The sequence below is a fragment of the Homo sapiens genome, chromosome 16 (assembly GCF_000001405.40).
Source record: "Homo sapiens chromosome 16, GRCh38.p14 Primary Assembly".
In the NCBI taxonomy this organism is placed as follows: domain Eukaryota; kingdom Metazoa; phylum Chordata; class Mammalia; order Primates; family Hominidae; genus Homo; species Homo sapiens.
This window is the reverse complement of record NC_000016.10, coordinates 74309708-74370655: the sequence shown is the minus strand read 5'-3', so window position 1 is coordinate 74370655 and position 60948 is coordinate 74309708. Positions and strand designations below refer to the sequence as shown.

Genomic DNA, 60948 nt, shown 5'->3' with positions numbered 1-60948 from the left:
GCACCACTGTGCTCCAGCCTGGGTGACAGAGTGAGAGCTAATCTCAAAAAATAAAAATAGGCTGGACGCGGTGGCTCACACCTGTAATTCCAGCACTTTGGGAGGCCTAGGTGGGCGGATCATGAGGTCAGGAGTTTGGGACCAGCCTGGCCAACATAGTGAAACCCTGTCTCTAATAAAAATACAAAAATTAGCCCAGCGTGGTGGCGCACGCCTGTACAGTCCCAGCTACTGGGGAGGCTGAGGTAGGAGAATCGCCTGAACCTGGGAGGCAGAGGTTGCAGTGAACCGAGACCACGCCATTGCACTCCAGCCTGGGCAACAGAGTGAGCCTCCATCTAAAAAATAATAATAAAATAAAAACACTCAACCCCCTAGAAAAAATAGTGCATCAGTGGTTATGAGAACCTACTAAGGACAAGACCCATCTTTGACAATGAAAGGGGCCTTAGGACTTCCTTCCTTTTTTTTTTTTTTTTTTTTTGAGACAGTCTCGCTCTGTCACCTAGGCTAGAGTGCAGTGACACAATCTTAGCTCACTGCAACCTCCGCCTCCTGGGTTTAAGCAATTCTCCTGTCCCAGCCTCCCAAGTAGCTGGGATTACAGGCATGTGTCACCACGCCCAGCTAATTTTTGTATTTTTTAGTAGAGATGGGGTTTCACCATATTGATCAGGCTGGTCTCGAACTTCTGACCTCACGTGATCCAACTGCCTTGGCCTCCCAAAGTGCTGGCATTATAGGCATGAGCCACCGCACCCAGCCTGACTTAGCATTTTGGAGTGGAGGCCGATCATGGTGATGGAGAAGGAAATCAGGGACAGATCTATACCATTTGTTTGCTATTTACTGCACGTAAACAGAATGAAATCAACACATTAAGTATTTCACTTGATTTCATCCACCATCTCCTGCAGACAACCAGGTTTCTCCCAAATTCATGTGCCTGGAAATGGCTTGAACCAAATGGTTCATGAGGAAAACCTGTGATATTTTTCATGAAATTGCCACATCTGGGCATCAGGAAAGCCTTCCCCGAGAATGTCTCAAATTGGTCAGCCGTTTTCTCTTTTTTTAGACAGGTAGGTGTCCCCAAGCATTCAATCCTAGCTAAAATATGGAAGTATTTATCTAGCACAGGAGCCTATGGCATAGTTTCAGTCCACTGTCTGGCAGACCTCATCTGGGCTGTCTTTGTGTGATTTGACTGGCCAGTAAATGGGGTATAAACTATGTAGGCTGTGGCCTGGCCTTGTGACAGAGGGGTCCCTGGAACTTGACTGCCACTCCCTAAGAGCAGAAACCGCCTCTTTCTTGTACACTGCTGGATCCCATCATCCTGCACAGTGCCTGGCTACAGGTGGCCAGCAATAAAACACAAGATTGGGGCAGGCACAGTGGCTCACGCCTGTAATCCCAGGACTTTGGGAGGCTGAGATGGAAGGATCACTTGAAGCCAGGAGTTCAGGCCCAGCCTGGGCAACACAGTGAGCCTATCTCTACAAAAAAAAAAAAAATTTTTTTTAATTAATAAAACACAAGATTGGTTTGTGTGGTGAGACAGTATTGAATCCAACAAACGGGAACTGGATAGTGTGGCCCAAGATGCAATGGTGGCTGCAGCATGAGACCCTTATGCATATAATATTCAGTGGAAGAGGTGCCAGGCACTGTTCTGGGTGCTGAGAATAAAGCTATGCATAAGACTAAGGTTCTGTCGACAGAGATCGTGTCACACCAGTGGAAAAGACAGTCATCAAACTTATATCCTTGAGTCAGTGATGACTTCTAGAAGGAAAGAAAAGGCTGATGTGACGGTGAGGAAGGGATGAGTGGAGACTTCTCTGAGACTTCAGTGATTCCTCTTCCTCTGAGCTGAGCCAAGCTGAGAAGCTGAGAAGAGTAAGATAGGGCCGGGAACTCAGGTCCGTTAGTCCGTCCTCCGAGGTGGGGCGGGCCAGCAGAATGGATTTCCGATCTACTCTGTGAGAGCCTCGCCCAAGAAAGCCCAGAGCCACTTCCAAGATCCGCGCTCCCACGGCGATGAGAAGCGTTTTCCCCCGGGACTGCTTGGCTTAGGACTGGGGACCCACTGGCTTTGGAGTAAGCCCTGGCACGGGCCTCGAGGGAAGAAAGAACCCCCGCGCTCCCCACACTCCACAGGGCCTGCGATCATCTCAGATGTTCCGGTTCCACGTGCAGAAACCCCGCCGGTCCGAGGCCCGGGTTCTAAAACGGCCCTAAGAGTCAAGGCTTCCACAGCTCGCCTCTGAGGGTGGCAAAGAGGCCGCGGGGGCGGTGCCTCGCGAGACCCAAACAAGCCCACGTGGCAGGGGCGGGGCTCCGCGAGGGCGTCACGGCGCGCTCGGGCGCGGCTGAGGTCACGCGCCGGCGGTACCCGTGCCCGGGGGCCGTAAAGCGCGGAAGGTCGCGGTCTCGGCTTCCCCGGAACTTTTTGCTCGCTTCGCCCCGCCCCCTTCCCATCCCCGAACCCCGCTTTCCGGCCCGCGGCGACCGCCGGCAACTGTTGTGGCTGCCGCATTGCTCCCGCCGGGCTGTAGCTGAGCGCGGAGCCCGTGGGGGCCGGTGAGGTAAGGAGATAGCTTCGGGGCAACTCTGGCCTCCCCGTCCGCGCGGGCCTAAGCGCCCCGGGACCCCTGGGTTCCCCTCTTTCTCCTTTGGTTTCGCCCGGGGGTGGTCCCCGCTAGCTCACGCTTCCAGTGGGTTCCGCCTGGCCTCTCGCGAAGTCGCGTCCGGGCGGTAGTACTCGTCCCCGTAAGGTTGTCCGCTCGTGCCTTGGCTTGTGTCCTCGGCTACCCCTGGGCCTGCGCACCGCTCCTCCAGGAGCCTGCACCTCAGCCCCGATGCCAGGGCGGCCGGGGTGACCTCGGGCTCCCCAGTCTTGGGCTTGCACACCCCTGCGGCGCAGAGCCAACTCCAGCTTGTCTAGCCCGGTCCTCCATCCCTGCAGATGGAACTGTTTTCCCGCGTTGAGACGTGCGGTCCGCTTGTGCTTTCAGAACTAGTAAGACTGCTGCAGAGTCCGGAGGAAGAAGTCACCTAGAAAAGTCTGGGACAGGGCAGTAAGCTTCCTTCTTAATGTTTGACCTTTGGGGGCCGATGTGTGATACCTCGGATTTGAATCAAGAATCTCCAAGCCCATTTTCCGCATGCATGTAAACGTGATGTACCGGGATGGGGGCTGGTGGTGGAGGAGGAGCCAGCCCAACGGATATGCGTTTCCAGTGGCAGGGACTTGTGTTAATTTCTTTTTTCTTTTTTCTTTTTTTTTCTTTTTTCCGAGACGGAGTCTCACTCTGTCGCCCAGGCGGGAGTGCAGTGGCGCGATCTCGGCTCACTGCAACCTCTGCCTCCTGGGTTCAAGCAATTCTCCTGCCTCAGCCTCCCAAGTAGCTGGGAATACAGGTGTGCGCCACCACGCCCGGCTAATTTTTGTGTTTTTAGTAGAGACGGGGTTTCACTATGTTGGCCAGGCTGGTCTGGAACTCCTGACCTCGTGATTCGCCCGCCTCAGCCTCCCAAAGTGCTGGGATTACAGGCGTGAGCCACTGCGCCCGGCCAACTTGTGCTAATTTCTTAAACTTGCGTGATCACCTGGTGTACTTGTTGAAAAATACAGCTCCCTGGCGTGGCAGGATCAGAATCTGCCGAGGTGGACCGTGGGAATCTGTCATTTTTAAACAAGTGTCCCAGGTGGTTCTTTTGCTGAGGCAAGTGTGGGAAATGTGTGAACCCACGCTCATCCAGTCTTCCTTGTGACCGGCAGTCCACTGTGCGCAACGCTGCAGCCATACAGAGGGACTACTCGAAGTTAGAACTAGCACCTTGGTCTTGTTGGAATAAGCAGATCTGAGTAGAGCCAGCTGCAGTCTTATGGTTGTTTAGCAGAAGTTATTCTTCTTAGCAGAGAATATTATACGGTCATTTTCCAGAACTGTAAAAACTCTATCATTTGTTTTAAACCAGATGATGTGCTTCATTTCTGTCTTTGACGTCTTCAGTTTCTTCTCCCCTGGCTTTACCTCCTTTGCTATCAGTTTGTGCTTTGGTTTTGCTGCCAACCTTATAGGCTTAGGTTTGGCGGCAAAGGCACTAGACTCTGGTGCCTTCTTTTCCTTCGTTGTCTTAAGCCCTTCTTTTCCTCTGCCCTCATGCCCTCACCACTTCACTCTTTTGAAGGTCATAATGAACACAAGGTCAGAGATCCCTTTTTTGGCGCCAAGCACCCTGGGCTTTTTTGAGATGGAGTCTCACTGTGTCACCCAGGCAGTGGCGCGACTCTGCGCACTGCAGCCTCCATCTCCCTGGTTGAAGCAATTTTCCTGTCTCAGCCTCCTGAGTAGCTGGGACTACAGGTGCAAGCCACGACACCTGGCTAATTTTTCTGTTTTTAGTAGAGACGGGGTTTCACCATGCTGATCAGGCTGGTCTCAAACTCCTGACCTCAAATGATCCACCCACCTTGGCCTCCCAAAGTGCTAGGATTACAGGTGTGAGCCCCTGCGCCTGGCCTTTTTTTGTTTTGTTTTGTTTAAGACAGAGTCTCACTGTGTCACCCAGGCAGGAGTGCAGTAGCATAATCTCGGCTCACTGCAACCTCTGTCTCCCAGGCTCAAGCGATCCTCCTACCTCAGGAGTTCAGGACCAGCCTGGGCAACATAGTGAGCCCATCTCTACAAAAAAAAAAAAAAAAATTTAAAAAATTAATAAAACACAAGATTGGCCTGTGTGGTGAGACAGTATTGAATCCAACAAACGGGAACTGGTTAGTGAGGCCCAAGATGCAATGGTGGCCGCACCATGAGTACCTGGGACCACAGGTGCGTGCCACCACACCCAGCTAATTTTTTGTATCTTTGGTAGAGACGGAGTTTCACCATGTTTGCCAGGCTGGTCTCCAATTTCCGACCTCAAATGATCTACCCGCCTCGGCCTCCCAAAGTGCTGAGATTACAGGCGTGAGACATGGCGCCCGGCCTAAAGTTTTTTTTTAATTCCTCCTTAAAACTCATCTGTTACTGTGTTTGTTCTGCCACCTTTGCAATTCCCTTTCTCTGTTAGGGGAATGTGCTTAATGGTTCAGTCCTCACAGCTGTCCTTTCCTTACCATCTGCTTTTATTTGAAAGGTAGCGTGGAGTCATGATTAAATAGCCGGCCACTAATGCCAAATTGGCAGGGTTCTGCTACTCAACAGTTTGGTAGGACCTTGGGTGAGTCACTTCCACTTATCTGTGCCTGTTTCCTCAAGTGTAGAATAGAAATGCTAGTATCTACCTCATAAGGTTGTGAGGATTAAATTAGTTATATACATAGGCAGTATCTGGTGCATTGTAACTACTTATAAAAATATTAGCTTTAAAAATTATTGGCCGGTCACAGTGGCTCATGCCTGTAATCCCAGCACTTTGGGAGGCCAAGGTGGGTGGATCACCTGAGGTCAGGAGTTCGAGACCAGCCTGGCCAACATGGTGAAACTCCATCTCTACTAAAAATACAAAAAATTAGTCGGGCACAGTGGCGTGCGCCTGTAATCCCAGCTACTCGGGAGGCTGAGGCGGGAGAAACACTTGAACCTGGAAGGCAGAGGTTGCAGTGAGCTGAGATCACGCCTCTGCACTTCAGCCTGGGCGACAGAGTGAGACTCTGTTTCACAATAAATAAAAATAAAAATAATTCTCTCAGGTATTTAGATATCTCCTCAAATCTGGGGGTCCTACCTTTGATTTTTTCCCCCCATCTTCTTTGTTCTCTGTTCTCATTCATGCATCAACATATATTTCCTAGGTACCTATGCTGAACGCTGGGAAAATTGAGCAATTTATAAGGTTTCTGCTCTTAGTTCCATTATAATAGGGAAATAATAGGCCGGGTGTGGTGGCTTAGCCTGTAATTCCAGCACTTTGGGAGGCCAATGTGGGCAGATCACTTGAGGTCAGGAGCTCGAGACCATCCTGGGCAACGTAGTGAGACCTCACCTCTACAAATATTCATAATTTTAAAATTAGCTGAGTGTGATGGTACACATCTGTGGTCCCAGCTACTCTGGAGGCTGAGGTGGGAGGATCGCTTGAGTCTGGGTGGTTGAGACTGCAGTGAGCCATGATCATGCCGCTGTACTCCAGCCTGCATGACAGACCTCGTCTCAAAAAATAATAAAAAATAACTACCACTTACTGAGTGCTTCTTAGGTGCTTGTACCATGTTCTTCCTGCCTTGTCTGATTTAGTCTTTGCAGCAACCATGTGAGGTAGGTGTTTCTAGCCCGTGTTACAGATGAGGAGTTCAAAGCCTAGAGATTTAGTAACTTGCTGATAGTCATACAGCTAGTGAGAGGTGGGGATATTTTCAAACCCAGAACTGTCCGCCCCCAAAGCCTGGATTCCCTGCCATGCTGGCATGTTGCTTCTCTGATTGGCAAACAGACCATTGTGCAGTGTGGTAAGTTCTGTGCTGGGAGAAGTGTAGTGTGTTATAGGAGAACATAGAAAAGCCACCTAACCAAGTGTTGGAGAAGGAGGGGGAGATTGTCAGATAAGATGTCAAAGACAGGGCTGGGCACGGTGGCTCATACCTGTAATCCCAGCACTTTGGGAGGCCAAGGCAGGCGGATCACGAGGTCGGGAGATTGAGACCATCCTGGCTAACATGGTGAAACCCCGTCTCTCCTAAAAATTAAAAAAAAAAATTAGCCAGGCATGGTGGCGGGTGCCTGTAGTCCCAGCTACTCAGGAGGCTGAGGCAGGAGAATGGCATCAATCCAGGAGGCAGAGCTTGCAGTGAGCTGAGATCGCACCACTGCACTCCAGCGTGGGCGACAGAGCGAGACTCCATCTCAAAAAAAATAAATAAATAAGATGTCAAAGAGGCTGTGACCTGAGGAGATTACCTGTATTTGCGGGAGGGGTGGCAGGAACCTGCCAGGAGGGAACAGCATGCACAGAACCTGGAGCCGAATAGAACATTCACACCTCACCTGATATGTTTGACGAATTACAGGTTGTTCAGTCTGGCTTGGTCAGAGTGTGAGGAAAGGAGAAATGAGACCACAGATAAGAACCAGACTGTGAAGGATCTTGCACTTGATATGAAAAGAGTTTTGCCTTTTTCCTGAGGGCATCAGAAAGTCATTAAGGTGGGTGTGGTGGCTTACACCTGTAATCCCAGCACTTTGGGAGGCCAAGGCCAGTGGATCACCCGAGGTGAGGAGTTCAAAACCAGCCTAATTAACATGGCGAAACCCTATCTCTACTAAAAATACAAAAAGTAGCTGGGCGTGGTGGCGCGTACTTATAGTGCCAGCTGTTCAGGAGGCCGAGGCAGGAGAATTGCTTGAACCTGGAATGTAGAGGTTGCAGTGAGCCGAGATCACACCGCTGCACTCCCAACTGGGCGACAGAGCGAGACTCCGTCTCAAAAAAAAAAAAATTGCTGAGGAAAAGGAGCAAAAACGGAGGGAAACATTGCAGGTACAGGAAAGAGAGACAGCAGTTGATGGAGCTAGGGTCAAGAGAAGAGAGGAGGAAGTGGGATCCAGGGCCCTTGGGGGAGATTAACTTTCCAGTGGATAAAAGAAGGAAGAGATGGTTGCAGATGTAAGTGGGTCTATAGGAAGGGTTTCAGGGAATGAGATGAGCCAGGTTATCTGCTTAGAATGAGGGAAGAAAGGAGGTGAAGTTGAAGGTTGAGAGAGGAATAGCTGGGCTCTGAACCTGAATACAGACAGAGGTCTACCTGTGGCTTAACATGTGCTAGCCTAAGCCACCAAGGAGCAGGACAGTTTTCAAGTATAACCGAGTGGTCACGGGTCAGAAGCCAGGAGGTTGACAGTGAGGTCAATGGGATGGGGCTGGCCATTTGGCAGCAGCAGTTCCCCAGGAGAGCTGTGTTGCCATTGGGACAGAGGGTAGAGAGGATGTCAGCAAAGGGGTGGGTGTTTACCTTTGGGAAAGGTATTCTAGAGGGTGCAGTAGAGGAGCTTGAAGGAGAGGAAAGCAAAGAGAGCTTGGGCCACGGGAAATAAATTGGTCACGTAGAGATGAGATTATGTAAAGACTAGCCGGGTAGAGAAGCTTCTGTTTTGAGATGGTGCTTAACAGGGACCAGGGATGAGAGGCATGGTGGCAACCACAAGGTGGCCAAGACAATTTGTCTCCAGTTGGATGGGATGTCTGTCTGGACATAGTCTGTGCTTGCATTGGTTGCAATTCTGATGGATGGACATAGATACCTTGGCCTTGGACAATTTGGGCTGACTGTGGAGCATCTGTGGGTCCTGTGGCTGGCAGTGGAGGCGGTAAGGAGATGACTAGCAGTGAGCTGCCCTGAGGCCCCCTTGTCTACCGCCTCTCGTCTCAAAGTCCTCATCCTCCTGTACACATGACTGCATGGACAGCCAGTAGGTGCTTTCTTCTTCAGTTTCTTGAAACTTGAACAGTCATCTGTTTTGCTGATAGATTAAGTTTGTTAAAACCCTGCCTTGTCCAAGGGCAGTGGTTCATGCCTGTAATCTCAGCACTTTGGGAGACCAAGGTGGGAGGATCACTTGAGCCTAGGAAGTCGACTCTGTTTTTATAATTCTACCATCCGCTCTCCACCATGGAGCCAGACTGACCTTTGGAAAACATCCCCCCACCCCTCACCGCCAAAAAAAACAAAGAAAAGAAAAACATCCCAGATCATTTCATTCCCCTGCTAGTGATACTCCCGCATGAGTGATTTTCCTTTGTACTTTGAATAAAATTCCAACTCCTGCTGATGGCACCCAAGGGCTGTGTGTAACTGGCTTCCGCCTGCCTCTCCAGCATTGTCTTAGATCATCTCCCCACACTCCCCGTGTCGTGTACATGCCGGCCTCCTTTTTGTTCTTGGTCTGTCTTACCTCAGGGCTTTTGCACATGCTCGTCTCAGTGTCTGCCAAATGTATAGCTCGTTCCTTATCCTTCAGGTCTGTTTCCAAATGTCACTTCCTTGGAGGCTGTTTCTGACCATCCTGTTTTAAATATGCCCCTAGTTACTCTATCACATTAGCTTTATTTACTGTTTTATTTGTATGTTTACTTGTATATTGATTGGTGCTCTCCTCATTCACACACGCAAACTCTCAAATGTAAATTTCATAAAGACAGGGACTTCCCCATTCTTGTTCACTGCTAGCAGAATATCTGAAACTCAGAATGCCCTCAAATATTTCTTTTTTTGTTTTTGTTTTTGTTTTTTGAGACGGAGTCTCGCTCTGTCGCCCAGGCTGGAGTGCGGTGGCGCGATCTCTGCTCACTGCAACCTCCGCCTCCCGGGTTCAAGCAATTCTCCTGCCTCAGCCTCCTGAGTAGCTGGGATTACAGGCACCCGCCACCATGCCCAGCTAATTTTTGTATTTTTAGTAGAGACAGGGTTTCACCATGTTGGTCAGGCTGGTCTCGAACACCTGACCTCGTTATCCACTCGCCGCGGCCTCCCAAAGTGCTGGGATTATAGATGTGAGCCACTGCGCCCAGCCTAATTTTTTGTGTTTTTAGTAGAGACGGGGTTTCACTGTGTTAGCCAGGATGGTCTCGATCTCCTGACCTCGTGATCCGCCCGCCTCGGCCTCCCAGAGTGCTGGGATTACAGGTGTGAGGCACCGCGCCCGGCCACCCTCAAATATTTGCTGAATGAATGGCTATCGTTCTTTGTCAAATCCCTTTCTCATTAATCCCATGCACTGAGTTGAATGGCATGAAATATGTTTGGTTTCTCTGTCTAGTTTGAGTTCCTGAGATCTAGTTGGTGAGAGACATGATGTTCTACTGGTTGCTGTCGATTGTTGGAAGACAAAGAGCCAGCCCAGGATGGCAGAACTGGTCCTCTGCAAGAAACAGCGCATCAGCTGCCGAGGCGCGTTCCATGGCCCTGCCCACCCAGGCACAGGTGGTCGTCTGTGGAGGTGGAATCACGGGCACTTCTGTGGCCCATCACCAATCCAAAATGGGGTGGAAGGATATTGTCCTTTTGGAGCAGGGCAGGTAAGGATCAGACTGCATTTGGCTCATGGCTGTGCTGCACTAATCGTATCAGATTCCCTCTCCTTTCAGAGATACTGCCCCACCAGTAGCTAATCTAAATGTTGCTAAGTAGCATGAGAAGAAGCAAGGTGGAATCTCCTGAATTTTGTTTAAGGATGACTAATAATGCTCATGTTCTCTGGTTTTTAGAGAGTTGGCAAATTTCGTCGTTTTCCTTTTTTTTTTTTTTTTTTTTTTTTTTTTTTTGGTGGTGGTGTTTTGGTAGACAGGATCTCGCTTTCTTACCCAGGCTGAGCTTGAATTCCTGGCCTCAAGCAGTCCTCCCACCTTGGCCTCCCAAAGTGCTGGGACTACAGGCATGACCCACTGTACCCAGCAACATTTTAGACTTTGACAAAAATTTGTGTTTGTAAATAATGTGGACTGCATTTAAGCAAAGCAGACAACTGCTTGTGTTTGCTTAATTGCTAGGTTCTTAATATTGTTCTCATTCTCCAAGAGAAATATGCTCTATAGGCTTAGTTTCTCTGTGCTCACCTTCTTTTAGGTCAAGTATTTTCTGCTCTATTGGCTTGTAAGCTAAGTCCCTTTATATTAATTTGTAATAGTTACAGAGATTACAGAATGGATTCTTATAATCCATCATTAATTAATATTATACCACTATACAAGTAATGTTAGATTCATACAACAATATTGGCCGGGCATGGTGGCTCACACCTGTAATCCCAGCACTCTGGGAGGCTGAGGTGGGCAGATCACCTCAGGTCAGGAGTTCGATACCAGCCTGGCCAACATGGTGAAAACCTGTCTCTGCTAAACATACAAAAATTAGCTGGGCGTGGTGGTGTGCACCTGTAATCCCAGCTACTCGGCAGGCTGAGGCAGGAGAATCGCTTGAATCTGTGAGGCGGAGGTGGCAGTGAGTGGAGATCATGCCACTGCACGCTAGCCTGGGTGACACAGCAAGACTGTCTCAAAAAAAAAAAAAAAAAAGAATACAGGCCTTTCACTCTGATAATTCTCAGCCTGTGTTTAGCTAATGTTTTCTTCTTCTCTTTTTTTTTTTTTTTAAGATGGGGTCTTGCTGTGTCACCCAAGCTGGAGTGCAGTCACACTATCACAGCTGACTGTAGCCTTGACCTCGTGGATTCAAGCAGTCCTTCTGCCATAGCCTCCCAAGTAGCTGGGACTACTGACATGCACCATCACATCTGGCTGATTGTTGTATTTTTCTGTAGAGATGGGATCTCCCTGTGTTGCCTAGGATGTTTTCTTTTCTTTCTTTTTTTTTTTTTTTTTTTGAAATGGAGTCTCTCTCTGTCACCCAGGCTGGAGTGCAGTGGTGCAATTTCCGCTCACTGCAACCTCCGCCTCCTGGGTTCAAGCAATTCTCCTGCCTCAGCCTCCCAAGTAGCTGGGATTACAGGCACCCACCACCATGCCCAGCTAATTTCTGTTTTTTTAGTAGAGACAGGATTTCACCGTGTTAGCCAGGCTGGTCTTGGACTCCTGACCTCAGGTGATCCACCCACCTTGGCCTCCCAAAGTACTGGGATTACAGGCATGAGCCACCACACCTGGCCTAGGCTGTTGTCTTATGATCAGACTTGGGTTAGAGACTTTTATAACCATCACTGTATTGAGATACAATTTGCATACCATGCCACTCATCCTTGTTAAGTGCTGAAATCTGTTTGTACAGAGTTGTGCATCCATCATCATAACCAGGTCATACATTTTTGGCAGTAAGACCACAGAAATTAGGCTGGACTCTCAGCAGTGCACCACATCAGGAGGTGTATGGCTGTCCTGTCTCACTTCTGGTGGTGATAACCCTGGTCACCCAGTTACATTGGTGTCCTCCAAGCATCTCTAGCACAGAGACCCTGTTTTCTCCCCTTGTAACTGGCCAGTGCCCTTTGAGGAGAGATGGATTCTGAGATTATGCCAATATCCTGTTCATATCAGACCTCCACCTACCGGGCTTAGCATCCGTTGACAACTGTTGCCTGAGTCAGCCACCACCATGATGGTTGACAAATGGTGATTTTTTGATTATACTTCTACATTTATTATAGTTGGCATATTACTGTCAGGAAGAGATTTCCTTCTCCCCCATTTATTTACTCAGTTATATATCTGTATACACACACACACACACACACACACACCCCAGTTTAGACTCATGGATTTCTATTTTATGCAGTGGATAGTTTTTTTTTTTTGAGACAGAGTCTTGCTTTGTCACCCAGGCTGGAGTGCGGTGACGTGATCTCAGCTCACTGCAACCTGTGCCTCCCGGATTCCAGTGATTCTCCTGCCCCAGGCTCCCAAGTAGCTGGGATTAATAGTTGCATGCCACCACACCTGGCTAATTCTTGTATTTTTAGTATAGATGGGGTTTCACCATGTTGGCCAGGCAGGTCTTGAACTCCTGACCTCAGCTGATCCACCCGCCTCAGCCTCCCAAAGTGCTGGGATTACAGGCATGAGCCACCGTGCCTGGCCTGCAGTGGATACTTTTAAGAGCAAAAGTGGGTTTTGTTTTTGTTAATGTTTTTGAGACAGGGTCTCACGCTGTCACTCAGGCTGGAGTGCAGTGGTTCAATCTCAGCTCACTACAACCTCTGCCTCCTGGGCTCAAGTGATCCTCCCACCACAGCCTCCTGAGTAGCTGGGACTACAGGCATGCACTACCATGCCTGGCTAATTTTTTGTTTTTTTGGTAGAGACGTGATTTCACCTTGTTGTCCAGGCTGGCCTCAAACTCCTGGGCTCAAGTGATCGGACCACCTCAACCTCCCAAAGTGCTGGGGTTACAGGTGTGGGCCACTGCACTTGGCCTCATAATGCTTCCTTGATGTCAAAGTCGTTCTCCTATTTTTTGAAATCCTTTTAAATTTAATTATCAGGTATTTCCACAAAAAGTGATAAACTAATCTCAGTGTAAATGTTTCTAAGTGGGAGAACCTAGGGAGGTTCATTTGTGGTTTAATTTGTTGCTTCAAGATTATATAATACCTTAGAATTGATATAAGGCAGACTATTTAAACCTCACACTTAAAAATAATTATGCCAGCCAGGCACGATCGCTCACGCCTGTAATCCCAGCACTTTGGGAGGCCAAGGCGAGTGGATCACCAGAGATCAGGAGTTTGAGACCAGCTTGGCCAACATGGTGAAACGCCGTCTCTACTAAAAATACAGAAATTAACCGGGAGTGGTTATGCGCATCTGTTAATCTCAGCTACTCGGGAGGCTGAGGTAGGAAAATCGCTTGAATCCAGGAGGCGGAGGATGCAGTGAGCCAAGATCGCGCCATTGCACCCCAGCCTGGGCAACAGACCAAGACTCAGTCTCAAAAAAAAAAAAAATTATGGCTCGGCCAAGTGCAGTGGCTCATGCCTGTTATCCCACGACTTTGGGAGGCCAAGGTGGGTGGATCACCTGAGGTCAGGAGTTCAAGACCAGCCTGCCCAACATGGCGAAACCCCGTCTCTACTAAAAATGCAAAAATTAGCTGGGTGTGGTGGTATGAGCCTGTAATTGTAGCTACTCAGGAGGCTGAGGCAGGAGAATTGCTTGAACCTGGGAGGCGGAGATTGTAGTGAGCCAAGTTTGTGCCACTGCCCTCCAGCCTGGGCAACAGAGTGAGACTGTCTCAAAAAATAAAAGTTATTCTTATGCCTTATCCGTGGCTTGTGAAATGGTTTTATACTGCCCTTTATCTATAATTATTCCTCTTCTCTATCTTCACTATTGTTCTCATAGATCAATGGGTCTTAAATCTGTCTGCACATTAGAATCAGCTGGGGAGCTTTTAACAATTACCAGTGCCCAGATCTCTCCCCAGAACAAACGAGAATCTCTAGGGGTGAGGCCAGGCATCAGTATTTTTAAAAGCTTCCCGGGGGACTCTGATGTACCTCCAAGGGCGAGAGCCACTGTCAAAGCTGCTCAAGGAGTGCTATCCCAGCAGAGACGTCACCAGAGCTATAGGTGCTGACCACCAGCCAGTTAATGGAACTCCCACCTGGGGTGGAGCTCCACACAGTTACAAAGATGATAGAAAAATCTCTTTAGGGAGCTGACAATCTTATGTGGAAAATATAATTATTAGAGTAAATACAGTAAACTCAAGTGACAGGCATGCTGACACAGATGTTAGTTTATTTACTGAGTGATAAATAATTTGGGGAAAATGACCTTAGAACCCCCCCACCTGCTTTCTTCACATATGGGTCCCTTGCAAAACTGGGTCTTTGGGCCCTAGCATTACTGTAGCCTTTATATTCTGTTGCTACCACAAATTAGAGAACATTTTTTTCAATGTAAAGTTTATGTACTTTTGAATAGGCAATGTATTTATATGATTCAAAATTGAAAATATGTAAAAGAAGCTGGGTGCAGTGGCTTATGCCTGTAATCCCAGCACTTTGGGAGGCTGAGGCGGGTGGATCATCTAAGGTCAGGAATTCGAAACCAGCCTGGCCAACATGGCAAAACCCCATCTCTGCTAAAAATACAAATTTAGCCAGGCATGGTGGTGTACACCTGTAATCCTAGCTACTTGGGAGGTTGAGGCAAGAGAATTGCTTGAACCTGGGAGGTGGAGGTTGCGGTGAGCCGAGATTGTGCCATTGCACTCCAATCTGAGTGATGAGCAAAACTCCGTCTCTAAAAAAACAAAAAACAAAAAAAAAAACACAAAAATTAGCTGGGCATGGTGGCACACACCTGTAATCCCTGCTACTCGGGAGACTGAGGCAGGAGAATAGCTTGAACCCAGGAGGCAGAGGTTGCAGTAAGCCGAGATTGTGCCATTGCACTCCAGCCTGGGTGACGAGTGAAACTGCGTCTAAAAAAAAAAAAAAAAATATATATATATATATATATACACACACACATATATATATACACAAACATATATATATATATACACATATATATATACACACATGTATATATATACACATACACATATATACACACACCACACACACACACACACACACACACACACACACACATACACATATATATATGTAAAAGAGTATACAGGAAAAAGACTCCTCAATGTTCTTTCCTTTTCTTTTTTTTTTTTTTTTTTTTAAGATGGAGTCTTGTTCTGTCACCGAGGCTGAAGTGCAGTGGTGCAGCCTCAACTCCTGCAACCTCTGCCTCCTGGGTTCAGGCGATCCTCCTGCCTCAGCCTTCTGAATAGCTGGGATTACAGACGCCTGCCACCATGCCCAGCTGATTTTTGTGTTTTTAGTAGAGATGGGGTTTCGCCATGTTGGCCAGGCTGGTCTCGAACGCCTGACCTCAAGTGATCTGCCTGCCTCAGCCTCCCAAAGTGCTGGGATTATAGATGTGAGCCACTGCACCCAGCCCTCAATCTTCACTTCTAACAAAAAGCTTTCCTCTCTGGAGGGAAGTTAAGTTCTAGTTATATTCTCTACTTCTATAAGCAATTATGTGTTGGTAGGTTTGTGTATATGTGTATGGGTATTCATTTATTATATTTTTTCCCTTTTTTATATAAGTGGGAGCATACCTTACACACTGTTCTTCACCTTACTTTTTCATTATGATTGTTCCATATTGGTACATAAAGACCTTTTCATTCTTTTTTATAGCTGCATAATATTCCATTGTATAGATGAATTCCAAAATTTTATTTTATTTTAGAGATGGGGTCTTGCTCTATTGCTTAGTCTGAAGTGCAGTGGCACAATGGTAGCTCACTGCAGCCGCAAACTTTTGGGATCAAGGGATCTTCCTGCCTCAGCTTCCCAAGTAGCCTGGCTAACTTTTATCTTTATTTTTTTTACTTTTTTTTGAGGTGGAGTCTCGCTCTGTCACCCAGGCCGGAACGCAGTGGCACAGTGTTGACTCACTGCAAGCTCTGCCTCCCGGGTTCACGCCATTCTCCTTCCTCAGCCTCCCGAGTAGCTGGGAGTACAGGTGCCCGCCATGATGCCCGACTAATTTTTTGTATTTTTTGTAGAGACGGGGTTTCACTGTGTTAGCCAAGATGGTTTTGATCTCCTGACCTTGTGATCCGCCCATCTCAGCCTCCCAAAGTGGTGGGATTACAGGCGTAAGCCACCGCACTCAGCCTTTATTTTTATTTATTTATTTATTTTTATTTATTTTTTTTTTGGTAGAGACATGGTCTGGCTATGTTGCCCAGGCCAGTCTTGAACTCCTGGCCTCAAGTGAACCTCCTACCTCAGCCCGTCAAAGTGCTGGGATTACAGGCATGAGCCACTGTGCCTGGCCTAAACTATACAAAATTTTAAATCTATCCCATGTCATTGAACATTTTTCTCACCCTGTTGCCCAAGCTGGAGTGCAGAGATGTGATCACAGCTCACTGCAGCCTCTACCTTTTGAACTCAAGGGCTCCTCTGGCCTTAGCCTCCCAAGTAGCTGGGTCTGCAGGCATGTGCTACCATGCCTGGCTAATTTTGTTGTTGTTGTTGGTAGAGATGGGTTCTCCCTGTGTTGACCAGGCTGGTCATAAACCCCTGTCCTCAAGCAGTCCTCAATCCTCCTACCTTGGCCTCCTCAAGTGCTGGGATTATAAGTGTGAGCCACTGTGCCCAGCTTGTTTCCATCTTTTGGTATTAGAAACAGTATTAAATGAGAAACCCTGACCTCGTATTCACAGATGACGTCAATCTACCTAATAGCATTTTGCATCCATCCTGCAGGCTGGCTGCTGGCTCTACCAGGTTCTGTGCTGGCATCCTGAGCACTGCCAGGCACTTGACCATTGAGCAGAAGATGGCAGACTACTCAAACAAACTCTACCATCAGTTAGAGCAAGAAACAGGGATCCGAACAGGTAAGCAAGTGTCTTCCATTTATTGCTTTGCCTGTCCCTGAGATTGTTATATTCATTTCTGTATTTGGTCCTCTGCCAGGTGTGCCTACTGCTTTGGTAATTAAAACTTGGGTTGGCCGGTTTTAAACATGGTGGTTCATGCCTGTAATCCCAGCACTTTGGGAGGCCGAGGCAGGCGGATCACGAGGTCAGGAGATCGAGACCATCCTGGCTAACATGGTGAAACCCCGTCTCTACTAAGAAATTAAGAAAATATGTAAATTATCCTTACTGTACTTCTTTTGAAAATAAGATACCAAATTGCTTCAACTCTTTCTTCATAAGAATTAAGAGTCATTGTATTTTAGGAGAATTGTCATTGGCCCAAGTGTAATTATGGTTCTATATCAGGTGTGTTGATTACAGACAACAGGAATTGACTCTGGCCAACTTGGAGCTTGTTGGGAGGAGCTTGGGCCTGTGGAGTTGGCAGGAGGCTGCCAGCTGGAGGCAGCCTGGAAGCCAGGATGTGGGGACTGCACCGCAGGCAGTCCCTCAGCCAGAACAGGAGCAGCCTGGCCTGGCTGATGCTGCCCTTGAGATGGTGACCTCTAGCCATTCACCTACGTGCTCAAGACTGACTGTTCCAGGAGGGTCTGATTGGATAAGCTTAGGTCGCATGCCCACTGTTTGGCTATACTGGGGAAGAAGAAGGGAGAATCCGACCCTTGGTAGCTGATGTTATTGTGAGTGGCCTTTGCTAAGGATTACACTCCCCCAAGACTAGGAGGAGAAAGGGTGAAACTGCCTAAAAGGTGGGAAGAATAGGGATGGTCGAATCCCTGCCCAAAACTGTCTTTTTCTTTTTTTTTCTTTTTTTTAAAGACGAAGTCTCACTCTGTTGCCCAGGCTAGAGTGCAGTGGTGCAATTTTGACCCACTGCAACCTCCACCTCCTGGGTTCAAGCAATTCTCCTGCCTCAGCCTCCCCGGTAGCTGGAATTACATGTGCACACCACCGTGCCTGGCTAATTTTGTATTTTTAGTAGAGACAGGGTTTCACCATGCTGGCCAGGCTGGTCTCAAACTACTGACCTCAGATGATCCGCCCCCCTCAGCCTCCCAAAGTGCTGCGATTACAAGCATGAGCCACTACACCTGGCCTAGAATCTCATTTGATCCTCACAACTTCACAAAACTGTGAGCTGAGAATGTTTGGTCAGGGCATGGAGCCTTAGTGCATCTGAAGTTCTTAAAATTTTGCAAAGAAGCTCAGAGAAGCTGATTTACCTGCCCAAGGATATTGAGTGGCAGTCCCAGGATTCATCACAGGCCTTCTAACTTATAATCTAGTGGATTTTCCACTCTCCCGTCCTACATTTGGTCTGATCTGTCTCATTTGGGCTCATTTTTCTTACAGGTTACACAAGGACAGGCTCAATCTTTCTGGCCCAAACTCAGGACCGACTGATCTCCCTGAAGCGCATCAACGCAGGGCTGAAGTACGTAAGAGTCTAGAAGCGTGTCCTGACTTTACCACACTGGCCTCTGCCAAAGAGCCTGTGAATGTCATTGTCCCTTGTGTTCTGTGGCAGTGTTATAGGTATCCCTTCTGAGATCATCTCCCCCAAGAAAGTGGCCGAGCTTCACCATCTCCTCAACGTGCACGACCTGGTGGGGGCCATGCATGTTCCTGAGGATGCAGTGGTGTCTTCCGCTGACGTGGCTCTTGCCCTGGCAAGTGCTGCCTCCCAAAATGGTGAGCAGGTTTTTGCATTTTCTTAAGATAGGTTAGCAGGGAAGACATTACCTAAGGAAGTGTCTCACAGTAGGAAGTGACACCAACTCAAGTTTGGAAAGATTATCCTCTTTGGGGTACTCAGCCTCCATTTTGAACACTTATAATTTTATTTATCTGTTAATGAGTGTTTTCCCTCAGGGCCACATTTTTAAAGTTCTAAAGAACTGCTTTTAGTGCTAATTAATGCCCGTTTTTTGGAGACGGAGCTTCACTCTTTTCGCCCAGGCTGGAGTGCAGTGGCACAATCTTGGCTCACTGCAACGTTCGCCTCCTGGGTTCATGTGATCCTCCTGCTTCAGCCTCCCGAGTAGGTGGGACTACAGGCGTGCGCCACTACACCCAGGTAATTTTTTTGTGTATTTTTAGTAGAGACGGGGTTTCGCCGTATTGGCCAGGCTGGTCTTGAACTCCTGACCTCAGATGATCCACCTGCCTCGGCCTCCCTAAGTGCTGGGATTACAGGCGTGAGCCACTGTGCCCTGCCAATTAATGCCCTTTGGACTTAAGGTAATATTTTCCCCCACAGGACTTGAGAAGCTCAAGGTGAAAACACACCTTGGAAGTTTAATCCACACCTGAAATCATAAGCCCAGTTGCATTGAATGAGGGGAAGACTTAACTAGTGTCCAGGGTATCATATCCATGGTATGAGCAGGTTAGCACTTAAGGCGCACTATTTACATCCTCTCCTCTTTGCTCCATAGTTTATGATTCCAGGAATTTAATTATTGTGTTCCAAAGTCTGTTTTTAAACTGACTTGCTATTTTCAATCTCGAACAAGGCCCATTTACATAGTCTCAGGATGTGATTCTAGGGTTTTGTGTTTTTTTTTAAATGAAAGCATTGAGCCGGGCGTGGTGTCTCATGCCTGTAATCCCAGCACTTTGGGAGGCCAAGGCAGGCGGATCACCTGAGGCCAGGAGTTCAAGACCAGGCTGACCAGCATGGTAAAACCCCATCTCTATTAAAAATACAAAAATTAGCAGGACATGGTGGTGCATGCCTGTAATCCCAGCTACTTGAGAGGCTGAGGCAGGAGAATTGCTTGAACCCAGGAGGCAGAGAGCGAGCCAAGATCACACCACTACCCTCCACCCTTGGCGACAAAGCAAGACTCCGTCTCAAAAATAAAATAAAAAAATAAATTAAAGCATTGACTTGACTTTGTCAGTGTTTCTTCTGGGTGGAGAACCTGCTGCACATGCCTTCATTCTGGAACATCAGATGAAGCACCAACTCTTTCTTTACCTTGGAACAGGTGTTCAGATCTATGACCGGACATCTGTTCTTCAAGTAATGGGCAAAAAAGGTCAAGTTACTGGAGTGGAGACCGATAAAGGACAGATTGAATGCCAGTATTTTGTCAACTGTGCTGGCCAGGTAGGTCAGCACCAACACTGATTTTCTTATTTAACGTATGTCTCCAAGATTTTTTTGGTGTAGAGAAGTAAGGTTAGTATTGTGATTCATTACACAGATATCAGTAACTATGCTGTTTCTTGTAGGGTATTCTAAATCAGAAACCTACACTTAGTCTGCAAATAGAAGCCTGTGTGACCTTGTCCTTCCTCCACACTGGGTTGATGGGTGCTATCCTGGTCAGGAAGGCCAGCAAATGGTCAGGCATTGACGTGAATCCTTGGCGCTGGGTCTTGGTGTTACATTTCATTCTACAACCTAGCAAATAACATATTAGGCTATTTTATTGTGTCAGGAATGTGGACACTAATTTCCGGGACACTGCTTCTTTTAAAGCAGATTGGCTCTTGCCTTCCATGCTATGATCCCGAAGTGAACTAAGAAATACTTTTGCCACGTGAAGTTCATTTAGTGATTGCTATTTGGGGTTTGTAGCTGAGCCCAGGCGTTTTATCAAAAGGACCTCCTTTGGTTCCCATGAGCTCCTTTGACTAGCTGGTAAATATCTCTTCCTTTGATCTCAAAGTAATTTTTATGTCTTAAAAAATGTAGTATTGCTCCCCATCCAAATAATTGAACTAAAGCAGGCTGACTTCCCACACCTGACACTGTAGCAAGAGCACACATAAGCCACTTGGAATTAATCTCAAGAGGCTGAACTTGCTCATTTTTATTTCTGTTCCCCTTCCCACCCACAAATCAACCTGTCCATTTGTAGTGGGCATACGAGCTGGGTCTGTCCAACGAGGAGCCGGTTAGTATCCCGCTACATGCCTGCGAACACTTCTACCTCCTGACTCGCCCCTTGGAGACCCCTCTGCAGAGCAGCACACCAAGTGAGGACTTGCACTTTTTTAAAAAATCTTGTTTCTTTGCCAGTGTCCTGTCCTCTGAAAAGGAAAACTTTCTGCTAAGGACAGACTGTGTCTGAAAGAGTCTTTCATTTCTAGAGCATGTTACAGGGAGGTGGACCCAATTCTGACTTTTCTTTATTAACTCTTTATGAAAGGATGGCCAAAATTTCCATTAATACATTTTTTTGTTTTTGTTTTTTGTTTTGCAAGCTAATTTTAGTCTTAAACAGAGGTCATTGAGAATATTTGGACTGTCTTGTTGACTTTTTAACTTGAATACTATGGATAGTAGAAATGTCATAGGTAAACGATAGACTTAGGTGGGTTCGTGGTTCCAAGCACTATAGGAGAGGGTTCTCACATCCTTTTGACGGTCTTCATGCCTAGAATGGGCTCTGCAATCCCCCTTTCCGTTAAACTTTCGCTTGGCACAGTGGGAGTTACGTGGTGGGGACTAGTCAAAGCTTCTAGGTAAGGGATAATCAGAGAAACAGTCTCCACTGAAAGGCTAAATGGGAGGATCTTCCCCCGTGACCTCAAAAGGTATTTTAAAGCTAATGAATGCCTGCGTTCATTGAATGTTCTTTCATTAATAAAGCCATTAATGGGTGTTTTTGTTTGGTTGTTCTGTCCATTTAGAAAGCTGACTTGCCTCTAAACCCTTGTTTTTTCTTCCACTCCCCACTCCATGTCATTTCTCCACCTCAGCTATTGTGGATGCTGATGGAAGAATTTATATTCGGAACTGGCAGGGTGGCATCCTGTCTGGGGGCTTTGAGAAGAACCCAAAACCAATTTTCACTGAGGGCAAGAACCAGCTGGAGATTCAGAATCTACAGGGGACTGGGATCACTTTGGTATGTGAACTGCATTATAACAGTAGTGCCTTATATTTGTTTAAGATGTTATATTTTTCAAAGTCTTTTGAAGAATAGTTCCTTGTTTAATGTTTATAACATCGCCATGAGGTACAACAGTGGTTACAGAGGGTGAGTTTGCCTGGTCTGAGGATGGAGTTACTAGGTAGCAGATTCAGGGGACTAAAATCTTAGTTAATGGACATTTGCCTTATTCTTTTTTAATTTTATTCTTAGTTTTACTTTTTTCTTTTATTTCTTGAGACGGAGCCTTGCTCTGTGCTCAGACTGGAGTGCAGTTGCACAATTATAGCTCACTGCAGCCCCGAACTCCTGGTCTCATAGCTTTTTTTTTTTGTTTTTGATAGAGACATGGTCTCGCTATGTTGCCCAGGTTGATCTCGAACTCCGAGGCTCAAGTGATCCCTTCCACCTTGGACTCCCAAAGTGCTAAGATTACAGACGTGAGCCACTTTGCCTAGCCCTTTGTGTGTGTGTGTTTAGTCATCTCTATCATTTTGTGTGTGTGTAAGATGGCGTCTTGCCCTGTCACCTAGGCTGGAGTGCAGTGGCATGATCATAGCTCACTGTAGCCTCAAATTCGTGAGCTCAAGTGATCCTGCAACATCAGCCTCCCAAGTAGCTGGGACTACAGGTGCTTGCCACCATGCCTAGCTAATGTTTAAATTTTTTGTTGAGATGGGGTCTCACTGTGTTGCCCAGGCTGGTCTCGAACTCTTGGGCTCAGTCAGTCCTCCTGCCTCAGCTTCCCAAAGTGCTGTGATTACGGGCATGAGCCATGATACCCAGCTGCTTTTTTTTTTTTTTTTTTTTTGAGATGAAGTCTCGCTCTGTTGCCCAGGCTGGAGTGCAGTGGTGTGATCTCGGCTCACTGCAACCTCTGACTCCCCGGTTCAAGTGATTCTCCTGCCTCAGCCTCCAGAGTAGGTGGTAGGTGGGATTACAAGCGCCTGCCACCACTCCTGACTAATTTTTGTATTTTTAGTAGAGACAGGGTTTCACCATGTTGATCAGGCTGGTCTTGAACTCCTGACCTCAGGTGATCCACCTCCCTCAGCCTCCCAAAGTGCTGGGATTACAAGCATGAGCCACTGCGTCTGGCCTTTTTTTTTTTTTTTTTTTGAGATAAGAGTCTTGCTCTGTCGCCCAGACTGGAGTGCAGTGGCACAATCTCGGCTCACTCCAACCTCCACCTCCTAGGTTCAAGTGATTCTCATGCCTCAGCCTCCTGAGTAGCTGGGATTACAGTCGTGCACCAACATGTCCAGCTAGTTTATGTATTTTTAGTAGAGACAGGGTTTTACCACGTTGGCCAGGCTGGTCTTGAAATCCTGGCCTCAAGTGATCTGCCTGCCTTGGTCTCCCAAAGTGCTGGGAGTAAAGGTGTGAGCCACTGTGCCCAGCTCTGCTTCTTTTTTTGTGTGTTTTTTTTTTTCTGAGATGGAGTTTCACTCTTGTTGCCCAGGCTCGAGTGCAATGGTGCGATCTCGGCTCACCGCAACCTCTGCCTCCTGGGTTCAAGTGATTCTCCTGCCTCAGCCTCCTGAGTAGCTGGGATTACAGACATGCGCCACCACGCCTGGCTAATTTTGTATTTTTAGTAGAGACAGGGTTTCTCCATGTTGGTCAGGCTGGTCTCGAACTCCTGACCTCAGGAGATCTGCCCGCCTCGGCCTCCTAAAGTGCTGGGATTACAGACATGAGCCACCACGCCCGGCCCCTGCTTATTCTTTATTCACCTAAAATTATTGCTCAGATTTTAGGTTTTAGGAGGAGACTTCTTTCAGTAGGACTTCATATAAAATTGAGGAGTTCTTTAGAAAACAGAATTGTTTTGTTTTGTTTTTCAGAATTGTTTTGTTAGTGTAGTATTTTATTAAATTTTAAAATAATTTTATTTGTTTATTTATGTATCCATTCATTCATTTTGAGATGGAGTCTTGCTCTGTTGCCCAGGCTGGAGTGCAGTGGTGCGATCTTAGCTCACTGCATCCTCCACCTCCTGGATTCAAGCAATTCTCCTGCCTCAGCCTCCCAGGTAGCTGGAATTACAGGCGCCCACCACAACGCAGAGCCAATTTTTGTGTTTTTAGTAGAGATGGGGTTTCACTATTTGGCCAGGCTGGTCTTGAACTCCTGACCTCAAGCGATCCACCTGCCTCGGCCTCCCAAAGTGCTGGGATTACAGGCATGAGCCACTGCACCTGGCCTTTAAGGCCTGTAATCCCAGCACTTTGGGAAGCCAAGGCGGGCGGATCGCCTGTGGTCAGGAGTTCAAGACCAGCCTGGCCAACATGGCAAAAACCCGTCTCTACTAAAAATATAAAAATTAGCTGGATGTGGTGGCGCGCACCTGTAATGCCAGCTACCTGGGAGGCTGAGGCAGGAGAATTGCTGGAACCCGGGAGGCAGAGGCTGCAGTGGGCTGAGATCGCACCACTGCACTCCAGCCTGGGTGACAGAGCGAGACTCCATCTCAAAAAGAATAATAATAATAATAATGTAGTTACCTAGTTCCAAGTTTAAAAAGGTGAAAGAGTCTCTAATGAAGAATTTCCCTCTGACCCTTGATGGGCTTTCGTTTTTTAATAAATTCTTATGGAAAATTTCAAACTTTTAAAACTGGATAGAAGCTGGGCACAGTGGCTTACACCTGTAATTCCATCATTTTGGGAGGCCAAGATGGGAGGATCACTGGAGCCCAGGAAGTGAAGACCAGCCTGGGCAACATGGCGAGACTGGAGACTATGTGTCTACTAAACAAACCTGGCGAGAGTAGTGTGATGAGCCCCCATGTACCCATTATCCAGCTCTGGTCTGGTTTCATCTTTTTCTGCTGTCCACTGGATTATGCCCTGATGGTAGATTTCCTTTAAAGCAGGGTCTGTCTTTTGCAGCTATTCCAATGCAGAACATTGCCTTTTTTTTTTTTTTCCTGAGATGGAGTTTCACTCTATTGCCCAGGCTGGAGTGCAGTGTCACGATCTCTGCTCACTTCAACCTCCACCTCTCAGATTCAAGTGATTTTTCTGCCTCAGCTTCCCGAGTAGCTGGGATTACAGGCTTCCACCATCATGACTGGCTAATTTTTGTATTTTTAGTAGAGGCGAGGCTTCACCATTTTGGCCATAATGCTCTTGAACTCCTGACCTCAGGTGATCCGCCCACCTTGGCCTCCCAAAGTGCTGGGGTTACAGACGCAAGCCACCATGCCCAGCTCAGAACATCACCTTTTATTAAAATCTCTGTGGCCGCCATTTAAGAGCTTGTCCACTCACACTGGTCCCTTCAAGATTATTATCTGTAGATACGTTTTACTTGCTGTTCTCTGCTGCTTTCCTTTCTAACCAATATCTTTTTTCCTCAGTCTTTATACCAAGTATTTTGCAGCTATATCCTGTAATTCTACCAAGGTTTCTGCTTTGTAATAAATGGCCCAGTTGGCTTGTCTTTAAAAAAATCTCTTCCAGCCGGGCGCAGTGGTTCACACCTATAATCCTAGCACTTTGGGAGGCCAAGGCAGGCAGATCACTTGAGGTCAAGAGTTCGAAACTAGTGTGGCCATCATGGTGAAACCCCATCTCTACTAAAAATACAAAAAATTAGCTGGCGTGGTGGTGCACGCCTGTAATCTGAGCTAATTGGCAGGCTGAGGCGAGAGGATCGCTTGAACCTGGGAGGCAGAGTTTGCAGAGAGTTGAGATCGTGCCACCGCACTCCAGCCGGGGCAACAGAGTGAGACTCCATCTCAAAAAAAAAAAAAAAAAATTCAAGAGGTTTTCTGAAAGGGGAGAGTGTAAAAAAGTAGAGGGGTTGAAAGTGGTTTAATTCCTTAAAGGTGAGAACTCTATTTGGTTTTGTTGTCATTGCTCAGAGCCTCTGTTGAGTTCCCTTCTGAGGAGGATGCCAGAATTAGAGACTCTGGAGATCATGAAGTTGGTGAACTGCCCAGAGACCTTCGCATCAGACATGAGGTGCATCATGGGCGAGTCTCCTGCAGTGTAGGGCTACTTTGTCCTGGCAGGAATGAACTCTGCTGGCCTTTCATTTGGTGGAGGAGCCGGAAAGTAAGTCTTTCTCACTCAAAGTCAGCTGTGAACATAAGTCAACTTGCTGGGTCTCTTCCCTTCTAGAATTACTTGTTATTAACATGGCGTGTGGTATATTTAATCTAGTATGTTAAGACTAATAAGAAGATACATGTAATTTTGGAGTTGTCCCCTTCTAAGTATGAGAGGCTCCCCATGTTCCAGAAATGTCATCAGGCAAAATGTTTTTGCAACTCATCTTTTGGAGTTAGCCACAGATCCTGTGGGATATTCTTTTATATTTTTTCAATTGTAACAAATATTGGTCATTTGAGTGTGTATTTGAGTTTGGTAGCCAAGTGTGTTGATTGAGGTAGGTATTTGAACTAGGTAATACACGTTTTGTTTGTTTTTTTAGACAGTCTTGCTCTGTCACCCAGGCTGGAATGCAGTGACATGATCTCAGCTCACTGTAACCTCCACCTCCTGGGTTCAGGCTGTTCTCCTACCTCAGCCTCCCGAGTAGCTGGGATTAGAGGCGTGTGCCAGCACACCTGGCTAATTTTTCTATTTTTAGTAGAGACAGGGTTTCACCATGTTAGCCAGGCTGGTCTTGAACTCCTGACTTCAAGTGATCCACCCACCTTGGCCTCCCAAAGTGCTAGGATTACAGGCATGAGCCACCGTGCCCGGCCACAAGTTTTTGTTTAAAAATTAGACACTAGGCCGGGCGCGGTGGCTCACGCTTGTAATCCCAGCACTTTGGGAGGCCTAGGTGGGCGGATCACAAGGTCACGAGATCGAGACCACTCTGGCTAACACAGTGAAACCGCGTCTCTACTAAAAATACAAGAACAAAATTAGCCGGCCGTTGTGGCGGGCGCCTGTGGTCCCAGCTACTTGGGAGGTTGAGACAGGAGAATGGCGTGAACCCGGGAGGCAGAGGTTGCAGTGAGCCGAGATTGCGCCACTGCACTCCAGCCTGGGCGACAGAGCGAGACTCTATCTCAATAAAAATAATAATAATAAAATAAAATAAGACACTAATGAACATTAAATAAGCCAGTCACAAAAGGACAAATACTGTGTGGTTCCACTTATATGAAGTTGCTAGAGTTGTCAGATCATAGAGACAGAAAGTACAATGGTGTTTGCCAGAGGCGGGGGAGGGGAGCTATTCTTGAATGAGCACAGAGTTCCACAAATGCAAGAGGAAAAGAGTTCTAGGATGGATGGTAGTGAAGGTTACACCGCAGTGTGAATGTACCCACTGCCACTGAACTGAATACTTACAAATGGGTAAGATGGTAGCCACGATGAAAAGCTTATTTTAAATTTATGAGACCAGTTCTCTTGAGTGATTTGTAGAATGGCTCTAAAAACAATTACAGAAGAGGAGTTACAAAAATGTTTGGAGCAAAGGAGATGGGGTCACATAACTGTATAATCTTGAGGTGAGAGAAAAAAACCCATTGGATATTTAGAGTATATTTATATGTGTTTTAGTCTTATTTCTTCATAGATGAGGCTTATAACTTTTTTTGAAACAAGATCTTACTCTCACCCAGGCTGGAGTGCAGTGGCACCATCATAGCTCACTGCAGCCGCAAGTTCCTGGGCTCAAGGGATCATCCCGCATCAGACTCCAGAAGAGTTAGAACTAACTACAGGCATGTGCCACCATACCCAGCTCTTTTTTTTTTTTTTTTTTTGAAACGAAGTTTTGCTCTTGTTGCCCAGGCTGGAGTGCAATGGCACAATCTCGGCTCACCGCAACCTCTGCCTCCCGGGTTCAAGTGATTCTCCTGCCTCAGCCTCCCGAGTAGCTGGGATTACAGGCATGTGCCACCACGCCGGCTAATTTTTTTTTTTGTTGTTGTTTGTTTGTTTTTGTTTTTTGAGATGGAGTTTCGCTCTTGTTGCCCTGGCTGGAGTGCAATGGCGTGATCTAGGCTTACTGCAACCTCTGCCTCCCAGGTTCAAGCAGTTCTCCTTCCTCAGCCTCCGTAGTAGCTGGGATTACAGGCGTGTGCCACCACACTGGCTAATTTTGTATTTTTAATAGAGACAGGGTTTCTCCACATTGGTCAGGCTTGTTTCGAACTCCTGACCTCAGGTGATCCGTATGCCTCAGCCTCCCAAAGTGCTGGGATTACAGGTGTGAGCCACCTGGCTCACTTTGAAACTTTTCTTTTTTTGGTAGAGACGGGGTCTTACTTTGTTGTCCAGGCTGGTCTCAAACTCCTGACTTCAAGCAATCCCCTGCCTCAGCCTCCCAAAGTTCTGGGATTACAGGCATCAGCCAATGTGTCTGGCTGGCTTCTATGTTAAATGCCTCCTAGGGAATCTTATCATCTGGGGTAAAATCCTCATAGTAGTCTTTTGAGAGCAGTACACAGACCCATGTTCGTTGCTTCCAGAAAAGTTAAGGAAAGTGCCCAAAACTATTCAGCTGGTCTATGGCAATTTAGGATCTTTTGATTCTGTTAGTTCTCGATTTGTAGAATATTAATTTTCTCAAATCTCACACCTGAGCCCCAACAAGTGCCCTCTGTCTATATAGGTACCTTGCCGAATGGATGGTACATGGTTATCCCTCAGAAAACGTTTGGGAATTGGACCTGAAACGTTTTGGAGCCCTCCAGAGCAGCCGCACCTTTCTGCGCCACCGGGTCATGGAAGTCATGCGTAAGTGAAGCTTTATCGCAGTTGCTCCTAGTTGCAGGTATCTTCTCGGTGGCCCGTGTTGTCATTCAGAAGGAGCAAAGTTTTCCTCAGTTCTTTAACAAGTGCTTTGAGTTGGACATTTGATTTGACTGTTTCAGGCCTGAGTTAAGGGGCTTTATGCTCCTCATGATATATATGTAACATTTTCTTTAGTGCATCGGACCTTTTTTCCTTCTGGGAACAAGAAAGTAGAATAGGAGTTACAGTTGGTACATAGCAGCTTCATAAATATTCTAAGCAATGCCTTCTTCCCGGTCTGCCTTGAGAGACCGTATGTCGAAGTGCGTGCTTTCTGCAGTCTGCCTTGAGAGACCCTGTGTCGAAGTGAATGCTTTCTCACTCCCACTTAGTTTTTGAGAAAATGCTTTCTCACTCCCCACTTAGTTTTTTCTTTCCAAGTCAGAGAATTTGCCAAGTTATTCTCAGAGCTTCAGGCTTCCGTGAGTGACTTTCACCATTAATCCACCCTACAGCAGCAAGATTGGGAGCCACTTCCCATATAAATACAAAACATACATTCCTGCTCTCACTCCCGTGTTCTCGCCCTGCTTCAACTTTGAAGGACTGGCCACTTCATCTTAATTTGTTATTCTACCTTGATCTCTGATTTATTTTCTAGGAAGCCCTTAGAAAGCTTTTGTATCAGGAATTGAACCAAACCACGTGGGTTCAAGTTGTAATTTCATTTTCCTGTACTGAGGAGCTGTTCTCAGACTTTGCCAAATGGTATCTAAATATTTTGGGCATACTTATGCTCAGGACTAAGTTTCTGTGTTGGCTCTGACCACCATTCTTGGTTACAAGTAAACTGTTAGTTTGGTAGTTGAACAACATTGTTGGTGAGGACTCTGGATGGCCTTTAATGCCTGAGTGCTCACTTTTGGCCTGGGAAGAGGATGTACATCCATGGAGATGAAGGACCTAACAGCAATATGTTTAACTGCTAAGGTTCTTTAATTTTAGCAAATATTTTGGTTAAAATGTTGAACTTGGCTGGGTGTGCTGGCTCATGTCTGTAATCCCAGCACTTTGGGACGCTGAGGGAGGTAGGTCACTTGAGGTCAGGAGTTTGAGACCAGCCTAGGCAACGTAGCGAAACCCTGTCTCTACTAAAACCAAAACCAAAAAATTAGCCATGCCTTAGTGGCACACACCTGAAGTCCCAGCTACTTGGGAGGCTGAGGTAGGCGAATCACCTGAGCTGGGGAAGTTGAGGCTGCAGTGAGCCATGATGGTGCCACTGTGTACTCCAGCCTGGGCAGTGGGACTGAGACCCTGTCTCAAAAAAATAAAATAAAAAAATCAAAGTTTTTTGTTTTAAAGTTGAACTATTATAAGCCTAAATTTCCCCACCCATAGTTACTTTGGAACCTGTACAAATCATAATTGAGCTTGAGCTTCTGCTTGGTGATATGACACTTTTGGTAGCCAATTCTCATGAAATAGAAGTGGCAGGCACATAGAAAATGGGGAAGGCGCCAGGCGCAGTGGCTCAAGCCTGTAATCCCAGCATGTTGGGAGGCTGAGGCAGGCGGATCACTTGAGGTCAGGAGGTCTGGCCTGACCAACATGGCGAAACCCTGTCTCTACTAAAAATACAAAAATTTAGCCACGTGGTGGTATGTGCCTGTGATCCCAGCTCCTTGGCAGGCTGAGGCAGGACAATCACTTGAACCCGGGAGACGGAGGTTGCAGTGAGCCAAGATCGCACCACTGCGCTCTAGCCTGGGTGATAGAGAGGGATTCCATCTCAACAAAAAATAAAAAAAAAAAATAGAAAAGAAAATGGGGAAGGGGAAGATAGAACCTAAAGTACCAGGAGATGGAGAGATTGTCACCATGCAGAGAACCCCACCTGGCTTCCTTCTCCTGTCTCCCAACCTCCCCAAGCCTTGATGTGCCTTTTGTTTGGGACGGTGTGAGATCAGGTCTTCTCTTTGCAAGGGACCACAGATCCCACTCTTCTGGCTTTTTTTACTTATTGCTGTTGAAGATTAGACATTAAGGGAAATGAAATTTTTTTTTTTTTCCGAGATAGTCTTGCTCTATTGCCCAGGCTGGAGTGCCGTGGCGTGATTTCGGCTCACTGCAACCTCTGCCTCCTGGGTTCAAGCAATTCTCCTGCCTCAGCCTCCCGTGTAGCTGGGATTACAGGTGCCTGCCACCATGCCTGGCTAATTTATGTATTTTTAGTAGAGACAGGGTTTCACCACATTGGTCAGGCTGATCTCGAACTCCTGACCTCGTGATCCGCCCACCTTGACCTCTCAAAGTGCTGGGTTTACAGACGTGAGCCACCACACCCAGCCTAAGAGAAATGAATTCTGACCCTAGCTTTGTTGTGTGAATAATGTCATTGGTACAATACAATGTAACTTCTCAGATTTCAGAGCCACCTAATCAAGCTACAATATGTACCCTTTCACTTCAGAAGTGAGTTAATTATCAGGGAGGAAATGTCTGTAACAGGTCTGAGATCCTAACACAGGCACAATGAAGAATCGAATGCCATTTTTTCACATTTTGTTACCACCTGTGTCCCACTTAGTAACCTTGTTCTCTGCTATGAAGCTTAGTAAGGTTTAGGACCCTGACCTTTCTGCCATCATTTCTACCTACTAATGTGGAATGCTGAATGTGAATACAGGCCGAGTCATGCCGTGACACGTAGCTCCAGGGAGGGACGATAGCAGCTTGGCAGGATTGTCTTTCCTTCTGGAGCATGCCTGATACACTGGGTAATTTTGAAAATTAGACTACATTAGCCTGGAAATTGGGCCGAGCAGAGTGGCTCACGCCTGTAATCCCAGCACTTCGGGAGGCCGGGGCGGGCAGATCACCTGAGGTCAGGAGTTTGAGACCAGCCTGACCAACATGGAGAAACCCTGTCTCTACTAAAAATACAAAAATCAGTGTGGCACGGTGGCACGTGCCTGTAATCCCAGCTACTCGGGAAGCTGAGGCAGGAGAATCGCTTAAACCCAGGAGGCGGAGGTTGCAGTAAGCCAAGATTGTGCCACTGCACTCCAGCCTGGACAACAAGAGCAAAACTCCGTCTTAAAAAAAAAAAAAAACAAACTACGTTAGCCTGGAAAGCTCTTTTGAATAGAAACAACTCCAGAGTCTAGTGGATATTGGCTACTCAGGTCTAGAATCTGTGTCTTGGGCTTTGATAGACTACTCGTGTCTTTTCTAGCTTTGATGTATGATCTGAAGGTTCCCCACTGGGACTTCCAGACCGGTAGGCAGTTACGCACCTCTCCTCTCTACGACCGGCTGGATGCACAGGGAGCCAGGTGGATGGAGAAACATGGATTTGAGAGGCCAAAGTACTTTGTTCCCCCTGACAAGGGTAAGAAGTCACATTCTCATTTTTGCTCCTTTTTTTTTTTGTCCTGGGAATTAATAAAACGTATTTTCAAATGCATAGGCTAGAATGTGTTCACAGAAGAAAAAGAACCACGTGGACTACACTAAACTCTACAGGGCCTTGTGATTTTTCCATTCCGTAGACCTCCTGGCATTGGAGCAGAGCAAGACTTTCTATAAGCCAGATTGGTTTGACATCGTGGAGTCTGAAGTCAAGTGCTGTAAGGAAGCTGTGTGTGTCATTGACATGTCCTCTTTCACAGAGTTTGAGATAACAGTAAGTATTTGGGAACCAAAGTAATAGATTAGGAAACTTTGCATATTTATTGAATGCCTTTTGTTTTTCATCTTCAAAACTGATTCCTGACTGGGTGCAGTGGGTCATGCCTGTATTCCCAGCACTTTGGGAGGCCAAGGGGGGCGTGGATCACCTGAAGTCAGGAGTTCCAGACCAGCCTGGCCAAGATGGTAAAACCCCGTTTCTACTAAAAATACAAAAATTAAGGCCAGGAGTGGTGGCTCATGCCTGTAATCCCAGCAGTTTGGGAGGCCGAGACGGGTAGATCACCTGAGATCAGGAGTTCAAGACCAGCCTGGCCAACATGGCGAAACCATCTCTACCAAAAATACAAAAAATTAACCAGGCATGGTGGCGGGCACTTGTAATCCCAGCTACTCGGGAGGCAGGAGAATCGCATGAACTCATGAGGTGGAGGTTGCAGTGAGCTGAGATTGCGCCACTGCACTCAGCCTGGGCAACAGAGTGAGACTCCATCTCAAAAAAAAAACAAAAACAAAAACAAAACACTGATTTCTTAAGAATTCTGGTATATTTTAGTGTTTCATCTGTATTGTGACATTTTTCTGAAATTTTAGCTCCTTGTTTCGGGTTTTTAATTTGCTAGAGAGGCCTGTTTATCATAAGAATCAATAGCTAGCATTCCCTGGAGCTTCTTGCAGTGGAGTAGGTCTGCAAGTGTTGTCACATGGGAATTGGCTGATTGAATTTTCTCAATGAGGTTCATTGCTGGTGGGGCCATGTGGCGCAGCCAGGTGCTCTCACTCTCACTCTCTCTGTTTCATTCCCTAACCCTGCAGACCACTGGGGATCAGGCATTAGAAGTTCTACAGTACCTCTTCTCCAATGACCTGGATGTGCCTGTGGGCCACATTGTGCATACTGGCATGCTCAACGAGGGTGGAGGGTATGAAAATGACTGCAGCATAGCACGACTGAACAAGCGCAGGTGAGATGAGCTGCCGTCCCGCTCTGCTTCCTCCAACATGTTGATTCCTTAGGGGTACTGTAGCAGAGGCTCTCAGGCGCTTCTCCACGAACCATAAATCCCAGGGACTAAGAATCATTACATGAAATCAAAGCCAGTTTATTAGCAGTCCTAAACAAAAGAAATCACCAGGAGGAAAAGAAAAAAAAGCCCACCAGATTATGTACCCTACTGGGAGAAGATGCCTTGTCTTTTTTTTTTTTTTTTTTTTTTTTTCTGAGACAGGGTCTCACTTTGTTACCCAGGCTGGAGTGCAGTGATGCAATCATGGATCCCTGCAGCCTCGACCTCCTGGGCTCAAGTGATCCTCCCACCTCAGCTTTCCAGGTAGCTGGGACCACAGGTACACGCCACCACACCCAGCCAGTTTTTGTATATTTTGTAGAGATAGGGTTTTGTCACATTGCCCAGGCTGATCTTGAACACCTGAGCTCAAGCAATCTGCCCACCTTGGCCTCCAAAGTGCTGGGATTACAGGCGTGAGCCACTGTGCCCAGCCGATGTCTTAACGTTAGTAAATCTGTATAATTTCTTGGCATTAACAGGAAGCCAGAATTTTGTTTTGTTGTTAGGTGGTGTATCCTAGAATGGTGCTACTGGCCTTCTGTGAAAGCTAAGAAATCATTTCCTAGTATTTGCCTCATTGCTTTGAAACCAAATAAGATTTGATTGCTTCCTGATCCTTTTGCTGCTACCTGGTTTTGATTATTTTGGGGTCTCACTTTTCAGTTTCTTCATGATCTCTCCAACCGACCAGCAGGTCCACTGTTGGGCCTGGCTTAAGAAACACATGCCGAAAGACAGCAACCTGCTCCTGGAGGACGTCACCTGGAAGTACACAGGTACGGGGGTTCGGGCTCTGCCACGTCGAAAAGGCCAGCAGATGCAGATGTGTCCACGTTTGCCTTCTTTACATTTGACTCTCAAAAATGAACATTAGAGTTAGCATAAAAGAGGCTCTCTGGTCATAGAAAATTGATCTCTAGGGGATGCGGTGGCTGACGCCTGTAATCCCAGCACTTTTGGAGGCCGAGGTGGGAGGATCACTACTAGGTCAGGAGTTCGAGACCAACCTGGACTATATGGTGAAACCCCGTCTCTACTAGAAATACAAAAATTAGCTGGGCGTGATGGCACACGCCTGTAATCCCAGCTACTTGGGAGGCTAAGGCAGGAGAATCACTTGGACCCGGGAGGCAGAGGTTGCAGTGAGCCCAGATCGCACCACTGCACTCCAGCCTAGGCGAGTGAGACTCCATCTCAAAAAAAAAAAGCAAAGAAAATTGAGGGCTGGACACAGTGGCTTACACCTGTAATCCCAGCACTTTGGGAGGCTGAGGCGGGCGGATCATGAGGTCAGGAGTTCGAGACCAGCCTGGCCAACATGGTGAAACCCCATCTCTACTAAAAATAAAAAAATTAGCTGGACATGGTGGTGCATGCCTGTAGTCCCAGCTACTCATGAGGCTGAAGCAGGAGAATTGCTTGAATCTGGGAGGCAGAGGTTGCAATGAGCCAAGATCATGCCATTGCACCTCCACCTCCCGGGTTCAAGCGATTCTTCTGCTTCAGCCTACCAAGTAGCTGGGATTACAGGCGGCCGCCACCACGCTGGGCTAATTTCTGTATTTTTAGTAGAGATGGGGTTTCACCATGTTGGCCAGGCTGGTCTTGAACTCTTGACCTCATGATCCACCTGCTTCGGCCTCCCAAAGTGCTGGGATTACAGGCATGAGCCACCACGCCCAGCCCCCGTGAGTACCTAATTTTTAAGGATGACTTGGTTCCCTGATTTTCTCAACCTCAGCAGTCTTGGCTTAACCCCTCCCACCTTCCCACCTAACTGATCTTGCCCCTTGGCCCCACCAGCGTTTGCTCTCCCAGGCTCTCATTCTCAATTCCTTGTAGTAGCAAATATGATATACGTCCTGCTCCTGGATTGGGATACTACAGAATGTTACTGAACAAAAGTCATGTTCTCGCTTCTCTTAGGATGGATGACATGTAATTAGCACAAGCTGATGTCACAAACACTGGTGTCCAGAATAATGCTTTCCTTATCTAGTAAGCATTAGGATATGTTTGAAGTGGATTTAGCTTCTCTGAATTTAAAGTCTGTATACTTTTTGGTTGGGCAGATCTCCACCGGGTACTGATTTGGGGTTGGGGCTTCTTCCATCACATAGCCTTGCTGGGAAAAGGAGGAGAACGGGAATTGTGTGGGGTGGTTATGGCCAGCCCTGCTGCGTTCAGCAGGCCCTGTTGGCAGAGGTGTATTCGCCAGAATCGGGGTGCTTAGCATCCATCCTTGGAGTGTCTAAGCAAAGGGACATATTCCTGGTCTCTGCACCCAGGCCTGGCTATAGCTGAGCAAGTCTGCAGTAGACCTTTCCCATTGGCTCAGCTGTTCAGAAGGAGAGCTGGACATCTCTTGTTCTTTTCCATTTAGCCCTCAATCTGATTGGCCCTCGAGCTGTGGATGTGCTGTCTGAGTTGTCCTATGCCCCTATGACTCCAGACCACTTCCCAAGCCTCTTTTGCAAGGTGAGTGCTGATAAAGTTCTGTTTCTTAAATGGGCAGAGAATGTGTCTTTCATAGCGGTGGCAGTTACATATTCTTACTATGGTGTTAACATCCACAAAGAGTGTCTTGGCTGGGTGAGGTGGCACATGCCTGTAATCCTAGCACTTTGGGAGGCCGAGGCAGGTGGATCACCCAAAGTCAGGAGTTTGAGACCAGCCTGGCCAACATGGTGAGACCCTGTCTCTGTTAAAAATACAAAAATTAGCTGGGTATGGTCTCACGCACCTATAATCCCAGCTACTTGGGAGGCTGAGGCACAGGAATCGCTTGAACTCTGGAGGCAGAGGTCGCAGTGAGCCGAGAACACGCCACTGCACTCCACCTGGGTGACAGAGTGAGACTCTGTCTCAAATAAAAGAGTGTGCTGGCCAGGTGCAGTGGCTCACGCCTATAATCCCAGCACTTTGGGATTACATCTTATATTTATAAATAAATATAAAAATACAAAAATTAGCCGGGTGTGGTGGCGCATGCCTGTGGTCCCAGCTACTCGGGAGGCTGAGGCAGGAGAATGACTTGAACCTGGGAGGCAGATGTTGCAGTGAGCCGAGATTGCGCCATTGCACTCCAGGCTGGCAACAGAGCAAGACTGTCTCAAAAAAAAAAAAAAAAAAATGTGCTGCCCTTCATTAGCAAAGAAGTGACTAAGTATATTTATTTATTTATTTATTTATTTATTTATTTTGAGACAGAGTTTCACTCTTGTTGCACAGGCTGGCGTGCAATGGTGCGATCTCGGCTCACTGCAACCTCCACTTCCCGGGTTCAGGCGATTCTCCTGTTTCAGCCTCCCGAGTAGCTGGGATTACAAGCGCCCGCCACCATGCCCAGCTAACTTTTTGTATTTTTAGTAGAGACAGGGTTTCACCATGTTTGCCAGGCTGGTCTTGAACTCCTGACCTCAGGTGAACCACCCACCTCAGCCTCCCAAAGTGCTGGGATTACAGGTGTGAGCCACTGCGCCCGGCCTTATTTGTTTATTTTTTACACTCCAAGCTTGCTTTATTTAATAAGCATTAGGATATCTTTGAAGTGGATTTAGCTTCTCTAAATGTAAAGTCTTTATGCTTTTTGGTTTCTGTAGCACTGGATTAAAATTTGAAGTTACAGGATTATGACACACAAAAATGCCTTTCGAAGTTAGGTCCCTTCTCTCCATGCAGTGTGGCCTCTTTTCTGTACACAGAGTAACTTCTGTGTCTGTGGCATCTTCAGGGAAGAAATGGCGTAGGTGAATCTCTGAACTTCCTACATAATTTTCTTTCCTATAAGTGGCAACCACAGCTGAGTGAAACAAACTGTAACCGAATGAAAGCAATGACAACGGAATCCTCCCCAGGAAGCTGCTGATTAGAGAGGGCCAAACGGACAGACATCTTGGCCACCTGTAACGAGCAACTTCCAGGCGGTTACTGATGGAGACTCTTTGAAGTTCACCCAAAGTGGGATCCACCTACAAATTGTTTCACAGTTTTCCTTCTTCTCCGAGGCAAAGTGAAAGCAACAGAAAACTTTCCACTGTTAGCCATCAGTGGACCCCTCCCAGCGTTTGCTCTGCTGCTTGGAGGAGTGACCCATACGCTCAACACCTGGCGAGTGCTGCATCCTGTCAGCCTCCTGTGGAAGCGGTTCACTTCGGTGCTGTCCAGGACTTTCCACTTTCCTTTATAGGAACAGTGATTGCGTCAGTGGCCGCTGTTAGGGAACTGAGCTGCTATGTAACATGTTCTGAGAATCAGAAGCCCATCTTTGACCCCAGGATAGCAGATTAATTATGTCTGTGGGCATCGGGCATCATCTTTTGTATGGCAGGTGGCCAGGGTTTGTCTGCCGATTCCCCCAGAGAAGACACTCGCCTTGTCCTCATTGTGCCTGCTACCCTCGACTAACATAAGGACCTGGCAAAGAGGAATATTTTGTGCTTGTCAAGGACTTTCCTCCACTCTCTACCATCAGCTTGGCTAAAACTCCTGAGATGGTAACAGTAGCAAGCAGAGATGTCACATAGGCAGTGCTCCATTCTCGGTGCCTCAGGACCTGGAAGTTAACCACTTTTGGGATGAAATTCTTGCCTTGACGTCTGTCTCCCTCAACAGTAAACAGAGGGTGCAGCACTAATGAAAGGTTTCCCCAGGCGTCCCTCCCTTGACAAGCAATGTGAGTGCCCAGGCTGACTGCTGCCTTTGTCCCTGCAGGAGATGAGCGTGGGCTATGCAAATGGGATCCGGGTGATGAGCATGACGCACACAGGAGAGCCAGGATTCATGCTCTACATCCCCATAGAGGTGAGAGGGCCCCCTCCCCTCCCCTCCCCTCCCCTCCCCCACTGTGGGGTGCCAGTGCTCCCAGCAGCGCGTTCACCAGCACTGGCAGGTTTGGAGAGCTGTATCTGATTGGGCCTTGGGAACTGAGGTAGGCTGCATTGAAGAGATTTGACCATTTTTAACTAAGTTATATGAGTTTTTTTGAATAGGTGATACATTTAAAAAGTATTTGGCACCATCTCATCTGTTCTCACCAACTGTCACCAATAATATTAGTATTACTTTTATATGTCATTTCAGATTTGTATGCATATTGCAAGCAAATTCATAATGAATTTTTTTTTTTTGAGACAGGGTCTCACTCTTTTGCCCAGGGTGGAGTGCAGTGGCATGACCGTGGCTCACTGCAGCCTCGACCTCTTGGGCTCAAGCCACCCTCCCACCTCCGCCTCCCGAGTAGCTGGGACTGTAGGCATGTGCCACCATGCCTGGCTAATTTTTGTATTTTTTTGTAGAGACAGGTTTTGCCATGTCGCTCAGGCTGGTCTCAAACTCCTGACCTCAGGTGATACACCCACCTTGTCCTCCCAAAGTGCTGGGATTATAGGTGTGAGCCACCATACCCAGCCAAGCCCCCTTTTTAAAAACAGAAATGGAAGCATACTGCTATTCTTCATCCTGTTTTTTTTTTCACTTCACAATTTTTTTTTTAATTGAGACAGAGTCTCACTCTGTCACCTAGGGTGGAGTGTAGTGGCATAATCTCAGTTCACTGCAACCTTCGCCTCCCAGGTTCAAGTGATTGTCCTGCTTCAGCCTCCCAAGTAGCTGGGATTACAGGTGCACGCCACCACACCTGGCTAATTTTTGTATTTTTAGTACAGATGGGGCTTCACCATGTTGTCCACGCTTGTCTCCAACTCCTGACCTCAAGTGGTCCACACACCTCAGCCTCCCAAAGTGCTGGGATTACAGGCATGAGCCACTGTGCCTGGCCCCAGGTAATTTTTGAGTAGTTTTTTTTTTTTTTTTTAAGTATTTGTACTTTTGAGAATCTCATAGGTTAACATGTTTACAACAATCTCTTCATCTTGTCTTCTAAATCAGCCCCTTCTATTCCAGTTCCAGGAATAGTCAACCACGCCAGAAACCTGGGACTCACCTGGTCTCCCCACTCACCTCTCCCTCCACCTCCCGCTCATTACCCAGCCTCACAGGGCTGTCTCCTCAGTGCCTCTCCTCTGTTCGGACCTCACTGTCCCCACCACTGCTGCTGTGGCAGAGAGGGTTGTCAGCCCTGACTTCGAGAACAATCTCTTACTGATTTTCCTGCTTCTCATGTCATCCCCCCTCCCTCTGCAGGGTTGTCTTTTTAAAACGGGAGGTCACTTTACTCACTGCCTTGAAACCCTCAAGGGACTCCCCTTTGTCGTGAGACCAAGCTCTCAGTCCATAGCCTGGCCAGCCAGGGTCTCCAGGGTGTGGCAGGCCACGCTGCCCCAGGGCTGCGGCCTGCACTGCGTGTGATGTGGGTCCTGCAGCCGAGTGCGTGCTCCCCATCCACAGCTGGATCTCACCTCGAATCCTGCTTTCCAGTCACACTGAGGTTTCCCACTCCCATATTTGCTCACTAAAATGCATCCTGGCAGCCCTCCCCTGTGCTTGTGGAAAGTCGCGAATTGAGGATCACATGAACCCCCACTCCCCCAAGTTGTCCTGACAGAGACCTCCTGTCTTTCATTTGATTGATTGATTGAGACGGAGTTTCGTTCTTCTTGCTTAGGCTGCTGGAGTGCAGTGGCAAGATCTCGGCTCACCACAACCTCCGCCTCCCAGGTTCAAGCAATTCTGCCTCAGCCTCCTGAGTAGCTGGGATAACAGGCATGCGCCACCGTGCCTGGCTAATTTTGTATTTTTAGTAGAGACGAGGTTTCACTATGGTGGTCATTGGTCAGGCTGGTCTCGAACTCCTGACCTCAGGTGATCCACCCACCTCAGCCTCCCAAAGTGCTGGGATTACAGGCGTGAGCCACGGCGCCTGGCCCCTCCTGTGTTTCAAAAGCTCAGCCCAAGACCACCATCATCCCACAGTGGAGCCTTTCCTTCCCCAAGAGAATGGCCCCTTTGGGGTTCTCACACACCCGTTTCTGATGTGTCTTTATTTGGTTATCTGCCCTGCTCGTTCTGTAAGTCCCTCTGAGAAAGACTCGAATTCTCCCAAACTCCAACACCTCACGTGGTGTTTGGTGTTTAACAGGTGATTAAATGAATGGGCAAAAAGTGGAGGGCAAAATCTTTAAAATGTCTTTTAAGATTTAAGGATTTTAGGCCAGGTGCGGTGGCTCACACCTGTAATCCCAGCACTTTGGAATGCCGAGGCAGGTGGATCACCTGAGGTTGGGAATTTGAGACCAGCCTGACCAACATGGAGAAACCTTGTCTCTACTAAAAATACAAAATTAGGCGTGATAGCGCATGCCTATAATCCCAGCTTCGAGGGAGGCTGAGGCAGGACAATCGCTTGAACTCGGGAGGTGGAGGTTGCAGTGAGCCGAGATCATGCCATTGCACTCCAGCCTGGGCAACAAGAGTGAAACTCTGTCTCAAAAAGAAAAAAAGATTTAAGGATTTTAAATGTTTGATTTTTTTTTTCTTTTTGAGATAGAGTCTTGCTTTGTCGCCAGGCTGGAGTGTAGTGGCGTGATCTCGGCTCACTGCAACCTCTGACTCCCTGGTTCAAGGGATTCTCCCACCTCAGCCTCCCGAGTAGCTGGGATTACAGGCACACGCCACCACGCCCAGCTAATTTTTTGTATTTTTAGTAGATACGGGGTTTCACCATGTTGGCCAGGATGGTCTCGATCTCCTGACCTTATGATCTGCCCACCTCAGCCTCCCAAAGTGCTGGGATTACAGGCGTGAGCCACCGCGCCTGGCCTGAAAATTTTTAAATGATTGTTTGCCGACTTTACAACAGGATGCTGTTGTTGTTCACAGGCCAGTAGGTGGCGCTGTGGCACGTGATCTGAGCCTCCTGGATTCACACAACTGTTCATGTGGAGAACCCAGTGCCGGGGACCCATTAGCACCCCAGTCAGGCTATGCGTCTCCCTCCCAAGGGTGCTCACCTGGTGTGGCCTCCATGGCACAGGGGGAGTGAGATGAGGCTCCTTTAGTACACCCTCCCTTGAGAAGAGCGACGTGTGCTTACCCTCCAGTGGCTTGTTCTCATGAAAGGCTCCACAGTTAGGGACCTTCAGATGCTTAGATCTGGGGTGTCACCTGACTCAAGCCCCTCAGAATCCCAGATTGTTGTGGTGGGTCAAGGGCATGGGGCTTTGGGTTTACTGGCCTGGGTCTGAATGCCAGCATTGCCTCTTCCTTGGTGTATACGACCTTGGGTGGTTACCTTTCCTAGGCCTCTGTTTACTTGTTTTAAAATGGACAGTGATGCCTACTTTATAGGGTTGTTATGAAACTCAAGTAATGAATATAAAATACTTGACCCAGACTGGCATGGTGGTTCACGCCTGTAATCCCAACACTGGGAGGCCAAGGTGGGAGGATCGCTTGAGCCCAGGAGTTCAAGACCAGCCTGGGCAACTTAGGGAGACCCCCGTCTCTACCAAAAATAAAAAAATTAGCCAGGTATAGTGGTGCGTGCCTGTAGTCCCAGCTACCCGGGAGGCAGAGGTGAAAGGATCGCTTCAGCCCAGAAGTTCAAGACTGCAATGAGCCGTGATCGTGCCACCGCACTCCAGCCTGGGTGACAGATCAAGGCCCTGTCTCAAAAAATAAATTAACAGATCAGGCGCAGTAGCTCACACCTGTAATCCCAGCACTTTGGGAGGCTGAGGCAGGAGGATCGCTTGAGCCCAGGAGTTCAAGACAAGCCTGGGCAACTTAGGGAGACCCCGTCTCTACCAAAAATCAAAAAATTAGCCAGGTAGAGTGGTACGTGCCTATAGTCCCAGTTACCCGGGAGGCTGAGGTGAAAGGATCGCTTCAGCCCAGAAGTTCAAGACTGCAATGAGCCATGATTGCGCCACTGCACTCCAGCCTGCGTGACAGATCAAGGCCCTGTCTCAAAAAATAATTAATTAAATACTTGACCCATTGCACGATCTTTCCATGCACGACAGCTGCTCTTCTATTATTCTTCCAGGATGAACTGCACAGCCTGCCCCCTTGGGTTTCCAGGTTGTGGGAGATGAGCAAAACTGAATGACCTCAGTAGGCCAAGAGCAAAGGATGTGGGTCCAGACCTGGTGGCCAGTTGCTTGTGACAGGAGCTGGGCTGGAGTCCCCAAGTGCCACTAGTGCTGACATCTTTTAACTGTGTTCATCCTCAAGGTTCATCCATGGGTCAGAATTTACTTTTTAAGGCTGAAGAATATTCTGTTGTATCTTTTTTTCTTCTCCATTCATCCCTTGGTGGACATTTGTGTTACTTCCATGTTTTAGCCATTGTGGATAGTGCTGCTGTGAACACAGATGGACAAATACCCCCGAGACCTTGCTTTCAGTTCTTTTGGGGATATACTCAGAAGTGAAATTTCTAGTCTGGGTGCATTGGCTCACGCCTCTAATCCCACCACTTTAGGAGGCCGAGGCGGGTGGATACCTGGGGCCAGGAGTTCGAGACCAGCCTGGCCAACATGGTGAAACCCCATCACTACTAAACATACAAAAATTAGCCGGGTGTGATGGCAAGTGCTTGTAATCCCAGCTACTCAGGAGGCTGAGGCAGGAGAATCGCTTTGAAACCGGAAGGCAGAGGAGCTAAGATCGTGCCACTCCACTCCAGCCTGAGCAACAAGAGTGAAACTCTGTCTCAAAAAAAAAAAAAGAAATTTCTGGATCATATGGTAATTCTTTTTTTTTTTTCTTTTTTTAAGACGGAGTCTCACTCTTGTCACCAGGCTGGAGTGCAGTGGTGCAATATTGGCTCACTGCAACCTCTGCCTCCTGGGTTCAAGCAATTCTCCTGCCTCAGCCTCCCGAGTAGCTGGGACTACAGGTGCGCACCACCACACCCAGCTAATTTTTGTATTTTTAGTACAGATGGGGTTTCACCGTGTTGGCCCAGATGGTCTCGATCTCTTGACCTTGTGATCCGCCCACCTCAGCCTCCCAAAGTGCTGGGATTACAGGCATGAGCCACCAGGCCCGGCCGATAATTCTATTTTTTATGTTTATTTTTTAGAAACAGAGTTTCACACTGTCACTCAGGCTGGAGTGCAGTGGTATGATCATAACTCACTGCAGCCTTGAACTCCTGGGCTCAAGTGATCCTCCTTCCTCAGTCTCCTGAGTAGCTGGGACTACAGATGTGATGCTACCATGCCTGACTTTTTATTTTTTGTAGAGATGGGTTCTTGCTATGTTGCCTAGACTGGTCTCGAACTCCTGGCTTCAAGCGATCCTCCTGCCTCAGCCTCTCAAAGTGTTGGGATTACAGGTGTGAGCCACCACACCCAGCGTCATTCTATTTGTAATTTTTTGAGGAACTTCCATAGTGTTTTCTACATTAGCGGTACCATTTTACATTCTCACCAACAATGCACAAGGATTTCAGTTTCTCCACATCCTCACCAACATTTGCTCTTTTCTTGTTTTTATTTTTAATAGGAGCTCTCCTAATGGGTGTGAGGTGATATCTCATTATGGTTTTGGCTCACATTTCTCTAGCGATGTTGGGCATCTTTTCATGTACTCACTGGTCAAATGTTTATCTTGTTTGGAGAATTGTCTATTCAAGTCCTTTGTGATCATGGTTTTCTTTTTGATGCTTGCTATAATTTTGGTCTCTTTAGTTGGACTCCGGTGCTATTTTCCTCAGTATATTTGATGGTCTACCACAGGGGTCCCCAACCCCTGAGCCACAGACCAGTGTGAGTCCGTGGCCTGTTAGGAACTGGCCTGCACAGCAGGTGAGCAGCAGTTGAGTGAGCGAAACTCCATCTATGTTTACAGCTGCTCCCCGTTGCTCACATTACCACCTGAGCTCTGCCTCCTGTCGGATTAGCAGCCTTGTTAGATTCTCATATGGGAGCATGAACCCAATTGTGAATTCCGCGTGTGTGGGATCTAGGTTGCACACCCCTTGTAAGAATCTAATGCCTGATGATCTGAGGTGGAACAGTTTCATCCTGAAACCATACCCCCGTCCCAATCTGCGGAAAAATTGTCTTCCATGAAACCAACCGGTCCCTGGTGCCAAAAAGGTTGGGGACCACTGGCTTACAAGATACTCTATTCCCATCTTTAGTTCTCTTGCCCCAAACATAGAATTAACTACTCTACTAGCTGTGTTTGTTCTTTTGGTGTAAAAAAATGATTTGAATTCAAAACATGGGGTTCTGTCAAAATAGCACAGTGAATTTGTGAATTGATCATGTCTCTGCTCCAAATAAAGAAACAAACTACAAGAAGAGAAAAAAACAAAAGAACTGGTTCAAAAACAAGATAAAGAATTCCACACGCCAGAAACACAGCAAAAGCGCAAAACGTGGGACGAGAATGAAGCTGTGGGCTTGTTGCATGTGGGGCCTGGCAATCGGGCTGAGAGTTCAGCTGCTGTGGGCTGAAGGGGTCTGAATAAACTCCAGCATAGAGGGGACAGGGCCAGCTCACTGCTTCCTCCCGTTTCATGCAAACCAGCAAACAGAGACAAAGGCAAACTGCCGCTGCTGTGCACCTGGGCTATGGCTTCGAGAACAAACGACTAAGGAGATGGAAACTCACCAAGCCAAACCCACTTCATGGGTTCTGAACAGGGTCTGTGTGATCTTCCTAGGTTACCCAGGCCAGAGTCCCAAACTGCCATTCGAAGATCAGACCGTAGAAGTGTGGATGCCCCGATGGACAGGAGCGGGTAGCTGCAGAAGCATTAGGCAGGAAAGAGCAAAGGAGCACAGGAGAGCCGGTGAAAGAGCAGCTCCTTAGGCAACATGTTTGCCTCCTCCTGTTTCCATGGAAGACATCACAGGGGTGGGTCTCTCACCTGCTGGCCTTTGCTGTAAAGGGATCGGGTGGCAAGTGAGCCTCTTCACTGAGGCCCCAGATGTTACTGTTCGGGGCTGTCTATTCCAGGGTGACTGGTTTCTCTAGAGATGACTCCTCCGGTCTCCTGCCTGGGGAGGAGGACGTGCCTGAGCCAGGGTACGCCTGCATGTAGATTTCCTGGGGACAGACAGCAGGAAGGAACCGAGCTTTCAGAGCCCAGGCCCCCAGCCTTACCTTTTCTCCTGCTTTCCTCCCCTGCTCCTTCTCCCAGCCTGCAGCTTTGACTCAGGTCCTCAGTCTTGGAGCTTGACTCCATCTCTCGTCTCCTGCAGCTGGGAGCGGGCAGGTAGCCAGGCTGTGTGGGGCTTGGAGAGGACCTGGGTGTCCCACCCTTTTGTAGAGAAACTTGTAGCTGCCCCAGTTTTCAGCTCTCTGCCTCACTCCTGCTTCCTGCTGCCCCCAAGTACTCAGTCTCTTGCAAGCTCTGCAGAGCTCATTTCTTTTTCTTTCTTTCTTTCTTTCTTTTTTTTTTTTTTTTGAGACAGGGTATCACTCTGTCATCCAGGCTGGAGTGCAATGGCGCAATCATGGCTCACTGCAGCCTTGACATCCTGGGCTCAGGTGATCCTCCCAACTCAACCTACCAAGTGGCTGGGCCTGCTCAGCTGATTTTTAAATTTTTTGTGGAGACGGGTTTTGCCATGTTGCCCAGGCTGGTCTCAAACTCCTGAGCTCAAGCGATGCTCCTGAGTTGGCCTCCCAAAGTTCTGGTATTATAGGTGCGAGACACCACACCCCGCCTTTTTTTTCTTTTGAGACAGGGTCTCCCTCATTTGCCCAGGCTGAGTGCAGTGGTGGTGCCATCACAGCTCACTGCAGCCTTAACCTCCTGGGCTCAAGCGACCTTCCTGCCTCAACCTCCTGAGTAGCTGGAACCACAGGCACACCCCACCGTGTCTGGCTATTTTTTGTATTTTTTGTAGAGACCAGGTCTCACTATGTTGCCCAGGCTGCTCTCAAACTCCTGGTCTCAAGTGATCTTCCTGCCTCAGCCTCCCAAAGTACTGGGATTATAGGCATGAGCCTCTGCGCCTGGCCTATTTGGTTGTTTTTTAAAAAATAATTTTGGGCTGGGTGCAGTGGCTCATGCCTGTAATCCCACCACTTTGGGAGTCTGAGGCAGGTGGATCACGAGGTCAGGAGTTCGAGACTAGCCTGGCCAACATGGTGAAACCCTGTCTCTACTAAAAATACAAAAAATAGCCAGGTGTGGTGGCAGGTGCCTATAATCCCAGCTACTCAGGAGGCTGAGGCAGGAGAACTGCTTGAACCCAGGAGGCGGAGATTGCAGTAAGCCAAGATTGTGCCACTGCACTCCAGCCTGGGTGACAGAGCAAGACTCTGTCTCAAAAATAAATAAATAAATAAATAAATAATTTTGGGGCTCTAGTAAGAAGAGATGGCTGATCTGCTCTCTGTTAACTTCCTCTCCTTTGATAGATGTGCCTGGGGGCAGAAGAGGGGCAGCTTGCAGATGGCAGCCTGTGCATAGAGGCCCTGAAGGGGCTTGTCTGTTTTTATTATACTGACTTTCAACTAACTTGACTGCTGCTGCCTCTGCCTTTCTCAGTCCTGAGCCTTTCCGGGTTCTGCAGGGCTCACCAGAGCCCTCCTTGGTTAAGCTCTTTCTGCCTGAATTCTTGGCCAGGGCTTCCTCTGCCTGGCCACTCCACCTGCCTGACACCTCCTAGAAATGTGTTGAACTCTGGTCCACCTCTCAGATGCTACCCTTCAGATTGGGCCAACTGGATAGAGCAAAATGGAAAAATTTTAATATTCCTTCACTGCCATTCTGATGGGGTCTTGGGAGGAAGAAAATAGAAACACATTTCAGAATGGAGTTCTTGCTCATTATCTAAGATGTTTTTGTTTTTTTGAGACAGGGTCTCACTCTGTTACCCAGGCTGGAGTGCAGTAGTGCAATCTCAGTTCACTGCAACCTCCGCCTCCCGGGTTCAAGCGATCCTCCTGCCTTAGCCAAGTGGCAGTAACTACAGGCGCAGGCCACCACGCCCGGCTAATTTTTGTATTTTTAGTAGAGACGAGGTTTCACCATTGTGGCCAGGCTGGTCTTGAACTCCTGACCTCAGGTGATCAGCCTGCCTTGGCCTCCCAAAGTGCTGGGATTACAGGTATGAGCCACCGCATCCAGCTCATTAGCCAAGATGAACCTCATTGTGCCGACTTCCCTAAGAGCACTGACTGGCTTCCTTATGCTGGGAGAGGGTGGAAGATGAGGGGCATGGGATGGGGGTAGGTGGATGGAGTGGGGTAGGGGAAGGGGAATAGGTGGGATGGGTTAGCTTTGCTTTCTTATCTCCAAAGCCAATGGTGGCAATAGGTAGTTCTGTTTATAAACAAGAGGGTGGCCAGGCATGGTGGCTCATGCCTGTAATCCCAACACTTTGGGAGGTGGAGGCAGGTGGATTACCTGAGGTCAGGAGTTTGAGACCAGCCTGGCCAACATGGTGAAACCCCGTCTCTACTAAAAATACAAAAAATAGCCAGGTACGGTGGCGGGCACCTGTAGTCCCAGCTACCTCGGAGGCAGAGGTTGCAGTGAGCCAAGATCGCACCACCACACTCCAGCCTGGGTGGCAGAGGGAGACCCTGTCAAAAAAAAAAAAAGAGAGATATTTTACTTCTGCATTTTCCACTAACAGTATGCTCATTCTAAGACATTAATTAGGCACCAAATTAAGAAAGAAAACCCCACTGTATCCTATTCTTGATTACTCTAGTGAGTTCTTGTTCCTATCTGTGTTAGTGATTACTGGAAAGGGTGTTCTGATCCAGACTCCAAGAGAGGGTTCTCGGATCTCATGTGAGAAAGAATTCAGGGCGGGTCCACAGAGTAAAGTGCAAGCAAGTTTATGAGAGAAGTAAAGAAACAAAAGAATGGCTATTCCACAGACAGAGCAGCACTGAGTGCTGCTGCTTGGCTATTTTTAGGGTTATTTCTTGATTAAATGCTAAATATGGGGTGGATTATTCATGAGTTTTCCAGGAAAGGGGTGGGGATTTCCCTTCTTTTCTATCATGTAAGGTCACTTCTGGACATTTTTATGGCCCTTGTAAGCTGTCACATGCTGGTAGAAGTGTCTTTTAGTATGCGAATGTAATACAATTGGCGTTTAACGAGCAGTGTGGCGAATGTAATACAATTGGCGTACAATGAGGTCACTTTGGTTGCCATCTTGGTTTTGGTGGGCTTTGGCTGGCTTCTTCACTGCAATCTGTTTTATCAGCACGGTCTTTATGACCTGTATTTTGTGATACCAGTCTTGCCAACCTCTGTCCTGTGACTGAGAATGCCTAACCTCCTGGGAATGCAGCTCAGCAGATCTCATCCTCATTTTATCCAGCCCCTGTTCAAGATGAAGTCACTCTGGTTCGCATGCCTCTGACAGTAGGTGGACTTTTTTTTTTTTTTTTTTTTTGAGACAGTTTTGCTCTTGTTGCCCAGGCTGGATAGAGTGCAATGGCGTGATCTCGGCTCACTGCAACCTCCGCCTCCTGGGTTCAAGTGGTTCTCCTGCCTCCACCTCCCAAGTAGCTGGGATTACAGGCACCCGCCACCATGCCCAGCTGATTTTTGTATTTTTAGTAGAGATGGGGTTTCACCATGTTGGCCAGGCTGGTCTCCAACTCCTGACCTTTGGTGATCCACCTGCCTCGGCCTCCCAAAGTGCTGGGATTACAGCTGTGAGCCACTGCTCCTGGCCTAGTAGGCGGACTTCTTAGGTGGCCTCCAGTGTTCCCCTCCTGGTATTCCCACCTTCATGGTGTAAACCCCTCCCCTTGAGAGTGAGCTGCCCTAGTGACTTGCTTCTACCCAGTGGCACATGGCCCAGGTGATGGGATGTCACTTCTGTGATTCAGTTGTAATCTGTCTCACTGACTCTCTCCCTTGCCTGCTGGCATGTGTGCTCTGATGGCGCAAGCTGCTGAGTTAGGCCCATGTGGCATGGGACTGAAGGCAGCCTTATGTCAACAGCTAGCAAGGAACTGAGGCCCTTAGGCCCACAGCCCATGAGGAACTGAATCCTGCCAACAGCCATGTGAGCTTGGAACTGGATCCTTCTGTTGCTGAGCTGGGGGTGACTACAGCTCACCTGCAGCTGGTGAGCAACTCAAAGCAGAGACCCAGGTGAGCCGGGCCTGGACCCCTGAGCCAAGGAAACTGTGAGATAACAAATGTGTGTTGTAAGCAGCTGACTGTTAACGGAAATTTTCTAGGCAGCCATAGGTAACCAGTACACCATGCTAGGTCAGATTAAATGTCCTCAGATTAGCATCCCTTCCATTCCCTGGTTCCTGAATGTGGCCATGATTTTTAATGCATGAAAGAGCCATGGCAGGGAGATTATCTGTAGGTCAATAAAATCATACTAACCAGGAACACAGGCTGATTGCCCTTCTTCCTCTTCTTGGGGAAAGAGAATACTGGGAAGTGGGATTAATTTTAATCCCTCCCCAAGACCCCAGTTTCCAGCCTGATATCATTTGCCCAGCAGTGCCAGTGGTCCCAGGCCCTCAGGTCTGGCCCAGTCTGCGACTGCGGCTTTCTGCCTTGAGATGTCATTAGTTCTTGTCTGGGCCTTCAGCCAAACATGGTTGGCAAGAGTCATGTCCAGTCTCTCAAGGACAATTTTGGGGCCGTTTCCTGTGTAATTATAGGGTGAGCAGCAGGGTAGATGGTGCTATTACAGCAGCAAATTAGCCTGAAGGGCGGCCTCTGCAGCTCTAGGACTCCCACGGAGGCTGGCTTAGGACACAGCTCTCGCCTCTGTGATGGCCTCCCCATAAGTATCTGGGGTCTGGTGGGCTGTGGGTGCAGAAGCATTGTTTCTTCTGGGAGGGTATCCATTTCACCCCCAAACCTTTGGATTTTATTTTGTGTTATTTATTTATTTTTGAGACAGGGTCTTGCTCTGTTGCCCAGGCTGGAGTGCAGTGGTGCGATCTATCTAGGCTCACTGCAGCCTCAAACTCCTGGGCTCAAGCAATCCTCCCACCTCAGCCTCCCGAGTAGCTGGGACTATACGCACATGCCACCATGCCTGGCAAATTTTGTCTTGTTTTTTTGAGACAGGGTCTCACTTTGTCACCCAGGCTGGAATGTACACGGCTAATGAAATTTTTTTTTTTTTTTTTTTTTTTGTTGAGACGGTCTCATTATGTTGCCCAGGTTGGTCTCAAACTCCTGGCCTCAAGGGATCCTCCCGCCTTGGCCTTCCAAAATGCTAGGATTACAGGTGTGAGCCACTGCGCCTGATTTGAACGTTTGGATTTTATAGTCAAGGTCTGCTGACTCTCTGTCATTGGTCCACACTGGTTAAAATCTGGAATGTCTGTGTGTGGGGTACATGAGAAGTAGCCTGAGTGGTAAATGTTGACTGTTATCCTGTCCCTGCACTCCATATGTGGTACTCACCCCTAAGCATCAGCTTTCTGCCAAGGGCACAGGATGCCTCTTGATAAATATTATATGGCAGAGAAGAGTGCAGGAGAAAGGGTCTACTTTGGATAGGATTTTAGGGAAAGCAACTCAAAAGAGGTGTTTCAGCCTAATGACCTGAAAGGTAAGAAGGAGCCAGAAGGCCGGGTGCAGTGTCTCACGCCTGTCATCCAAGCACTTTGGGAGGCTGAGGCGGGTAGATCACCTGAGGTCAGGAGTTTGAGACCAGCCTGGCCAACATGGTGAAACCTCGTCTCTACTAAAAATACAAAAATTAGCCAGGTGTGGTGGTGGGTGCCTGTAATCCCAGCTACTCAGGAGGCTGAGGCAGGAGAATCACTTGAACCTGGGAGGTGGAGGTTGCAGTGAGCCGAGATTGCGCCACTGTACTCTAGCCTGGGCGACAGAGTCTCAAAAAAAAAAAGAAGAAGAAAGAGAAGGAGGAGGAGGAAGAGGAGAAGAAGGAGAAGAAAGGAGGAGGAGGAGGAGGAGAAGGAGAAGAAAGAAGAAGAAAGAAGGAGAAGGAAAGAAAGAAAGAAAGAAGAATCAGCCAGCCAAGTAAAGAGCTGGAGGAGGAACGTCCAGGGTTAGAAGCATCCAGTGCAGCCATCTGAGTGGGAAGGAGGCTGGCCTGTTCTGAGAGTGGGTTGAGGCTGGGGTGGCTGAGCAGGGGCAGCATGAGAGGAGATCCATAGGTTGGTGCAGGTCCAGGTCATGCAGGGACCCGTGAGCCCCGATGAAGAGCTTGGGTTTTCATTCCAAGAGCAGTGGGAAGCCCCTGGAAGCTCAGGCACAGGAGAGGTGTGACCCGAGGTACACCTAAGAAAGATCACTGCAAAGGCAGCATGGAGCATGGGTCCCCTGGAGCTGGAGGGGATGCAGGGAGGGTGGTTAGGAGGCACCGTGGTCATCCAGGAGAGGCAATGGCTTTGGGTTAGGTGTTGACTTCATATGCAGTGGAAAATGGAAAGACTCGTGCTGTCTTCGGGGTGCAATTAACATGATTTTGCCAGTGGATTGGAAATGGTGCATGAGAGAAAGAGCAAAGTCAAGGATGACGTCTTCATTTTTGGCTTAAGAAACTGGGAAGAGGATGGTACCATTTAATCTGATGCAAAAGCCTGGAGCAGGGGAGCTGCAGAGGCCGGAGATGAAGACTGTCTGGAGGAAACAAAGGTGAATTCCTGTCTCTTACCACAAACAAGGTGAAAGTTTTATAAAAGTCTTAACCTACAAGGGCAAAGAGAACATAGGAGGACTCGGTGGCAGACGAGGATGGCCAACATAGTTTTACAAGGCAGACAGCAGGTGGAGGATTGTAATTGATGAAGCAGAGCAAGAAGCTGCACTGCACGGGAGGCCGATGAGAAATGAGCCACTCTGTCTAGTAGACCACTTGAGAGACTCAGGGTTTGGGGACAGCAAGAAGGCAAGAGCGATACTAGGGTCTAAAAACAAGTGGAGTAGGCTGGGCGCAGTGGCTCACACCTGTAATCCTAACACTTTTGGAAGCTGAGGTGGGCGGATCATGAAGTCAGGAGTTTGAGACCAGCCTGGCCAACACGGTGAAACCCCATCTCTACTAAAAATAATTAGCCGGGCATGGTGGTGTGCACCTGTAGTCCAAGCTACTCAGGAGGCTGAGGCAGGAGAATCACTTGAACCTGGGAGGGGGAGGTTGCAGTGAGCGGAGGTTGTGCCACTGTACTCCAGCCTGGGCAACAGAGTGAGACGCCGTCTCAAAACAAACAAAAACAAGTGGAGTAGTTAAGCAACCGCATACAGAGGAGTTGGACACCCACCTCCCCTCCCAGACCCCAGCTCCTGCCCATTCTCCAACTGCCGCAGACCAGAAGTGTATTCAGGCCCAAGGCTTGGGGACTTGAGGGACAACAGAAGGCTAGGGAGGTGCAGAGCTGAAAATCGGCAGATAGATAGAAGTCTTGAAACTTGAAGTGGAGGCTGAGTGCGGTGGCTCACACCTGTAATCCTAGCACTTGGGAGTCTAAGGTGGGGAGACTAGCCTGGGTAACATAGCAAGACACTTGTCTCTACAAAAAATTAGCCAGGCGTGGTGGCGCACGTCTGTAGTTCCATCTACTTGAGAGGCTGAGGTGGGAGGATCGCTTGAGCCTGGGAGGTCAAGCTGCAGGGAGCTATGATCATACCACTGCACCCTCAGTGACAGAGTGAGACCCTGTCTCTCAAATAAAAATAAAAAACTTGAAGTGGATGAAAAGATCTAATATGAAAGGTGAAAATATAAAGCTAATGATGTGTAAGTATGAGAATAGATTTGGGACTTTAAGCTGGGGAAGGACTTCTTAAATATGATTCACAAAGCACTAACCATAGGGGAGAATGGATAGATTTGTCTACATCAAAATAGAGGATTTCTGTTCCACGAAGCTCCCCACAGATAAAGTAACAGACAGATGGGACTGACTGAAGAGAGTTGCCACACAAAACCGAAACAGGAGTTGTTTCCTGAATATTCAAGGGATGTCTGCAAATCAACAAGAAAAAGAAAAGAAACTCAATAGAAAAAAAGATGAGCAAAAGATAGAAGTAGCAATTCACAGAAGGGGCAATAAACATGGCCGTGGGGAGAAAGCTCTATCAAAGTAACTTCAGAATACTATTGCAGTCCTAAGATCTATAAAAATTGGGAAGTTGGGTAATACGCAGTGTTAGGTTAGCAAGCATATTAATAAGGGACCATCACAATCATACTTACACAGGATATAATGTGTGCAGGCTCTGCTCCAAGCCCCTTATATGTAATATTTTGTGTAATTTTCCTGACAAATCTATGAAGCAGGTGGTTTTATTATTCCCATTTTGCAGATGAGAAAATGGAGATAGAGATTTGTCTTTTTCACTCTGTCGCCCAGGCTGGTGTGCTATAGTGCGATCTCAGCTCACTGCAACCTCTGCCTCCTGGGTTCAAGCAATTCTCCTGCCTCAGCCTTCTGAGTAGCTGGGATTACAAGCATGCATCCTGGCTAACTTTTTGTATTTTTAGTAGAGATGGGGTTTCACCATGTTGGCCAGTCTGGTCTCCAACTCCTAACCTCAGGTGATCCCCCTGCCTCGGCCTCCCCAAGTGCTAGGATTACAGGTGTGAGCCACCGCGTCCGGCCAAATAGCCTGAACACCTACTAGTTTATACATCTTGGATTCCAAGTCAAGCCATCTGACTTGAGTCCATGCTTTAAGCTGCTAAAATATACTGTGGTTTCAGAAATGGTAACCTCATGAACTGTGAGTAGGAGCATAAAGGACTGCAGCCACTCTAGTGTGCAATCTGGCTGTACTTAGAGACATGAACTATGCCTATATTCTATGTTCCTGCAAACTCCTGGACATGGACTCCACAGAAACTTGCTCAGGTCCTTATGAGGACATGTGGTAGCTTTGTTTGTGGCGGTGGAGAGCTGGAAGTAACCCAAGTGTCCAGCACTAGGAGGTAGGTAACTAAACCATGGCAGATGACTACAGTGGATCCCCACCTTAGTGGACTAGCAGCGTAGGCAGAGTTACGTCATGACGACAAACAGCCCTGAAATCTCAATGGCTGAACCCAAGTTTTATTCCAGCTAACATCAAATTGAATGCAAGGCAAGTGTTTCTCTAGGACATCTCTGCTCTCTAAAGGGACTCAGCAGTCAGGCTGCACCCTGTGTGACTTGCCATCTCAACATGTCCCTCCTCTATCGCCCAGGCGAGAGAGACAGGAGAGGGTTTTCACTGTCTCAGTCTCACTCTCTCATCAGGCTGGAGTGCAGTGGCCCGATCTCGGCTCACTGCATCCTCTAACTCCCTGGTTCAAGCAATTCTCCTGCCTCAGCCTCCCAAGGAGCTGGGATTCCAGGCATGCACCACCACTCCCAGCTAATTTTTGTATTTTTAGTAGAGACGGGGTTTCACCATGTTGGCCAGGCTGGTCTCTCTCCTGACCTTGTGATCCACCCACCCTTGCCTCCCAGAGTGCTGGGATTACAGGCGTGAGGCACTGCGCCCGGCCTGCTTATATTTTTTCATTGTCCAGAACTCATCTCGTGGCCTTCTCTGGAGCAAAGGGGTGGCAAGTGTAGTCTGCAGTATGTCCAGGAAAGAGGAATGTGGAACAGGATTTGGGAACACATAGTACTGTTGCTGCCACCAGCAGTTACAAGCTATGAACTGAATGAATCTATACATACAGCCATGAAGACATGTCTTTAAAACATAGTTTTGAGTTTTAAAAAAAGGTAGGAAAGAATGAGATTAAAGGGAAACTTATAGAAATTAAAACACATGCACATAGAACATTATGCTGCATGGGCTGGGTACGGTGGCTCACGCCTGTAATCCCAGCACTTTGGGAGGCTGAGGTGGGCGGATCACCTGAGGTCAGGAGTTCAAGGACATTATGCTGCATGTTCTTCGCGGATCCATCCATATCTAAGGACATTTATTAAACACATTGAAGTGGCTATAGCTTATGTGTGTGGGAAGGAAGGGTGGTTAGAATGATAGAGGAAATCAGGTAAAAAAAATCAAAGGACACGTTTGATGATGGTGATGATGATGATGGCAGTCATGAACTGAGGAGTGAGATTCATGCCACTCTACATTTGAGGTTCTTTCTCCAGCCATGTAACTCTGGCAATGGAGTAGAATAGGGAGGAGGGGGAAGGTGAGAACGTAGGTAGAAAGAGCTGTTGGGCAACTGTAGCAATAAAACAGAAAAGAGATGAATGTTTGCACATAGGCAGGGGCAGCAGGAATGCAGAAGGGCAGGTGTCAGAGAGCGTCCACGTGGTAGGACCCACAGGACCAGGTGGCTGAATGCAGAGGCTGAGGCTGAGCAGGGCGGCCAGTATGGCTCCTGTGTTCTGATGGCGTGTAGTGGCGTGACCAGCCAGGGTCTGGAAGAAAGAGGAATGAGTATTGGAATCAGAGGCATCAGATAACGATGTGGGATTCTTTAAGATATCAGTTGAGTCAAATGAGTGTCTAGAGAAAATGGAGCCAAAGGAGCTCAGGAGGGTCCAAGAAGCAGTTAAGAGTACCATGATAGAAGTGCCAGGGATCAAGTCAGGGAGGTAAGGTAATATGGTTTCGTTGTGTCCCCATCCAAATCTCATCTTGAACTGTAGCTCCTGCAATTCCTACATGTCACTGGAGGGACCCAGTGGGAGGCAATTGAATCATGGGGGTGAGTCTTTTCCATGCTGTTCTCATAATAGTGAATAAGTTTCACCAGATCTGATGGTTTTATAAAGAAGAGTTCCCAAGCACAAGTTCTCTCTTGTCTTCCGCCATGTAAGACGTGCCTTCTGCCTTCTGCCTTCTGCCATGATTGTGAGGCCTCCCCAGGCACTTAAACTGTGAGTCCATTAATCCTCTTTTTCTTTATAAATTACCCAGTCTTGGGTGTGTCTTTATCAGCAGTGTGAAAACGGACTAATACATAAGGGCTCAGAAGGGCCAACTGGATGGGCAAAGAAGCCATTGGTGACTTTAGTGAGAGCGACTTTAGTGGAATGGTGGGGGGGCAAAAGCCAGATTGCAGATGATTAAGGAAACAGTTGGAAGACAAGGAAGGCAACAGACATAGATTAGCCATTTGCTGAAGGTTAACTGGGAAAAGAAGGATGGAGGAAGGCTATACCGGGGGCTGCAGAGTGCAGATGTGCATGTGTAATATGGGAGGGAGCTGAGGGTTTATATGCTGAGGGGTAAAAGGTGGGATGGAGTCAGGATTGAAAATGAGGAAGAGAGGCCAGGTGCAGTAGCTCACGCCTGTAATCTCAGCACTTTGGGAGGCCGAGGCGGGCAGATGACAAGGTCAGGAGTTTGAGACCAGCCTGACCAACATGGTGAAACCCCATCTCTACTAAAAATACAAAAATTAGCCAGGTGTGGTGGCACACGCCTATAATCCTAGCTACTCAGGAGGCTGAGGTGGGAGAATCACTTGAACCTGGGAGGCGGAGGTTGCAGTGAGCCAAGATCATGCCATTGCACTCCAGTCTGGGTGACAGAGCGAGACTCCGTCTCAAAAAAAAAGAAAAAAAAAAAGAAAATGAGGAAGAGGCCAGACACGGGGGCTGACACCTGTAATCTCAGCACTTTGGGAGGCCGAGGCAGGCAGATCACTTGAAGTCAGGAGTTTGAGACCAGCCTGGCTAACATGGTGAAACCTTGTCTCTACTAAAAATACAAAAATTAGCTGGGCATGGTGGCAGGCACCTATAATCCCAGCTACTCGAGAGGCTGAGGCAGGAGAATCGCTTGAACCTAGGAGGCAAAGGTTTTAGTGAGCCGAGATCACGCCACTGCACTCCAGCCTGGGTGACAGAGCAAGACTCGGTCTAAAAAAAAAAAAAAAATGAAAACAAAGAAAATGAAGAAGATAGGGGCTCTACATGAACCAAGGATCCTAGCTGGTTATTTTGATTAAAAGATGACTCAAATGATGTTAACACTGATCAGACTTTAGCACGAGAGCTGCAGAGAAGGAAGACACTATGATGAGAATATATTTGGGGTTTTGAGCTGGGAAAAGACTTCTTAAATATGATCCAGAAAGTACTGGCCATAAGGAAAAAATGTTAACAGATTTGTCTGCACCAAAATCTACCAAGAGAGTCCTTTCAACTAGAACTGCCGTCACCACAATGATGAACATGGGGAAAGAGGAGAGGTACCTGCTGTATATTCTCAGGCCTTTTAGAACACATGGAGTTGTTCCTCTGGCCACATCCACACGAACCTACAAGAAAGGAGATGTTATAGACGTCAAGAGATGCCCCACGGATGTTACCAAGGCAAAAGGAATGCCCCACAGATGTTACCAAGGCAAAAGAGGAAGAGACTACATGTATCTAGTATGCTGTTGGCATGGTTGGAAACAAACAACAGCATGATTCTTGCCAAGAGAATTCATGTGTGTGTATGGAGCATACCAAGCACTCCAAGAGCTGGGAAGGCCTTCAGAAACACGTGAGGGAAAATGATCAAAAGAGAAGGAAACGGCCAGGCACGGTGGCTCACGCCTGTAATCCCAGCACTTTGGGAGGCTGAGGCGGGCAGATCACCTGAGGTCAGGAGTTTGAGACCAGCCTGGCCCACATGGTGAAACCCCGTCTCTACTAAAAATATAAAACTTAGCCGGGCATGGTGGCGCGTGCCTGTAGTCCCAGCTACTTGGGAGGCTAAGGCAGGAGAATCTCTAGAACCTGGGAGGCGAAGGTTGCAGTGAGCCAAGACTGCACCACTGCACTCCAGCTTGGGCGACGGAGGGAGACTCCATCTCAGAAAAAAAAAAAAAGAGAAGGAAGCCAGAGAGTACCTGGGTTCAACTGAAGTGCCAGCCTGCTCCAGCCAGAGAAGCACAATTTGTGAGAACAGGGAAAACGAACCCAAGCTGCTGGAACCCAATCCTCTTGAATTAATGGCTTCATAGGTATTAAAAAAAAAAAAAAAGGCCGAGCGTGGTGGCTCACACCTGTAATCCCAGCATTTTGGGAGGCCAAAGCAGGAGGATCGCTTGAGCCCAGGAGTTCAAGACCAGCCTGGGCAACATAGGGAGACTCATCTCTACGAAAAATAAATAAATAAATGATTTTAAAATGGCACAAAAAACAAACCAGACCCCTGGACTGTTAAAAAAAAAATTGATTGTTCTACATCAAAATAAATGTTCTCTAACTTTCATGTGGGCAGGAACCATATGGAGACCATCTTAAAAACACAGATCCCCAGAGATTGTAACACAGTAGGTCTGGGGTTGGGCCCAGAAACCTGAATTTTTATTATTTTTTTGAGACAGGGTCTCTGTCGCCCAGGCTGGAGTGCAGTGGTACAATCTCAGCTCACTGCAACCTCTGCCTCCCGGGTTCAGTAGATTCTCCTGGCCTCAGCCTCCCGAGTAGCTGGGACTACAGGTGTGCACCACCACACCCGGCAAAAGTTTGTACTTTTTGGTAGATACTGGCTTTCACTGTGTTGGCCAGGCTGGTTTTGAACTCCTGGCCTCAAGTGATCTGCCCGCCTTGGCCTCCCAGAGAGCTGGGATTACAGGCGTGAACCACCACACCTGGCCAGAAACATGAATTTTTAACAAGCATCATAGTGAATTCTTCTGTCATTGGTTCTATGTTTTGAATAACTGCTAGAGAACGGCCAGCTGAGGTCCTAGTAAGTGAGAACAAATCAGTCAACCAACCAATCAGCACCACCCCCTTCCGGAAAAGTCCCAAGCATTTGACAAAGATTTGTCACCTACAACTATCTGCCACTGTGTGAAGAGGGCTACTTTAAATGAACCCAAGTCTTGGTAAGTTTTCTTGAGAAAAACAGAAACAGGTACAAAATGAAAACAACTGGGGATTAAGTAACAGTCATGAAGGCAGTGATCATTTAAATAGGACTGGAATGGGTGGGCTTGGAGCCAGGTTGCACAGGTTTGCAAAAGCCAATTGTTAAATTTTCAGAAATTTTGTGAGCTGGAGGCTAAACAAAACCATTGTTAAAAATTAAATTGGGCCGGGCGCGGTGGCTCACGCCTGTAATCCCAGCACTTTGGGGGGCCGAGGCTGGCGGATCACGAGGTCAGGAGATCGAGACCATCCTGGCTAACACGGTGAAACCCCATCTCTACTAAAAATACAAAAAATTAGCCGGGCGAGGTGGCAGGCACCTGTAGTCCCAGCTACTCGGGAGGCTGAGGCAGGAGAATGGCGTGAACCCCAGGGGGTGGAGCCTGCAGTGAGCTGAGATCGCGCCACTGCACTCCAGCCTGGGCAACACAGTGAGACTCCATCTCAAAAAAAAAAAAAAAAATTAAATTGGATAAACTTACAATTAAATAGATTACATTAAGAAAAGATTTTTAAAACTCTCAACACATTGCATTCTAATTTCTTTTCTTTTTCTTTTTCTTTTTTTTTTGACATGGAGTCCTGCTCTGTTGCCCAGGCTGGAGTGCAGTGGCATGATCTCGGCTCACTGCACCCTCTGCCTCCTGGGTTCAAGCAATTCTCCTGCCTCAGCCTCCGAAGTAGCTGGGATTACAGGCGCCCACCACCTCGCCCGGCTAATTTTTTGTATTTTTAGTAGAGATAGAGTTTCCCCATGTTGGCCAGGCTGGTCTCAAACTCCTGACCTTAGGTGATCTGCCCGCCTTGGCCTCCCAAGGCCAGGTGTGAGCCATCGCACCCGGCCCTAATTTCTTTACTACATTTTACTATCAGGTGTGCTCCTCAGGTTATTTTTGTCTATCTTATCTGTAAGGTGGAAATACTATGTAGCACTGTGCTCCTGCGCCTCTCCTTCCAACTCAGGTTGTTGGCTTGAAACCAGGCACCGTGGAAGTATTTATACCAGTGAAATTGGGAAAGGCTTACAAATCAATGCTCCTCATCCCTTTTTTGGAGAACTGATTGTTACATGTTTACCAGAACACCACTGACCATGGTCCTTAAAGTAATTAGGCTGCACACGGTGGCTCATGCCTGTAATCCCAGCACTTTGGAAGGCCGAGGCAGGAGGATTGCTTGAGCCCAGGAGTTCAAGACCAGCCTGGGCAACAAGGTGAGACCTGTCTCTATAAAAAAGTTAAAAATTACCTGGGCGTGGTGGCTCGTGCCTGCCCTCTCAGCTACTCAGGAGGCTGAGGCAGGAGGATCGCTTGAGCCCAGGACGTTGAGGCTGCAGTGAGCTGTGATCGCATCGCTGCACTCCAGTGTGAGAGACAGAGCAAGACCCAGTCTCGAGGAAAAAAAAAAAATTAGAAGAGTAATACCAGCAGTAAGGGAAATCGAAGCACATACTATCTGCTTGTATTAATGTATTCATCCCCCAGCAGCAGTGTGCAAGAGGACAGTAAGGGTGGAGGTGTGGATGCTTAACCCAGTCTTTTTGCACCCATAGCCTCTTCAAGTTCCTTCAAAATTTTGCCTGGGTGGCTTCAGCTGAAAGCAGAAATGGCAGGAAGTAATTGGGGGAGATTCCCAAATCTATGCCCAACTGGGAATCAAATTTTTCTCTTGCCAAGAGATGAGCTGAGGTGAGTGAATGACGCCATCTAGTGTCGAAGAACAGGTTGGCTCCAAAGAGCAATGATTAGCAAAAGATTTCTCTTGATTTGGGCCCTAGAAACACGACTTCCATAATTTCTTCTTCCTTTCTTTTCACATATTTTCTTTCCTCACTTCCATGTCTATACTGAGTCAATTCTTAATTATTCCCCCAATAAAAACAGCCTTTACTTTTTTTTTTTTGAGATGGAGTCTTGCTCTGTTACCCAGGCTGGAGTGCAGTGGCACGATCTCCAGCTCAGTGCAACCTCCGCCTCCCG

At 47.7% G+C, this 60948-nt stretch overlaps 1 long non-coding RNA gene and 2 pseudogenes across 2 annotated transcripts, besides 5 other annotated features; 2 read left to right on the top strand and 1 right to left on the bottom strand.

Moving 5' to 3' along the window:
* Positions 2111-2160: an enhancer, noted in NCBI's record as "active region_11107". NCBI's record gives its function as "activates an Ori minimal core promoter by ATAC-STARR-seq in GM12878 lymphoblastoid cells {active_cell/tissue: GM12878}" and the evidence as "EXISTENCE:reporter gene assay evidence [ECO:0000049][PMID:35858748]".
* Positions 2191-2442: a silencer, noted in NCBI's record as "fragment chr16:74402112-74402363 (GRCh37/hg19 assembly coordinates)". NCBI's record gives its function as "represses an EF-1alpha promoter that drives an FKBP-Casp9 reporter gene in an ReSE screen in HepG2 liver carcinoma cells {active_cell/tissue: HepG2}" and the evidence as "EXISTENCE:reporter gene assay evidence [ECO:0000049][PMID:32094911]".
* Positions 2191-2510: a biological region, named in NCBI's record as "ReSE screen-validated silencer GRCh37_chr16:74402112-74402363".
* Positions 2221-2510: a silencer, noted in NCBI's record as "silent region_7696". NCBI's record gives its function as "represses an Ori minimal core promoter by ATAC-STARR-seq in GM12878 lymphoblastoid cells {active_cell/tissue: GM12878}" and the evidence as "EXISTENCE:reporter gene assay evidence [ECO:0000049][PMID:35858748]".
* Positions 2401-38250, top strand: PDPR2P (pyruvate dehydrogenase phosphatase regulatory subunit 2, pseudogene; annotated as a pseudogene). Its single transcript, NR_026950.1, has 15 exons — positions 2401-2591; positions 9765-10023; positions 16746-16879; positions 18278-18359; positions 18453-18616; positions 19918-20039; positions 21641-21789; positions 25685-25877; positions 28402-28526; positions 31762-31917; positions 32078-32211; positions 33033-33181; positions 33950-34062; positions 35670-35764; positions 38000-38250. The product of NR_026950.1 is annotated as a pyruvate dehydrogenase phosphatase regulatory subunit 2, pseudogene (transcript).
* Positions 13382-13883: an enhancer, noted in NCBI's record as "H3K4me1 hESC enhancer chr16:74390671-74391172 (GRCh37/hg19 assembly coordinates)". NCBI's record gives its function as "activates a minimal SCP1, AML or CMV promoter by ChIP-STARR-seq in naive H9 embryonic stem cells {active_cell/tissue: H9 hESC(naive)}" and the evidence as "EXISTENCE:reporter gene assay evidence [ECO:0000049][PMID:30033119]".
* Positions 38251-55015: 16765 nt separating the features above from the next.
* Positions 55016-57319, bottom strand: PCHILR (prostate cancer associated HIP1 interacting lncRNA). The gene is made up of 2 exons (NR_186416.1): positions 57296-57319; positions 55016-55510 (listed from the first exon to the last, which is right to left on the bottom strand). It is a non-coding gene; the product is annotated as a prostate cancer associated HIP1 interacting lncRNA (long non-coding RNA).
* Positions 57273-57620, top strand: RPL21P118 (ribosomal protein L21 pseudogene 118; annotated as a pseudogene).